The sequence below is a fragment of the Ailuropoda melanoleuca genome, chromosome 13 (genome assembly GCF_002007445.2).
Source record: "Ailuropoda melanoleuca isolate Jingjing chromosome 13, ASM200744v2, whole genome shotgun sequence".
NCBI lineage: Eukaryota > Metazoa > Chordata > Mammalia > Carnivora > Ursidae > Ailuropoda > Ailuropoda melanoleuca.
Genome location: NC_048230.1, coordinates 70,047,455 through 70,117,522, shown reverse-complemented (window position 1 = coordinate 70,117,522; position 70,068 = coordinate 70,047,455). Strand labels below are relative to the sequence as shown.

At 51.7% G+C, this 70,068-nt stretch overlaps 2 protein-coding genes across 2 annotated transcripts; both read left to right on the top strand.

Moving 5' to 3' along the window:
- The first annotated feature begins 21,838 nt into the window (after positions 1-21,838).
- BPIFB1 (BPI fold containing family B member 1) lies at positions 21,839-39,567 on the top strand. Its single transcript, XM_011223706.3, has 15 exons — positions 21,839-21,953; positions 23,066-23,207; positions 23,915-24,022; positions 25,119-25,268; positions 25,977-26,058; positions 29,397-29,460; positions 31,197-31,282; positions 32,479-32,658; positions 33,530-33,583; positions 34,069-34,227; positions 34,677-34,744; positions 35,299-35,344; positions 36,223-36,286; positions 37,227-37,303; positions 39,407-39,567. The coding sequence occupies exons 1-15, from the start codon at positions 21,839-21,841 to the stop codon at positions 39,437-39,439; spliced, it is 1,428 nt and encodes a 475-aa protein (XP_011222008.1). The 3' UTR covers positions 39,440-39,567.
- A 4,011-nt stretch (positions 39,568-43,578) lies between these two features.
- On the top strand, positions 43,579-62,414 carry LOC109489478. The gene is made up of 15 exons (XM_019798636.1): positions 43,579-43,687; positions 44,761-44,977; positions 46,400-46,504; positions 47,519-47,650; positions 48,410-48,494; positions 48,592-48,655; positions 49,106-49,191; positions 50,026-50,208; positions 52,280-52,333; positions 53,321-53,473; positions 54,663-54,730; positions 54,965-55,010; positions 57,145-57,208; positions 59,886-59,965; positions 62,382-62,414. Exons 1-15 carry the CDS (start codon positions 43,579-43,581, stop codon positions 62,412-62,414), a joined length of 1,479 nt encoding a protein of 492 aa, XP_019654195.1.
- Positions 62,415-70,068: the final 7,654 nt, after the last annotated feature.

Genomic DNA, 70,068 nt, shown 5'->3' with positions numbered 1-70,068 from the left:
TCACCAGCCAACCTGGCATTGTGGGAAGACAGTCCTACAGTTCAGAACTGCCAGATTTATCGTAGGAAACCAGCACCTGCGTTCTGGTGAGGGGAGGGAAGGAAGCATCTTCCACGTTCACAGAAGTGGAGTATCTTTGGGCTCGGGATGAATAGTTACATTTCATAAGCAGCTGAATGATCATTGTGAATGTCTGTCTACCTAGTCGGTGACCTGAAGCGCAGAAGGGCCTTCCAGACTGGAAACCAACAATTAGGACGTGACTGGGTTTGAAGAGAGTCCAGGCATGAGTTACTCTCAAGTGCTTTTTTGCGCAGACATTAGATCAATACTGAGTGTCCCCCTTGGCTGAGGTCCCAAGAATCAAGCTAAACAAGAACGGGGCACACACGCCTCATACCATCAGCCCTGGTCCCGCTGCCCTCTGACTGCGGCACCAAACTGCATTCCTGTCTGGACATACAAGCACTGCCTGTCTCTGAATGCTATTTTCCCACTGCTCCCCTGGACTTCTTCCTATAGCCCACGGATGGGTCTTTCCCCTCTGCTAACAACTTCAATTCCTAACTTACTGATCGAAATCCAAACTAGTCTACCAGGCAGCCAGGTCCATCAGAACACATTCATGGCTTTTAAATAGTGACAACATTTTCACATTTTAAAAACTCTCTAGAAGGATGTCAGTGACAACGGCAGATAAAAGACCTCTGAAAATTGGGGCGCCTGGGTGGCTTAGTCATTAAGCACCTGCCTTCGGCTCAGGGCGTGATCCCAGCGTTCTTTGTTGGAGCCCCGCATCAGGCTCCTCTGCTGGGAGCCTGCTTCTTCCTCTCCCACTCCCCCTGCTTGTGTTCCCTCTCTCGCTGGCTGTCCCTCTCTGTCAAATAAATAAATAAAATCTTAAAAACAAAAACAAAAACCTCTGAAAATTGTCTCCTACAGTAAAGCAATGAGAAAATTGACCCCCCCCCAAAATTGTTAGAACCAGCCTTTTCAGAAGTCTTGAAATTCACCAAAGGTTTACAGCAATCTGGGGTGTTTATTCAATAAAAATTGCTGAATCTTGGTAAGAACAGTGAGCTTTGTGATGTTTTAGTCTACCCTAGTCCCATCCCCCACTCTCCACAGAAGACCTGAAAACCCAAAGCCCACAGTGTTGGTGAAAATCAGTAGCCTGGAAGCCTCTGGAGACACGCGGAAGAGCCCTGGAACAACTTCAAAGCCTCGTTCCTAGAATATTGTCATTATTTGATCTGCCTTGTTAGTTCCTGGAAGATCTTACTCTCGAGGCTGTTTTGACTTGACACAGAGTTCACCTGGTGTAAACAGCCTCTTCTCCAAGGACATTTGTCAAAATGACAGACAGATCTTAAGACTGGGCATTTCTAACTCTCAAGCTAGTCTGCACTCACGCTTCGGCAATTTGTCATAATTACACCCTAAGCGTTCCTACCCAGCAGCCTCTGCTTCCGGGAAGCTGATCTTGGCTGTAATTCCATGTGTTCACCTATTTCTCCAGACCTGGGGGTGGCAGTTTGCCCCACGACCTCAATTCTCTGACAGGCCTAAGAGAGTGGCTGATTGTCCATGTGGAGCTCTTTTCTTGTGAGGATGGGAGTGACAACCTCCAAGCTCTATACATGTTGGTGCTGAGATGGGGAGTCTGGGTTTTTTACAGTTTTCACCAGTTATGTTTGATTCCCTGGAGGATGGGCCCCCGGGGCTCCTCATACCACCATCTGGAAAGTGAGACTTCGTTGAAAGTTGTCAAGCACTGTTTCTTCAAATTTGTTTCCTGCACCATTCTTATTCTGAGACTCTCCTGGCATGAACATAGATCTCTCATTATAGTCCCACTGGTCCCTGAGGCTCTGTTCATTCTTTCAGCTGTTCTTCTTCCTCTTATTCAGACTGAATCCATCTCCAATGTGTTGCTGCACCAGACACTCTTAACATTATGTTATAAGACTCTGGATCCTGCTTAAATCCTACGGAGAATGTTGGGGGGGGAGCTGCTTTAGAGTGCAAATGATCCAGTTTGGTTCAGCCTAAGCCAGTTAGGTTCAAGTTCCAACCTGCCTTCTGTGGGGTGTGTTTTTAAACAGGGGATTTCCTCCACTGTCTTTATTTGTAGGGGCCCCTCTTCCTACTTCTTGGATCGGAAAGAGAGGACTTCTCCTGGAGCTCTGTTCACAACTGTGCCTAGTTCCATGACTCACACTGCCTGTGGGTCCAGGATGAAAGATATGGGAGGGATAAAAACCCAGGAAACTTGCCTGTGGATCATTCATTCTTTCGGTGATGACTTCCTTCCTCGGTCCACCTGCCGTCATTTATTTTTTCAGACTGCTCAGAGAGCCACCTCATTCACTGCGTCCCGGGTTTTAGTTTGGTTCCTTAGGAAAGACAAAGCAGAGGAAGCTTCCTCCATCCATCTCAATTGCCCAGTCTGCCAAACCAGAGGGCTTATGGCAGATGATGTTGGACGACCAGTAACTTAACCAAGTACCCTCCTGGTCCTAGCAGCTTTGCTAGAACAGTTGAATGCAGCCTCTGGTGCTTGGTATGTAGTTATTCATCTGGAAAACGTGTTCTTCTCAATTCCTCATCAGATAGCCACTCAAGAGGCCATCTGCACTCACTTGGGATGGACGGTGGCATACACTCAGTCTTGCCCCTGCCCTCTGTCACAAAATATAGTCTGAAGGGGTCCTCTCATGTTCGTGTCCTAGCTGCTATTTCTGTGTAACATACCACCCCAAGATTAAGTGGCTTCAATAGCAATACTCATTTCACGATGTTCCATGGTTTCTGTGGGTCAGAAATTCAGGAAGGCTCAGGGTGAAGTTCTGGCTCATGTTCTCTGCAATGGCAGCTTTACTTGTGATCACTTCTTTAATCCTGCACGCAGCCCTTTGAGGGAGGTGCTGTTATGACTGGCCTCCCTTTGCAGAAGCACAGAGAAGTTGAATAAAATCCCTGGAGTCACCAGCTGGGGCAGGTGGGGCTGAGGCAGGAGCAAGGCAAACAGACCCACAGAAGGGAGATCAGAGGAGCAGTCACTCATTCCCCATCTACCTCCCCCTCCCACACCCCATCTGCTCCCCAACACGATCCCACAGCCCCCACAGGCATTGCAAGGAGAGGCAGGAAGAGCAACAGCGGACTCATATTGAGCCCCAACTCTGTGCCAGGCTCTGCTCTAAGCTTTTGTTGTAGATTAATTTCATTAATCCAACAGCCCTGGAGGGTTGTGCTGTTACTGCCAAACTTCTCAGATGCAAAGCCTGAGACACAGAGAGATGGAGTCACTTCCCAAGGACATGCAGCTGGTCGGCCTGGAGCCAGGAGTCAAACCCAGGCTGTCTGGCTCTGTAGGCTGTCTCGTCTCTAGATAAATTTGCCTACAGACCTTGGGGAAAAGTAGTGTCCCCTCTTAAAGGAGGCATCAAAGGTAGACAATTTAAAGGGGAACATTAAATAAATAGAGGTAATGCTGGCTCGTATGTGGCAGAAGTTGTGGAGGTGAAATGTGAGTGACTGGAATCTAGTGAGCGCCTGACTAGGCTGGCTGCTGGATCCCCTACAGTCCCCAGGATCCTAGCCTTGCACCAGCGCTCGCACACATGTCCTGTGACCACTAGGCGGCGCTGCTGCAAGGCAACACAGCGGTCATCTTGAAGATTAACACTCGTTTAGCACCTTGCTAAACCCTTTCAGTCAAGATCTTATATAATCCTCAGAGAAGAAGCCTCGAAGGCTCAAGATGATACAGCTTGTGAGCAGTGGATCCACGGTTCAAATCCCAGCAGTCAAACTGTACAGCCCAACCTCTCTGCCAGGGGTTGCAAATTCACGAGCCTCCAGCCAAATCTGGTGTGTTGTTTTTCATTTTTACTTTAAATTACTTTAAGCGCTGATTTTTCTCCAAATGGGTGTGACTGTAAATGCATCCACCACTTCCCGAACCCTGTCACACCAAACCGTCCTATGCTATTAAATGCCTGGCCCCTAAAGTAGGGCTGCCAGATTTACCAATAAAACCACTAGACACCCAGTTAAGTTTGAATTTTAGATAAACAATGAATAATTTTTATAAGCATACCCCAAATATTGCAAGAAACATACTTAAACTAAAAATGATTCATCTCAAATTCAAATTTAAATAAACTTGTATTTTTTCCTGGCCAAAATAATTGAATGGTTTCCTGTATTTTTTCTGGCAACCTTACCTTACAGGCAAACGTTCTACAAATACCCTCCAGGCATCGATAACTCCTGCCCTGTACATCATTTATTCAGCATCTACTTTGTGCTAGCTTTGTGCAGGGTCTGGAGCAACCAAAGGCTGTGCAGCGGCTCCCGGCGGCGGTTCAAGCAACGCTACTGCCACAGCCATGCAAACAGCAGACTTCATGGTTCTAGAAGCATCTGTAATAGAAACAGATGCCACACGGAGCTTCCGACAAGCCCCAATAAGGGAGTCACAGAGAAGATCGCCGGAATTCGGGGTCAAGGCCATGCCATCTTCAGCAGCAATCTGTACACTCTAAGGAAAACAGCTCCCGACATGGTCCTGAGCCGTGGTGGAGAAGGGGCAGCTGACCATAGGGCATCACGTGACCGAGAGACCAGAACTTACCATGCGCTCGGCACGCTATCCACCAAGTCGTAAGGTCAGGCAGGACCAACAGGCAGCCATCATGAGACAGAAGCGGTACGTCTAGTTTGGGCTTAAGAAGATCCAGTGGGCGTAAGTAAGCTGCGTGACCCAGACCCCTCATGTCACCTGTGTCACCTCCTCGTGTTGCACCAACACTTCCCCTCCCTCAGTTCACACCTCTGGCCATAGGGGCACTCCCCATGACCCGCTGATGGGGGACAGAAACCGGAGCTCACGATAGCACCGCTCAGGGGCGCCCTCGGAAGAGCAGTGAGCGGAAATCGTCTCGGTGGGCTAAGCTGCGGGCTGCAGACTGGCTCATCCACTTTGAGAAAAGAGAAAAATGACCGAATATTTACAGTCTCACAGGCTGAGGCAAATGACTTGATAGCTTAGTCAGGGACCTGGAGGAAGTAAGATTTAAAGATCGGGGACACCGAGGCAGATCTGGTTAATTGCCACTGAGCGCAGGAGCTGTCGACAACACGGACCGACACTGAGCTCTGGATACAGTGGCATCCACTCAGGTGCCCAGCCAGCCACTTGGGCCAGTGGAAGAGCAGGGCGATATCGCATGGACAGTAGAGGAGCGGGACTCTGAGTGTCAGTCGAGGCCTCAGATGGCAGTGGCAACGTCAGGGCCTCCAGTCAGTACTGAGTCTCCCCTGAGAGATGACTACCTCAGTCTGCTAGGGCAACCATAACAAAATACTACAGACTTGGTGGCCTAAACCACAAAGTTCATTTTCTCAAGGCTCTGGAGGCCGGAAATCCAAGATCAAGGCGCAGGCAGGATTGGTTTCCCCCGAGGCCTCTCCCCTTGGCTCGGAGATGGCCGCCTTCTTGCGGCTGCTTCACATGCCTGTCCCTCTGTGCACACGTGCCCCTGACACCTGTGTGTCCTAATCACGTCTGCCACTAAGGACACCAGTCAGATGGGGTCGGGGCCACCCAATGGCCTCATTTTAACTTAATCACCTATCTAAAGGCACTGTCTCCAAATACAGTCACAGTCTGAGATACTCAGGGTTAGAGCTTCAACACATGAATTTAGGAGGAACACAACTCAGCCCATAACACGATCACCCAGAATCCTGGAGCACTTGCCTGGGTAGAGAGCACTTGGAATGACAGTGCAAAACACAATGTCGTTGGATCCTTCTATGATTATTGTAAAAGGAGAAGTTCTTTCCGGAGGATAGACGAGGAAGTGTTTACAGTGATTAAAGCTCCAGGCTGTAGGGTGGGTTGAGCAGGGGGAGAGTATCTATGCTTCACTCGATATCCTGCTGTGCTGGTGGATATAGCACCCTGCTCATGTATGACTTCTCCCTCGACATTTCATTACCGTAAAAACATCCAAACGGACAGGAAATCTGAAACAATGGCATAAGCTCCTACATATCTACCACCTGGTTTCAATAATTAACAGTTCCTGTGCTTGCCCTATTGTCTGTCTGTCCATCCTTCCATCCATCCAAGCATCTTATTTCTGATGCACTTCAAAGCAAAGTGCAGATAGCAGTTCACTTTCTCTTTAAACACTTCAAGCCTCATCTCATTAACTAGAGTTCAACATTTGCTTATGTTTTTTAACTTTAAGATAAAAGTTATATAGCATGAAATGCACAAATCTTTAAGTGTATCTACATACTTTTTTTATATCTGGTTTTTTTTTAATTTTTTTAAAAGAGCGCGGGACTGGCATCCATTGATCCACTCCCAGTCAGCACTTACGGAGCCCCTACTGTCTGCCCCGCAGTGTGGCAGTGTGCCGGGGCATCAAAGTCGGCGTGACAAAGTTGCAGTTCCCATGAGCTCACTGTCCAGGGTGGGGGACAGATGATCAGCACATAAATAAGTAAAAAGGATCACTGAAGGCTGTGGTGGAGGCTCTGAAGGCCAAAAAGAGAGGGGATGAAAGGGGGAGAGCCTGGCACTGTGGGTGGAGAGAGCAGGAAGATAATGCAAGGCCCATAGGAGGGGCCATGTGAGCAGATGCCCAGACACCTCCGAGCTTTGACATGTCCTATCCTGCCTGTTTCCTGGGATAAGCCTGCTGGCCTCCCTAGGCCTCGGCTTTCTCGCCTGTGTCACCGGGATGGTCCTATCTCTCCCTCACGGGGGTGCGTGAGGATGAAATGAAGGAGCTGCTGTGTTGCACCCAGGCCCCAGCACACGTGTGCATATGCTGTCAGCAGCTCCCCATGCTGCCGTGGCTGCCTCTATGCTGTTAAACACACCCTGAGCCCCCAGTATGCGCAGCCTCTGTGCTGGGTGCTGGAAACCCAGGAATGAGTCAGAAGGGTGTCTTCTCTCACGGGGTTCCCAAGTCTAGAGGGTGAGGCCGTTACAGAACGGGGTGATCAGAGCTGCAGGAGAAACAGTTAGAAAGGAACTTCATGACACTAGAGAGGAAATGATTCCTCTGAGTGAGATGTCCAGGAAGGTCATCTGTGGTGAGTCTAAAAAGACCATTGGGAAGTCATCAGATGAGCAAGGGCAGGAGCACATTCTAGGCTGAAGAGCCAACATGTGAAAGCAGAGAAAAATGAACTGACCTGATGCATGCAGGAAAAGCACGTGATCGGGGGAACGTAGTAGGAGAATGAAAGGAGAGGCTGGACCGAGAGGGGCTGGACCGAGAGGGGCTGGACCTCGGAGGACTCAGAGCTGAGGCTGAGAGTGGGCCTTTCTCCTAAGAGCCATACCCAGCCAGGGACACGCTTTAGGAAAAGATGGCGTCGACACCCCCTACACCCAGAAAGACCAAAAGTAAAAGGACAGACAACCCCACATGTTGGGGCCAGAGTGGAACAATCAGAACCTCACACACTGCAGGCAGAAATGTGAAATGGTACAAACGTTATGGGGAGGGAAGATGGGTCTGGCTATGGCTACGTGCAGAGAGCAACTTTGAGGGCCACGCTGAACCCGGGGAGGCCAGTGAGGACGCTGCTGCAGTTGCCCCAGGCAAGAAGTGATGGGGCCAGAGGGGAGGCCAGGCCATGGAGGGGAGAGCAGGGAGGCCAGAGACACCATTGGTGGGGGGCAAGAGGAGGCAGTGAAGAGTGAGTGGAAATAGGCCAGAAGCCAGGCTCTCTGTGCAAGGAATCTCTGGAGTGGCCTCTCCCAGGAGCAAAAAATGCTGCAAACATTGCTCAAATGTACAGAGAAGCAGGGTGGGAAGCAGGTGGAGGGAGGGGCGGTATATCCTGAATATCCCTTTCCAGCAGCGACGCCCCCACCTTCAGGTGAGTCTGCTGGTTCACCTTCCTCCTCTCCTGGAAATTGGGTGACTAAGCGAGTAAATGTTAGCACAGGAACCTAATCCACGTGGGTGACTTCGAGCGAGGTGCCTGATGGGTCCCTCTGCTCCCGTCCCAGGCCCCAGGAAGTAGAGATAAGCAAAAAGCAAAAGAAGTGAAGGGGATTAAGAGGGACAAACTTACAGTTATAAAGTAAATAAGTCACGGGGATAAAAGATACGACAAAAGGAATGTAGTCGGTAATCTTGTAATAACTTGCATGGGGAGAGATGATAACTACACTTGCGGTGAGCACAGTGCAACGTAAACTAATGCCGAATCTCTATGCTGCACACCTGAAACTGATATTGTGTGTCAGCTCCACTTTCATTTCTAAAAAGTAAAAAAAATGTTCCATAGAAACTGTATTCATAATATAATCCTGAACTGGAAACAGCTGAACAGGAGGGAGAAGGAGTAATCAGGTGGCACACTCGTACGGCCTTGGGCATCTGTAAAAAGGAATGGCCTGCCAAGTGTGGCCACAGGTGGCTGAGTATCAGAAACGTTAGGCCAAGTGAGACACAGTGGAGGACACCGTGTGTGTTCCATTTACATGCAGGGGTGATGGTGAAATTCTGTATCGTGATAGAGGTCTGGGTTATACGGGAATATGGGCATTTGTCAAATCTCAGTAAATGGGCACTTAAAATCTGTGCTTTTCTTTATATGTTGAAATGTTTTCCATTGCAGCTCACAGACTGGACAGTCCCCAGGATCTCTTTAATCGTTCCAGAGAGTTCTCTGGCTAAAGGCTGGTGCCACGTCTGTTGGACTATGTTGACAATCTTATCAAAAGTAATATTCCTACTGGGGCACCTGGGTGGCTCAGCTGGTTACTCGTCCTACTCTTGATTTCAGCTCAGGTCACGATCTCAGGGTTGTGAGATTGAGCCCCATGTCAGGCTCTGCACTGGGCAGGGAGCCTGATTAAGATTCTCTCTGTCCCTCTCCTTCTGCTGTTTCCCCTCTGCTCACATGCTCTCTCTCTCTCTCTCTCTCAAAACAAAAAAAAACGGTAATATTCCTACCGTACCTCCTGTTTTTCTGCTTCTTTCTGTATATGCACGGTTCCTTGAGGGCTGTGGTAATTGGGGCACAGACAGAAGGTACCCCTCAGACTGGGCCTGTCTGATCTGAACAGTCAGTTCCACTGTAATCCTCAGACCCTTCTACCCTCAGCGATGTGATCACCAACCTTTCTGGAAACAGACCCAGGGAGCCAATCTTGGGGCCACCCAAGAGATGTGACACCCACTTCCCCACCAGTATACAACTTTGATCTTGTTGGGTAGAACTTGGGCATCATGGAGGAAGCAGCAGGTGTCGGATGAACCCGGGTGCTGGACAGTCAAAGAAAGGTGCACCTTGGCCTTCCTCCTAACTGAAAACTCATGTACAAACAAACACTGGACTCCAGGTAATGATATACATGCTGAAGTACTTAGTGGGCAGGAGACTGACACCAGCAACTTAGGAAATGCGTCAAACAAATAAAATGGATGGGCAGGATTTACATGGTGTTATCTGTAAAACTAACTGTGCTTGGGCACCTGGGTGGCTCAGTCGGTTAAGCATCTGCCTTCTGCCTTCAGCTCAGGTCGTGATCCCAGGGTCCTGGGATTGAGCCCCACATCAGGCTCTCTGCTCAGCGGGGAGCCTGCATCTCCCTCTCCCTCTGCCACTCCCCCTGCTTGTGCTCTCTCTCTCTCTCTGTCAACTAAATAAATAAAATCTTTAAAAAGAAAGAAAGAAAGAGAAGGAAAGAAAACTTTATAAGAAAATGTTATGGGGAGGGAAGATGGGTCTGGCTATGGCTACGTGCAGACAGGAAATTTGAGGGGGCCACGCTGAACCCGGGGAGGCCAGTGAGGACGCTACTGCAGCTGCCCCAGGCAAGAAGTGATGGGGCCAGAGGGGAGGCCAGGCCATGGAGGGGAGAGCAGGGAGGCCAGAGACACCATTGGTGGGGGGTACTCAGGAGGCAAGAGGAGGCAGTGAAGAGTGAGTGGAAATAGGCCAGAAGCCTATTTGTGCAAGGAAACGCTGGAATATCCCCTCCCAGGAGCAAAAAATGCTGCGAACATTGCTCAAATGTACAGAGAAGCAGGGTGGGAAGCAAGTGGAGGGAGGGGCGGTACATCCTGAATATCCCTTTCCAGCTCAGCGACGCCCCCACCTTCAGGTGAGTCTGCTGGTTCACCTTCCTCCTCTCCTGGAGACTGGGTGACTAAGTGAGTAAATGTTAGCACAGGAACCTAATCCACGTGGGTCACTTCAAGCGAGGTGCCTGATGGGTCCCCCTGCTTCCCTCCCAGGCCCCAGGAAGTAGAGATAAGCAAAGAGCAAGACACTGTCAGTTCAGAGAGATTGTGAGTCCAGAAGAGGTGCAGAGATGTCCAAGAACTCTCTTCGTTTGGCTTTTAGAGCCGCTGGTGGTACCCGTGGCCACAACCGCCACATGGTAAGACATTTGTACTCTGGCTCGCCCACACTCAGGAAGCACCTCAAAGCACTTCTTGATACGGGATCCATAGCTTGGTACAGGTCCTCCAGAAGCTGGGCTGCCTCCCACATCATCAACAGGGATGAGAAGTCATTCACCTTCCTACTCTTTCTCAATCCTTCCAATATGAAGGGCTCAGCAGGGCTCAACACCTCTCCACTGGGCACTCTCTCCAGGCGCCCTGAGCAGGCAGCACTGCGATCCAGAGTTCAATAAGGTGTTTCTGTTTGTTTTCACTGTGACTTTAGAAAAAATATGTCCCCTCTCTGTAGGGGACTCATCCAAACCTTATCTGAAAAATGAGGATGAAACGGCACCCACCTGCACGCATTGGTGTGGGGTTAAATTATTAAATTGGTAAATAATGCAAGCAAAGAGTGCATAAGCGCTCAATAAGCTTAACTATAGCCATTAATATCCTCTGTAGCCCCATCCTCGCGCTGTCACCTCTGATTTATGGGAAGCAGTGTTGCTTTTGCACTTTGGGTACTGTTACACAATTTCCTGTCAGAAATAGAAAATCAAACATGATTCCACTTACCAAATGCATGTTGAGTAGACAGGAATCGTAGGCCTTGGCAGGAATTGCAACACGTGAAAGCAGATGCGGCAGGCAGGTGAGCACAGGACACAACAGGGGTGTGGGAGATGGTGGCGGAAAGATGGAGCGCAAGTTCGGAGTCAGATGGACCAGAGATCAGATCTGGGCCTCTTGTCCAGGTAGTTGTGTGACCTTGAGCAAGTCACCTCGCCTTCCTGCACCTCCATTTCCTTAGCTGTCCAATGAGGGGAGGAGTAGTGACCGGGCTGGCTTCTGGCGGGGAGGGAGCGCTCAGAAACGGTAGGGCCATGCCTATTCCACACCTCAGGCAGCCCCTCCTTCCAGATATCATTAGTCCCCCAAACTGCGTTCCAAGGTCAACCACGTGAAATGTGGAAGTAGAACGAGGGGAGGGTTGCGCGTAAGCGCATGTGCGCGTGCGTGTAAGTGCGTGCGCGTGTACGTGTGTGCGTGCGCATGTGCGCGCGTACGTGTGTGCGTGCGCGTGTCTGCGCGCGCCGTGTTGAGGGAGGGCGTCGAGCTCCCCGGACTCTAAAGCCGCTCAAACCCTCACAGTGCTCTGGTGGCAGAGTTGGCGCGTCCCGTACCTCCTGCTCGGTATTTTTTTGTTGTTGTTCTCTGTCCCACGACTGAGACAAGTGAGCGCTGTGTTTTGTACATTTCCCTGTCAGTTTCTGGCTCACGGTCTCCCTAGGAGAATGTGAGCCCCGGAAGGCAGGGGCAGTCTGTTTGCTCCCTGCTATGCCCAAAGCACCCAGAATTGTGCCCACACACAGAGGATGTGTAATACAATTAGTTGTCGGCCAGCTGACCTGCTGGTTGACTGAGTCTGTCTGTCCCGCCAGTCCTGCGCTAGTAAAGAGAATGAAGGAGTCAGGAAGAAATATTGAGGACAGACCCCTAAACCGCAAAGCTTCCCCGCCCCACGCCCCTGCAGGTCTCCAGCTGCAGGTGTAGGCGCCTTCCTGGGGCTGCCTGGGGCTGCCGGTGAGGCCTTCCCCACCCTCCTGACCTGGCCACCCCTGAGACTGTCTCTGAGGATGACCATTTGGGGGAAGACAAGTCTGAACTTCGGAGCCTCCTAAACTGAGGCTCCCCTTTTGCAAACTCAGCTGCTCCCAGAGATCTGATCCAGGGGCTCCCATCTCCTAGGCGAACCCCCATTTTCCAGCCACCCCCCACACACACACCGCCAGACCCTGTTTCTAAGGATAGATGGAAATTCCAAAGGACAGTTCTCATAACATCCCCCAACTTGAAACACCACTCGGTTTTTCCTTTATCCAGGTATAGCTACACAGTGTCCGTAATAACGACTACAATAATCCATAATAGAAAGCTTGATGTTAACAGTGCCCTCAAGGGGCCCTTGAAGTAAGCGTTCCTCAAGCTGTCACAGCTCAGCTTCCCAGTGGCAGGGCCATGGGTGGGGGGGTAAGGAGATAACAGAGTTAACAGGGTGCTAGAACAGGGCCTGGAAAGGGAGTGAGTGCTGATATGGTAGGGGGTACCCTTCAACGTCCACAGCTGAGCCAATGTCAGCTGCAGCTAGGTGATGAGGGCAGGGCCCTTCTGGCCGCCCATTGGGCCGACGCCACGTGTGTGTGTGTGTGTGTGTGTGTGTGTGTGTGTGTGTGTGTGTGTAGCGGGGTATCACCTCGCAAAGTGTCAACACCTGTGCTCTCCACAGGGCTCCCTGAGCGGCCTCCTGGGCCTCTGAGGTGGCACACAAGAGACGGACAGAGGGAAGAGGACAGAAAAAAGAGACAAAGACGTACAGAAACCAACTTGTGTGTTTGTGTGAGAGAGATACAGAGGCCCCAGGACAGCTGGGCCAGGGCGTTCAGACAAGTAGCGTCCCAGAGGCCTGGTTTCAGAGCACAGACCAGACTGGGCCCCTGTCTGAGGGATGCTCCATTGCAGCCTATGGCATGCTGAGGTGTCCCAAGGGGCTACCAGGACCCCAGCCCCCCTTCACCTCCAGCCTATGGTCGGGTTTCTGGTGCAAATGGGCCCAGCCCACTTTCCTGCCACCTACTCTGTTCCATCGCTTAGATGAGGCCCCAAACTCACTCTTTCCAAAGCCCACCTCCTTCCCTTCCTCTCCTCCCAGAAAGCCCCCCTCTCCTAGCCGTCATTCTCAGCCTTACTCTTATCCCCGAAGCCCAGATCCAATGTCACCCCTTTCATGAAGCCTTCTCTGATCTACCCTCCTCCCCAGTCAAACAGCACATGCCCTCTGGGCTGCCGGCGACTGTCCCACACTAAGTTGGTGTGGACCCCCATCACAGCGCCGGTCACCTACCTGCTTTACCATCTGACACCCTTTGCCTGTGTCCCACACTCCAGCCCTGATGACAAGCCTTGGGCTGACCTCCATCACAGCACTTGCCATGGCGGGCCTGGGCTCACCTCACTTATGGGGCTATCACCACGGGCTTCCCCTTCTTAGAGCACTTACCAACATCTAGCTGACCTCCACCCTATCCCATGTTGCCAGAGTTGGGGGAAATCACCGCGCCTGGCCCTCTGCCTGCATTGACTCTGATCGTGACCCAAAGCCTGATCTCTCTGTCCCCTAGGACACACACACACACACACACCCTTGACTGTGAACCCTACAAGGGCAGCGCATATCTGGTCTTTGTCTCTTCCTGTCCCACAAAAGAGGGATTATGCCCATGTGGCGGTTCCGGGACCGGCATGACAGGGCTTTTGTTGTAGAGGTGCCCTCTCTGCCCATTTGCTGGCCAGCCCGCGCCCCACTGCCCTGGAAGCCTGCGCGGCTGGGGCTGTGGGCGGCCCTGGGGAAGGAGTCCGGCTTCCTCCACAACCTTGTTCTCTGCCCGACCTTTATTTACTTGTTTTCAAGCCGTTTCATGGGACTGTTTGCTGATCAAAAAATGTATTCAGGGTAAAAACTTTTTAAATTCTGAAAACACAAAGAAGATGGTACAAGTCACCTATGATGACACTTCCAAGAATGAAGCATTGCTCCCCTTTTGTCAGTTTCCTTCCAGTATTTTTTCTAGATGAAAAAAATTGTTATTTTTCTTAAAAATAGAAGAAACTTTCCTTTTTTTACTTGCTAAGAGCCTTCAGTTTCCCTGTATTATTTTGTGACAGCTGCCTGGTGGCTCACAATTTATCTGGTGAGTCCCCTGTTGCTGGACATTTAAGCTTGGTCCCACCCTAGGGCTGTCCTGGGCAGCCCCGCAGCTCATTTTGCCCGTGCCACCAGACAGTCCCCTCAGACAGAACCTACACAGGCCTGAGCCTTCCTGAGAACAAATGTGCCCTCGGGGACAGGCCATTCCTCACTGCGTATTTACTGAAACCCCTTCACCATGAGCAAAGGTTGTCGGAGCCAGGCTGACCCACAGCATCGAGGAGCCCAACATCCTTACCTAATGGTTGGGGAGAACGAGGCCCAGAGAGAAGAACTGACTTGTCCGAAAGCATGAGCAAACTCCGTGTTGTCTAGATAGTTTCTCCCCACTCCGTTAGCTCTTTGATGTGTTGCAAGGGAATGCAGAATCTTCAACAAGAACACAGGTGGGCTGCAGCAAGGATCCAGCGTCTATGCGGCTCATGGCAGACGTTGCCACTCCGTCGTCACACTCCTCTGCTGAGCCCAGACCCTTGAGGACTCCAACGGCCATTACCAAGCAACAGAACTGGCACAAGAGGTGAAATCTTTCTGCCATTCTGGTGGTATCTTTGGTGCCGACAAAGAGCCTTTTTAAATCGAGGACTGGGGCCCACCTAAGTGAATTCTTCAAGGAGGCTTCCTTCTTGTCCTCTGAGAGAGTAACAGTGTGGAAGTCCTCCAGATTTTCACCTGTCCAGCCCGGCCATGTCCTCAGAGACCCACAGGACCATGGACGTCTCAGAAAAGGATGCCCCTGTCCCTGCTGCAGGTGAGGGGGTGGGCTGGGACAAAGGGGCAAGTCATAGGCTCCACAATCAGAAGTGGGTCCAAATCAGAAGTGGGTCCAAATCCTGACTCCACATTTTATGGCTGGGGACCTTGGGTACATCATTTCTCTTCTCCAAGAACCCCGCTCATCTGGAAAATGGGGGTGATAACACCCCTCTTTTCTCTGGGCCTCAGTCTGATGATCTATAGAATGGACGTGGTCTCTTCTACTTTGACACTTTGCTATATCTGTGTGTCTGGCTTTGATTTAACTCTCTTTGATTTCACACTGTCTCCCCACCCCTAACCAAGGCTTCTATGGACTGGCTTAGTATAGGCAAGGGAGGAGAGGCTTGTGCTCATTCTCTCTCTCTCTCTCTCTCTCTCTCTCTCACACCACACACACACACACACACACACACACACACACACACACACACCTTTTCCCTCTCTCTTCAGCTGCATCCAGGGATGGAGGACAGGCAGAAAGGAGAGGAAAAGCGGGCAGATTTCCCTTGACTGATAATATTACAACACGGCTCTCTGGTCTCTGGAGAGCCAAAAAATGTTTAGTGCTCTCACGGGCACCTTCCTGGGGATTTTCAAACCTTCCTGCCAACCCTCTCAAGCTGCAGCCCCAGACAAGGGCAGAGCTCTTCCAATGGCCGACCACCATGCCTGCCACCCCCAGCCCCTGGTTCTCTGAAACCCTTTCCTCGTCTGTCCAGGAGATGGTGTGGCAAAGGACTTAAAGCCCAGACCAGATTGCTGTCCTGCAGGGTCCTTGGAAGAACATACATACAAGTTTGACCCTGTCCAGGGCCATAATTTTCCTCAGAAGCCACTCTGCCCATTATGACTTCAGCTTATCAGCCTCTTTCTCTCAGGCAAAAGCTAGAATACAGTCCATTTTATGCCCCAACTCCAGGGACATACACCTGAAGCCCCTAAATGGTCCCTGGAAAGCCCCCCCCCACTAGGCCCACAGTAGGGGGCAAACACCCCTGCTCTCATCACCAAGAGAGTGCGAGGAGGGACCACAGCTGCAGTTGTCTCATAAGAAAATATCTTCACTGGAGCACCTGAGTGGCTCAGTCAGTTCGGCATCTGACCTCACTCTTGATCTCAGCTCAGGTTTTGACCTCAAGGTCAAGAGTTCAAGCCCTGCATTGGGCTCTGTGCTGAGTGTGGTACCTACTTTAAAAAAAAAAAATCTTCACAGACCTTCCTTCTTTGCCCATGATCCTTTATCAACTCGATCTGAGTCAGAAGCCTCCGCATGGCAGTCCCGAGGGTGGGGCAACCGGTTCTTGGCTACCTGCTTGCACTGTGGTCTGGCCCCTCTTCTTGGTATATAGATGATCTGTGGAACAGTGGTGCCTCGGACAACGCTTGAGTTTTCAGATTTGAGTGCTAGTGAGGACACCCATCTGTGGCAGTGAGAGAGAATAGCAGGAAGGGTCCTATTTTAGCAAGGGTGGCCAGGAAAGACCTTTCCAAGGAAGGGACACTGAAGCTGACACGTGGTGAATGAGAAGGAGTCAGGCTGAGAGAAGAGCACTCTTCTGGGAGAAGGTTCAGCATGTGCAAAGGCCCTGAGGTAAGAGTGAGAGGAAAGAGGAGCAAAGTGATGAGAGATGAGGGCTGAGAGGGGGGTAGCAGCCAACCACGCAGGATCTTGGAAAGCTTGCATTTTCATGCAAGAGCCACAGAGGCCTGTGGAGGGTTTTAATAAGCAGACAAAGTCTAAGTCATGTTTCTAAAGTTAACTTGGGCTGTTGGGTGGAAAGTGGATTTTGGTAGGTGGGACTCAGGGTGGAAAGAGGGAGACCAGAGAGGAGACTGGAATGAATTGATGAATGCATGGGTGGGTGGATGGATAAAGCAGACATCTCTCAAGGCAGAAGAGGATCCAAACCCCCAAAAGAGTAAATAGCTGGTGCCTTGGGGGCCCCCAGGAGGGCACAAAGACGTCAGGTGCAGGTGGGGCAAAGTCAGGCAGCTTTATGCAGACCCTACTTTCTGAATTAGGCCTTGAAGATTAATGATGTTAATACTGCAATAATAACGGTAGTGTTTACCATTTACCGAATTCTCTGATGTTCCAAGTATTTCATATTATCTTATGTGACCCTCAAAACAGTCCTGTTTTATAACTGAGGACACAGAGGCTCACAGAGAGAAAGAGATTTTCCCACTGCCTCACAGTTGATGAACCCAAGAGCAAGAATTGAACCCATCTGTCAGACTCAGCAACTTCTCCCTATCCTGCTGCCCAGACAGGGCAAGACGGATGTTTCAGAGGAGTGAACAGGGCATTCCAGAAATAGGACACAGCACAAGCAAGGCCCTGGGTGCTGGAAAGAGGTGAGGGTGGGACAAAAAGCCCCTCAGCAGCTGATGGGGACACTGAGTGACACCAAGGACAGGGCTCTGCTGGCTCTGGGTTCCAAGGTGCGCCAGGCCAACAGACAGCAGGTGTGCGTGTTGACCCCAGCACGTCTATCAGGGCCAAGAGGCAGGAAGCAGGAGCTGATGTAGGCCCAGGCCCTGGCACCAGGCTCAGCTCTCCCACAGAGGGGCATTGTCCATGGGCAGCAGGCATAACCAGTTGGGGAGCCCAGCAGGGGGCATTCGCCCCTCTGGAGATGTGCCCAAGGGACTGGCAAGATCCCTACCGGGAGGCCTCCCTGACTCCCAAAACATCTCATCTTTAGGTGTTTGGTATATTTTGCACACATGGCAAAGGCTCTTGCTTTTTTCCTCTTGACAACTCCAGGAAGGGGAGACTGGCCAGGGCCGGGCCGCACACTGAGGGGCCTCAGGACACTCACTGCCCCTCTCCTGCCCCACTGCACATGGACACAGGATTCAGCAATGGCCCTCTCAGGTCTGAACCACCAGCCCAGCTTCTAGACTGGAGCAGAGCAGCAAGGATGACTCCCCAGATCATATCCAAAGGCCATATTTGCCTCCCACCCTCCTGACACTGACCTGGAGTCACTGGGGGAAAGGACAGCGGGTGGAACTAGACAGATTGGGCCCAAGTCCCGGCTCTGGCAGCCCTGGCTGCAGGAGCTAGAGCAAGTCAGTCACCTCTCTGAGCCTCTGATGCCTTTGGGGACCCCGGGGCTGCTGACACCTGCCTCTGAGTGACTTGTGCAGGTTAACCGAGGCAAGATTTGCACCCAGGCAGCGGGTGATGGGGGTCCTGGGGGACCGCTCATTTGTTCCCTTGGTTCACAATCATGCCTCATTACTCATTCGTTCAACGAATATTCACTGAGGTTCCTGAAGGCAGAGGCAAGGCAAAGTGGCTACTAATCATTGCCGAACGAATGACTAAAAGCACTTGCCAAGTGCTCTGCGAATGACTAAAAGCACTTGCCAAGTGCTCTGTGAGCTCACACCTCAGTTCATGCTCTCAGCAGCTGTGAGGGAGCAGCTACAATTATCCCCATTTTATAGATAGGACATTGAGGCCCAGAGAGGTGAAGTACTTTGCCCAGGGTCACACAGCAAAGTGACCCAAATGGGATTCAAACCTATTCTCTGGAGTGAATTAATTAATGGGGATGTGTATCCTTGGATGCATTTAGGGATAAGTGATGGGCAAAGCTACTACCTCCTTCTGCCAGGTCAATTATCTGGATTAAACTGTGATCAGTACCCCTCTACAAAGGCCCACGCTATTACAAGCAGTAATCACAACAGCAACAACCGCTCACATTGATTGAGCACGTACTCTGTGCCGGGACCTGGGCTCTAAGCATGTCCACCGTGTTCCTCTTAGCACACTGGTACGTAGGTGTTGCTGTTATTCCCATTTCACAGATGAAAAACTGAGACTTGGAAAGGTTAGGGAATGTGCCCCAAGTCACACAGCATAGAAATGGTGGAGCTGGGACTTGCACCCAGACGGTCCCCAGGACCTCGCGCACCTGCCAAGCCGTAGAGTCATCCCCAGATAGGTTTTGAGGCCCGAGTTCTGGTTTGAATCCTGACTCTGCCATTTGCTGACCCTGCAAGGCAGGTTCCTCCGTGGTAACTTTGGGGTAATGATCCTGATCCTGGTGGGGACGAGGCTCCACTGACATGACCAACATAAAGCCTGGGGTGGCACCTGCCATATTGTAGATGCTTAATACATCGTCACTGCTGCCGTCCCCATCGGCATCCCCCTGGGAGTGACTGTCCAGAAGGCAGGGAGCCCCTTCCACAGGCCACACTGTGCCCAGTCCGACTCCTCTGCCAGGAGCTCCCGCGCCCCGCCCACCCCTCCTGCCAGCCCAGACCCTCCTTTCTCCAAGTCCCAGGAAGCTGCCTCCAGGCAGGGATGTGGTTCACCAGAAGCCACAAATATTTACGTTGGAGACCTCAGCCCAGCCCAAGGCCTCAGCCCAAATGCAAAGGGTGACTTCTCAGACTGGGGTGTGCAGGATATAAGGCTAGACTTCCAGACCCACTGTCCAGGTGAGGAGAGGAGCAGACTGAGGACTCCGGCGTATCCAGGTAAAAGTGTAGGAAAGGGGCTGAAAGCCTAGGGGACCAGGAAGGTTCTAAGCTGGAGACACCTGTTATAGTCAGGTCAAGAGCAAGGCGGAGGCTTGGCCCTGAGGTAAGGTCCCTTAGTCCACTAGGACCCTCTGAGGTCAGGACCAGAGGTAGAGAGGTGCTCAGCCCCCTCACCCAGAAGACCAGAGAACAGTGATGAAGGAATTGGACTGGCTGAGTCTTTCCCTGACCTGATCCCAGTGACATAAACCCATCCTCCGCACACCAATTGTTCTGTGCCCAGCCCATGCTGGGCTGATTCTGGGGACAAAGAGGAGTATCAGACTAACCTGACTGTCAAGTTATTCCCAGTATGGGCCAGTGTGGTACATGCTGTGCTCAAGGAAAGACCAGGGACATTGCGGTAAAGGGCAGTCAGGGAAGGCTTCCTGGAAGAGGTGGCATGTCAGTTGAGAAGACAAGCAGAAGTTGGCTGGAAAAAGGAAGAGAGAAAGGCATCCCATTATAAAGGGGACAGTATAAGGAAAGGCCAGGAGGTGAGATATGGTTGGTGATTATGTATATGGTGCTTGGATTTGGGGAGGAGACACTTTTCCACAGGAGGGGATGCTACCATATTGTTGTCTCCTTGAGTAGCTCTGGTCAGAGGACAGAGTGGTGTGCAAAGATAACAAAGGGTAAACAGGGTCAAGGTGCTTGAAAGAAAAAGATGATGGAGCGGGGGTGAGGGGCTTCCTGGCAGAACAGCAGGGTGCTGGGTATTACCTCTGTCTTCTGGCTTTGACAGCAAGGTGGTTCCTTCTGACACCAGTATTAGTGATACTAACTGTCATGATCACAATAACAGCTAACACTCATTGAGCTCTTATGGCTCATTTAATCCTCCCAACAACCCTGTGATATAAGTACTATAATTATCCCTTATTTTACAGATGAGAAAACTGAGGCTCAGAGTGGGTGAGTCATTTGCCCCAGATCACACAGCAAATGGTAGAGGCAGGCCTCCAGCTGAGGCCCATGATATTTCTCCTGCACTCTCAGTCCCCATGGCCCAGACCTGCTCAGTGTAGCAGGCTCAGATTTCCCACTCTTCCAGGGCTCCCAGAGGCCGTTCATTCATTCAGCAACTGTGTATTTATTAAACAACCCACTGCGTGTCAAGCACTTTGGCAAGTGCTTGGGACACAATGGGGAGCATTAGACCCAACACACCCCCCTGGAGCTCACAGCACAGTCAGAGAGGCAGATGTGGAACCACGATAGCAAGTGTCCCAGAGAGCTCGTGTTGCTCCTGCTGAGAGACACGTGTTATCCAGATGCCATGTTTATCTTTGGCAACAAGAAACCCACATGCTGAGCCAAGCAAGGGCTCAGGGTCTCCAGGTCAGCGTCTTCCCTCCCTCCGAGCAGGACAGTCTGCAGGAGGCAGAAGCTTCCCTGGAGCTTTGAGGCTGAGCCAGGGTGTAAGCTGGAGAGCTCGAGACCAGCTTACAGGGGCTGACATTCTGCCTCATGGTGGGGACAGAGCAGCCAAGGAGCCGGAATCCCCCAAGGTCCTCTCCCAGGAGGCACAGGCACCCACAACCCTCTTCCTCCCTCTGCCTTTCTCTCCTCGGCTCCAAGAAGCCATCTATTCCCTTCTCAGGCCCCTTAGTATCAGGCAAACAGCTTTCTGGCCACTTGGTGTCCTACCTGAATACCCATTTCCCTCCTGCCTCCAAATGTCCTGTCCTGGGCAGACAGCCCCTAAGGCAACACTCCAAGTGTAGTCCAGGGTCTCCGGCTGCAGGAGAGGCAAACCTTGACAGAGAAAGGGAAGTGTGGGCAGAGTTCTAAAGGATGAATCAGAGTCCAGCAGGCCGATAAGGAAGGGGAAGAGCACCACAGGAAGCAGGAAGAGTTAGGACAAAGGCGGAAAACAGGACAGAACGGGGTGTGTTCTGGGAACTTGAAGCAGTTTGGAATGATCGGAACTTTATCGAGCAAGACGGAACTAAGCAGGAGGTGAAGTTGGCTGAGGTTGGACTACGGAGGGTTTTAAGCGCCACACTCTATGAAGTAGGGCGCTGCTTCATTATGCCCGTTTGCCAGATGAAAAAACTGAGGCCCGGAGAGGCTAAGCTGATGGTCCAAGGCCATACAACTAGCACCTAGCAGCAGAGACAGGACACAGACCCGGATGGTGGGGCTCCAGAGCCCACACTCTTAACCACTTCACTAAACAGCCTCTTCTGGGCTTTGTGCCCCATGTCACCAGGCATGGTGGGCCTGCCCTTGACCTCTCTGCCCAGCTAACAGGCTCCTTCTCCTGTGTTCACCCCAGGTTCCTCCCCCTGTCTCCTGCTGCTCACTGATCCCCACAAAGATGGCTGGCCCATTCGCCGTCACTCTTCTCTGTGGTTTGCTGGCAGCTACTTTGACTGGAGCCACCCTCAACCCCCCTGCAGTTCTTAGCCTCGGCCGAGAAATCATCAAAGAAAGTAAGTCTTGGGGCGCCTCCTTCTCCTTCTCCCTCTCCCCACCGCCTGAAAGAAAAAAAAAAAAAAAGCAAGTCCTGGTCACCCAGGCCTTACCGCCATAAGGCAAGTGGGCAGGTGGAACAGCCCTCTAAAAGAGGGATAGAGTTCCCCATCACTGGGAGTGTGCAAGGCACAGCCGGGATCTTGGCTCCAGGGTGAGGCTCAAGTGGATGCGTTGTAAAAGCTGGGAGTGTTTGCATCTCAAAAGTCCGTGATTCTGAGATCCCCCCTTCAATTCCATGACTCCACTGGGCGCCGTCCTCCTTTATGCCCCTTCAGAGCCTCCACTGACAAGGCTTAATATTTACAAGGGGGACATTTAAAAGTCCCACCTCCATTACCACAGAGCAGACAAAAGGGAAGGCTTTGTTGCTGAGAGGCAGTAACACACAGGGACTCTGGGACACGGTGGGGGACACACACCCGGGCTGTCCTGCCAGAGGGTCGGGGGAGCTGGGGTATTTATACACCAATTCCCATCAGTCACGGGCTGAGGGCTGCTAGCGGGGCACCCAGCGCTTCTGACCTGCTCTTCACACAAGCCAAAGAGGCTCTGGCTGCCAGGGGAAGAGTCCAGCAGGGACCAGAACCTGGGACTCCCGGCTTCTCCGATCTCAGCCAGCACCTGAGGCTCTCTGGACAACAGGCCCATATGATGTGGGTGCCAGAGAGCTGTTAGCAAGTATGTTTCGGCAGCAACACAGCCCAACAAAGCTTTGTGGGTTCGCTGCCTCTCAGAGGGCTCCAGAGAGTTTGCTGCCGGCTGGTGGGAGGGATGCAGGCCCATATGCCAGTATTCTGGCAGTGCTCCCGCAGAGGCTGGCCATGCTCAGAGGGGCGAATGGTCCCACCTATGCCCCCACCCTAGTCCTTATGTGAAAATGACCTGTCGGGACCATCATCCTCAAAGCCACAGCTCCACAGCAAATGGTCGGGACGGAGCTATCGGTCCCCTGGCCTTATGTCCGGGTCCAGGTAGCCCTGGGTGATGTCCCCTTCCCGGCCTAAAGCCACTGCCAAGCCATCCGTCTCACCCCTCCTGCCGGACGCTAATCTCTGGGATCTGCCTCCAGGGCTGACACAGAAGCTGAATGACCACAATGCCATCGACATCCTCCAGCAGCTGCCGCTGCTCAGCAGCGTACAGGAGAGGCCAGCCGGGGGCATCCCCGTGCTAGGCAACGTGCTGAACTCCATCCTCAAGCACATCACCTGGTAAGCGGAGTCGGGCCACGCTGGGCTCCAGCTCCTCCCCCACCCCTCTGCCCAGGACACACTTTGCATGCTCAGTCGACCAGTCAACAAGCATCCGCTGCTGTCAACTCTGCGCCTGACCGAGAAAAACAGATCAAAGTCCCTCTCTCAGAAGCTCCCAGAGGAGTTACCAATAACCCTAAGAGAGTGACACAGGAACCCTAATGGGGTGACCCCAGAGGATGGTTGCCTGGGATAGAATGGTGAAGGGGAAAAGTGACACTTCTCAGGGGAGGTGGCAGGTGACCCAGTGACTCCATGCTCACCAGGAGACAAGAAGAAAATGGCATTCCAGGGAGTGGGACCAGCCTGGGCAAGGCACAGGGGGGTGAGAGTCAATCAGAACGGCTGACACTCAACCCCAAGTTATGGAACTGAGAGGTCAGTGGGGCCGGTCACAGAGGGTCTTCCAAGTCAGCCCAAGGATCTGGCATTTATCTCTTAAGTGGCAGGGAGCCATGGAAGCTTTTTTAGCAGTGGTGGAGGGGGGAGATTTGGGGGCCAGACCATGCTGGGGAGGGGTCAGTGGACAGGGCTCAGGTGCAGCTGCTGGCTGGACACCCCTGGCTGGGCGCCAGAGGAGACAGTGAAGAGTCAGGGGGCCAGTTTGGGGATGATATTCAGTTGAGCATGAGGCATGGATTTTATCTCTCCCATGTCCCATCCAGGCTGAAAGTCACCTCAGCCAACATCCTGCAGCTGCAGGTAGACCCCTCAGATGAAAGCCAGGGGCTGGCGGTCAAGATCCCGCTGGACATGGTGGCTGGACTCAACACGTGAGTGTCCCCTCAGTCAGATACCACAGGCCTAACAGGTTCAGTCATGCCTTGCCCCTTTTCTCCATGCAGGTATCTGGTAAAGAGAGTCCCAAGCAGAGGGAAGGGCAAGTGCAAAGGTCCTGAGGCAAGAGTCCTTTGCCCTGAGGCACTTGCTTTGTCCAAAGAATGGTAAAGAGAATAGGAAGGGGAAGAATGGTGGGAGATGAGGTCCTTGTGGGGCCTTGTGGGCCAAGGTGAAGACCTGGCTTTTACTGAGTGAAATGGGAGGTTTCTAAGCAGAGGAGAGACATGACATGCTTGAACTTTTAAAGAATCCCTCTGCTGTGTTTGGAGGCAGAGAGGCCCTCCAGAAGCACCTGTTAAAATTCGGGGGGCGGGGGATGACGATGGCTTGTACTAGGGTTTTGGGGCAGGAAGGTGGTGAGAAGTGGTCAGATTCTGAAACATTTCAGAGGTAGGTAGAGGCAACAGGACTTCCTGATGGATTGAATGCCAGAGAAAGAGAGAGGTCAAGGCTGACTCCAAGGATTTTCCTGTGCAACTGGCAGGATGGAGTGGCCAGAAACAAAGACAGGAAAGATCATGAGAGGAGCAGGTTTGGAGACGGAGCCCGAGTTCAGCGTGTGTGTGTGTGTGTGTGTTGCAGAGAGACAGAGAGAGTTCGTGAGTGGGGGGTGATGGAGCAGAGGGAGAGAGAGAATCTGAAGCAGGCTCCACCCCCAGCTTGGAGCCCGACACAGGGCTCGATCTCACGACCCTGAAATCATGACTTGAGCCGAATCAAGAGTCTAATGCTTAACCAACTGAGTCACCCAGGCTCCCCCAGAGTTTGGTTTTGTCCATGTTAAATTTGAGGGACCTGTAAGACGTCTGGGTAAGGAGTTGGGTACGAGTTTAGTAGCTGTTGACATAGGCAGATGATTTAAACCAGGACAGGAATCCAAACGTGAACCTAGTGGGGTGAAACCAGGGGGAGAAGAGGAGAAGCCATCAGAGGAGCTCGAGCTGGGAGGTGAGAGAACCAGAGGACTGAGACAGACAGCAGGTTTGCTCCGACCTGGGGCTGAGACAGTGTGGGCATGTCCACTCCCAGGCCCCTGGTCAAGACCATCGTGGAGTTACACATGGAAACAGAGATGCAAGCCATCATCCGAGTGAACACCAGTGAGAGCGGCCACGCGCACCTTGTCCTCGCCGACTGCTCCACCAGCAGGGGGACCCTGCGCATCAGCCTGCTGCATAAGTGAGTGTGGCCGCCTCCTGCTGGGCCCCCACCATGCCTGGGAGGGAAGCCGGGTGGTGATGGAGAACACTGAGGCCCAGAGACAGAAAGGGGCTGATCCCTCCTGACTCTTGAGCTGAGGCTCCTTTCAGGGAATCTGAGATGCCAAAGAAAGTTCAAGACATCAAGAGCAGAAACAAGGATGGTGGGATTTCAGGCATCCTGCCAGGAAGTGGGGCAAACATTTGAAGGTGGAGAGGAGCCACATTCCTAGGGCCCCTAAAACCACCTTGGGCAGGCCTGAGTGGGGCCATGGGTCAAAGCATGCTTTGGAGTCAAGCAAATGCATTGCCTGCATTTACTGTCCATGTGCTGCTGGCGAGTTGCGTCCCTGTGACTCAGCTTTGAGACCGCAGGGAGAGGACGAGATCAGGCTACAGCCACAGGCACTCCGCACACTGGGCCTGGCGCTTCCCTCCACTTCTCCTTACCAGGAGAATGGGCAGAAATGCCAATGCCATCATCCCAGTCTTCAGCGCACATTGCGAAGGACACCCCCAGCTTCTACTCCCTGACAGCTCTCTGCAGATGGGGGTCTAGTCCCAGCCCTGTCTGGAGCAGGCTGTGTGACCTTGAGCAAGTGCCTCCTTCCCCTGGGCTGTCTTCCCTTCTGTAAAACAGCATCATCTCTGACCTTCCGAATCTCTCTCCCCTTCTCCCCTCTGGAAGGGTCTCCTTCCTGGTCAACCCCTTAGCCGACAAGGTCATGAGCCTCCTGGTGCCAGCCCTGCCCAAACTGGTGAAAACTCAGGTGAGCAGACTCAGGGCCTCTCTGGCCTGCAAAGATTGCTCCCCCTGTGGGGCTGGGGTGGAACTGCGAGCTGGTACTCTGGGACCTGTGTCTCCTTGAGTGGGAAACTTCAGGGCCTGACCATTCTTTCAGTGGATCATTGAGGTGAAGGTCATGGAAATGCCAAAAGTCACCCAGGAGACCTTGAACAGTGATGTGCTGATAAATTATTAACAACTGACTCTGGGGAGGTTGAGTGGAAGGAACCCCGATTTGTAGCCCTCGCTGATTCTCTGGGGTAAACACATGCTCCAAGGACAATTTCATGCTACTCATGTGAGGTCACTGAGCAGTGGGTAAGAACGCACAGCAGCCCACTATCATATGGCGTTTCTGCCACACAAATGCAATTGACGTAAATAACCTCGAGAGCAATAGAGAATAGTAAAATAGAACAAAATAATTAGGAAATAATGAGTTTTGAGTTCTCACTAGCTTTGCTTTTAGTATAACTTATTTAGATGTAAGTTTATATAATTTAATTTTTCATAATGTCTGGGTATAGCACATGGCTCAGAAATTCCTGAAAATTTAACACTTGGCCCTCACAAAGTGGTATGAGCTGGCTCTAGCATACCGCTGTCTCACATCAACCTGTGGTCTTCAGGGGTCTGTCACCCACCAGACCCTGCTGGATTTATTTTTCTGAGTCAATAAACACAAGTTGATCTCAATTTATATGTCCCTTATATGTCACGGAGGAACTAGAACTGTAACCGTGACCACTGATTTCCACTGTAAATTCCAAGCACCGTGGGCCTCCTGGGGTTTGAAACACCTTGTCAGATAACTGATGTTTTTTTATAATAAAACTTTCTTGAATTGGAAAGACGATATAATAACTCAAATGACTTTGGAGGAAAAGTGCCCATAATCCTTCCACCCTAACTTGGCAGCCGTTTTCTCTTTTGTACATATATGTCTTCCAATCTCCACTCACATGCGTTCATATTTGTATGCAGCTGTACTCAGTGTCAATACGATTTGATTCCTTAAGTTATACCTGTGTTCTATGCCACTGTATGAAATTCATAATTATTGTAATAGCTGCATCATATTTAAGCCATTCCAGAGAGACTTCTAAAAGGAATCTGAACGTGAGGAATTCTGTAAAATTTGTCTTTTCTTACATGAGATATTTTTTCAGAATTTTTTTTCTATTTAAAGGTAGGAGTTTATTTATTTTAGAGAGAGACAGAGAGAATGCAAGAGCTCAGTCGGGAGGGGCAAAGGAAAAGGGAGAGAGAGAAACTCAAGCGGACTCCATACTGGACGCAGAGCCCGATGCAGGGCTCGATCTCCCAACTCCGAGATCATGACCTGAGTCGAAACCAAGAGTCCGACACTTAACCAACTGCGCCACCCAGGCGCCCCTAAAGGTGGGAGTTTCTTAAAGTAGGGCCCAGCTGGAAATTTTTTCCCAGCCTCCAGCTAAATCATATTTTAATTGGCATCATACTTCACTAGCTAAAAAATGTATTTTCTACTAGAAAATAGACAATAAAAATGCTGTTTGAATAATATCTGTTTTTAAGGGCGCAAGTATGTGAGTATAGTGAATGATAGGAGAAACCTGGCATTCCATTAATCACCATGGTTTCCGTCCACGAGTCAGTGGATTTGATACGATGGTCGTAAGCATGTTTTACGTGAAATGAAGGGAAAGGGCACACCATGTTTAAATCTGTCAGGAACCCATCTAGAAAATGCCAAAGCCCTTTTCAGTGGAAATATGTGTGTCCCAACCCTAGCTGCACATCAGAACCACCTGGGGAAGATTTTGAAAATCCTGATGGGGATTCCAATGTAATGGGGCTGGGGGGGATGTAATATCCCAGAGCATTCCAGCGGGTTTCCCGGAGGATTCTAACGTGTAGTCAGGGTTGAGAGCCACTGGTGGAAGTGAAAGAAAGGGAATTGTGAGAGACGATGCCAAGGTTGCCAGTGACACCCTCCCCATGAGGAACACGCTGGCCTTTGGCAGCCAATGCTGGGGGTCTCCGAGCGCAAGTCCTCCACACCCCCTACGTTCTGGATTGGCAGAGCAGCTAGAAGCAGGGAATGGGTTTTTCATGGCAAATGTTAAGTGTTCATAGAAAATTTTCATAGAAAAGATTTCATGAAGTGCACTGTCCTTTCTCAAGAGTAGCAACGGGCGGTCAACCGGAAGATTTTTCCACTGGGGATATTGTATCTAAGACAAATGACAAAATCCCAGGGCACTGCCCTAGAAAATGGGCTACCTAGAGCAGAAAACAAGACTCTGGGTTTTGTTTTGTTTTTTAAGATTTATTTATTTATTTGAGAGAGAGGGAGAGAGCATGAGCAGGAGGGGCTGAGGGGGAGGGAGAGAGAATCCCAACCAGAACCCACGCTGAGTGCTGAGCCCGACATGGGGTTCGATCTCATAACTGTGGGATCACGACCTGAGCCAAAACCAAGAGTCAGCCGCTTAATGGACCACGCCACCCAGGTGCCTGAGAACAAGACTCTTGAGTCCCAGGAGCAAGTGAGTCAGAGGCTTAACCTCCTCCTTAAGCAAAACAGGCAAGGCCAGGATTCTGTGAGGCCAGGGTTTCTTACCTTCCACATTACCGACACTCGGGTCATAGAAATCTTTGTTGTAGGAGCTGTCCTGCACGCTGTGGGATGTGTAGTGGCATCCCTGGCCTCTAGCCACTAGATGCCAATAACACCTCCCCCAGGTTGTGACAACTAAAAGTGTCCCCAGATATTTCCAAATATCTCCTAGGCAACAGAATTAGCCCCCTGCTGAGAACTGCTGGCAGCTTTAGGGGAAGAAGAGCTCAGTAGGCAAAGGAATGTGTTGGGAGCTAGAAACCCACAAAAGGCAAGAGATTGTTCACGAGTCTGGCTGGGTCTTCCTTGCCCGCCCCCGTTCTAGAGTCTGACGTAAAGAGGGAACTCAGTAATGACTAGTTGACTAAGTAAGTGAATGAAGAAATACATTCTCCATTTCCCTCTATGGAAAACACGGGCTCTCGTGAACAGGACAAGGAGTCCGATGGAGAGGGCAGCGGGCCGGCAGGGGCACCCTGGGCATAGGGTAAGGGACAAGCCACTGCAAAAGAACCCAGGCAATGCCGGGGGCCGGGGTGGGCTCTGAATGCAGGGATGGCTGCGGAGTGGACACAATACCAAGTCCTTGGTCCCATGGACAAAAGCCTGGCCGGCCATGGACGCAGGGGCTCAGGCTGGCTGGGCCAGGAGCGGATCACTGTGGGGCTGTGTTCTGCCCCCCCCCCGATCATGCAGCCTCTGCAATTGTGCCATTGCAGCTGTGTCCCGTGGTCAAGGCGGCCTTTGAGGATGCGTATACGGACATCCTGCACCTGGTGAGCGGTAGGTGCTCTGCTCTCTCCCACCTTTTTCCTTTACTGCTAAGCCAGCCTCCACACCCTGGCTCTGCCCAGGAGAGACCTCCCAAGTCAAGCCTGAGCAGCAACTTGGCCCAACAGCAAGCATCTATGAATCCCTCCCGAAGATGAGCAGACAGGAATTCACCACACCTGTGACTTCACAAGTACCTACTATGTGCAAGTTTCTATGTGAGTCAGATTTCCCAGCTCAAATCCCAGCTCTGCCATTGACGTGCTCTGTCACTTTGGGAAAGCCACTCCACCTCCTTACCCTCAGTTTCCTCATCTGTAAAATGGGGTTTCTACATCCCCACGTCACAAGATCGTTAGTGAGGATTCGAAGTTCACGGGGAGGTTCCAGGCACATAGCAGGCGCTCTGCCCACACAGAGAAGTGCTTACAAACGGAGTGGAATGGGTGAAAGAATGAATGTGTGGATGAGACAGCAGTGATTGTGGGCTATTAGAGAAGAGAAAACAAGGGAAGAGGCAAGATAGCGCTCAGGAAGGAGGCCATTTCTCCCTCCCTGAGAATAGCAGAGATGGGAGAACTCAGGCTTCTGCCCTGATCTCACAACTGTGCTGTGGTCAGAGGTCTCAGAGTGGGAATTAGCAGGAAGAAGAAAATGCTACCACCCACTGTTTTGGGATCTAAAGAAGCTCACTCAGAGGGTGACCAGAGCGGAGGAAAAGAGGAGAGTGGAATCAGTATGCCGTGAGCACCCAAAGATCTCCGACTGGGCTGGGTCTCGCTGACTCCTCAAATAACTACATGAAGTAGCCATCATCACCCCACTTCACAGATAAGAAAACTGAGGCTTAGAGAAATTAAGTCATTTGTTCAAGCTCACAGAGGAAATTAGTCATAGGAGAAGGCTTGAACCCAGTTCTGCAAGTTCCAAGTCTGGTGTAATTCAGACATACGCCAAGTTAAATAGGGACCAGTCCTGTACGACCTATGATTTCTACCCCATTATAAGATGAGAAAATTGAGGTTCAGAGGTAGAAATAGAGTAGCCAAGGCTACTTGGACTCGAACAGAAGCCTGTCTGGCTCCTCTGCTCCTCAGGGGCAGAGCAGGATGTCTCCTCAGCGGAGCAGGTGGTCCAAGGGTTCACTCCCTGCCTGTCCCTGAACCTACCTCTCTGCAGCCCTCCCCATTCCCCGCCCAGCAGCCCGGGCAGGTAAGACACCACTGCCACCTGGCGGCCAAGTGGGGAATCCTCAGGCGAACGCAAACCATCCAGGGCGCAGATGGGCGTGCACCAGGTACTCTGTCCTGGCGAGGGGTGCAGATCACAGTCCCCTGGAGGAGGGAGAGAGTTATAAACAGTAGTTCAGTTTTGTTCCGACCCAGGACCTTGGCATTGGATCGACTGGGCTCAAATCCGTTCACAATATCACCCTGAGCAACTCATTTTGCTTTTCTGAGCCTGTTTCCCCACCTGTAAAATGGGGATAAAAACAGGACCCACCTCCTAAAGTTAGTGTGAAGACCAACTGAGTGTAAAGTTTAAGTGTAAAGGTTTAGCACAGCACGTGGCGCTTGACAGACGCTCAATAAATGTCATTCTCATCATTCTCATTGTCAACATCGTTATTCCATCTCCTCCCTACAACCCCCAGGCAATGATGCAGCTCCAGCCAAAAGCAGCCCCCAAAGCGCCCCATCCAATACTGCCCTCCTCCCTCACAGAACTTTCTTCTTGTCCCCGAGCAGTGCCCGTTTCCCTCGGCTCTGACCGCCTGGAGTTTGACGTTCTCTCTCCTGCCATCAAGGGTAACGTCATCCAGCTCGAGCTGGGGGTGAGTGTCATGGGACCTCAAAAGTAAAGTGGAGACATCACCGCCCTTCTCTGACTGCCCGGGACCAGACACCATGGGTCTGTTTCAGGGGAGAAAACACCACCCACAGTTAGGACACACAGACTGATTTAGGAACTCAGCGGGCAGAACGTGTCCCATGTAAACCATCCTGATGCAGGAACCCCAGCGGGTGGAATCCAAGGGTGACGCACAGAGCATCGGCCCCAGCAATCTGGCCTCTGCCCGTTTCCCCATTCAGAGCCCAGGGTATGCACTGGGGCTCTTGGCCTTCCTCTCAGGCAACCTTGCCAAACCCCAAATATCTGATGACCTTGAAACAAGAGCCCAGGATCAAGACCCATCCCTGGAGATCACACAGACCTGAGTGTCTCTCTGAGCTTCACAACTCCCTGGCTGTGTGATTTTGAGCAAGTTCCACCACTTCTCTGAGCCCCAGTTTCCTCATTTGTAAAATGTAGACAGTACTAGTCACCAAGGGGAAGACGAAGTGAGACTGCACAGGGCCTGGCGGGCAGGAGGAGCCAGGAGCTGCTGTGTGGGGCCGCACGCTCATACTGGGGCTGGAGTCCTGAGGGACCAGGCGAACCTGGACAGCACAGTTTTCATGCATGCTTTAGGAAACCGCAGCAAACATTCTCATCACCTTTGTTGCAGTTTTGAATTTTCCCTTTACCCAAAGGGTTCGTGAGGTATCTGAGAAGTCAAAACCTATATGCCAAAGAAGACATCAGAGTTTTTAAAAAATCAGAGATTAACTGAGGGGTGCTGGTGGAGTAGATGTTGCCGGCCACGTGAGCTCACTCACCACCTCAGGGAAGGCACTGAATTCCAGGCTAAGCGTCCTGTCAGCAAAGGCACAAAGGGAAACAGGCTGAATGGTATCATTTTCTTCTAGGTCATTATTGGGTAAGATATTGGAGGTCAAGTTCCCAGCCAGCTGTCTGCTTTGTGTCTTCTTTTTTTTTTTTTTTAAGATTTTATTTATTTATTTAACAGAGAGAGACAGCCAGCGTGAGAGGGAACACAAGCAGGGGGAGTGGGAGAGGAAGAAGCAGGCTCCCAGCAGAAGAGCCTGATGCGGGGCTCGATCCCAGAACTCCAGGATCACGCCCTGAGCCAAAGGCAGACGCTTAACGACTGAGCCACTCGGGCGCCCCTGCTTTGTGTCTTCTTAGGCCAAGTTGTTGGACCCCCGTGGAGACGTGACCAAGTGGTTCAACAAGTCTGCAATTTCCCTCACGGTCCCCTACCTGGACAGCACCCCCTTCAGCCTCACTGTGAGGCAGGATGTGGCGAACGCTGCAGTAGCTGTCTTGCTCCCTCCGGAGGAACTCGTAATCCTGCTGGACTATGTGGTCAGTCTCGGCGTGAGAGGATGGGGCCCTCTCTGCTGCATCATGGGAATTTCCTGAATCAAGGGGGCTCAAGGACCGCCCTAAGCCTCTGACCAGTAATCCCCTGTCAGGCTCAGCTTAAATCCCTCCAGTAATAGAGAGCTCACTCCCTCCTCTACTGGACCCTGCCTCTGACATAGAGCTCTAAAGCTGCAAATTTCCTTGTAATATCCAGCACCAGTCCTAGTTCTGCCCTCTGGAACCTGATACACCTGTTTCCTCTACCAAATAATGGTCCCATTTGAGCCAAAGGGCATCTTAGAGAGTGAGGGGTCCAAGGTTAGCAGTCGTGCCCCTGCTGTCCACTGTGGGACCCATGGCAGACATCACTAATCGATCAGGATCCTCCTTACTATTGAGCCTAGATGCCGACTCGGTCTCGGAATCCTTATCAACCCAGCCTAGCAGACAACCACCACCAGTCAACTGGAGTGTGCCACCTCCTCCAGAGTCACCAATGGGGAAACTGAGGCCCAGAGGGGGAAGGGGTTGGCCCAAAGTTAGTGTGATGAGAGAAGGAGAATGGTCACCGGCAACCACATTCACGACTGGAGTTAAGAATTGGGTCACGTCTCCATGTCCTCAGGGAGCAGGGAGCTGCCCAAGATCCACAACCACCAACAGCCCACAGGAAAAGTCCAGGCCAGTGAGGACCCCATGCCCTGCAGCAGTTGACACAGGGGCTGGCTTCCACCAGTGACAGTCATGGGGCCTGGACCATCAGGCCCACCCAGCTTTTCTGGGGTCCTGGGGATCCGGGCAGTGGGGCTGCTGGAGGTGTGTCTCCCTCCTCCCCTCCAGCTGACCTGCTCTGCTTTCCTCTCATCCTCAGCTTCCTGAGCTGGCCCGCCGGTTGAAGTCAAACATCAACGTGATCAGTGAACAGGTTGGTCCACTTGGCATCTGCAGTTTGATGGGTGTTTGCTGTAGTCTGTCCACTGACCCCTGGGGCGTCAAATACAGGTAGGACTGCTCTGTCTCCTTCCAGCACGGGCATCTGCTGCCCTCACAGAGGTTTCAGTCTATCAGGGCAAATGCGACCTGGATCAAGTGCACAGATGATATTTCCGTTACAAGTGTGGTGACAAGGATAGATTCTAGGGGTTATGAGGGCATTCCGGGGTGCCTAATATAATCTAGGAAATGAGAGAGACCTTCCCTGAAAAGAAGGGGAATCCAGACAGAGGGAGAAGCAAAACCAATGGCTGTGAAATGGGGACAACAACAATCCATTCCAGGACCAGAGGGAAGGATGGAGGCTGGAGCAGGAGAGGAAAGAGGGAGGCTAGGAAGGGGGACAGAGTCTACATGGGGCCTGTGGGCCATGGGGAGGCACTTGGGAGGCTTCATGCGGATCTGATGTCTTTCCAGGCTGCAAACCAGCTGGGGCCCACACAGATGGTGAAGATCCTAACTCAGGAGACCCCAGAGCTCCTTCTGGACCAGGGCAGTGCGAAGGTGGCCCAGTTGATCGTGCTGGAAGTATTCGCCACCAATGAAGCCCGCCGCCCCTTCTTTACCCTGGGCATCGTGAGTTCAACTGTCTGTGGCATGAGCAGCAACAAGGGGGACCCTCCTGTTCACTGTTCCTGTTCCCCCCTCTTGCTTTGCTAACCGCTTCCACCACCCTTGTCACCCAGTTGGAGGCCCAGCTCTGGTCCCGTGACTTCATTAGTTAAGGTCTTCGGGCAGACACTTAATTCACATGCACAGAAGGAATTGTATTCGCTCATATAACTGAGACGTCCAGATGGTCTAGCTTCAAAAATGGCTGGATCCAGCCAATGTCATCTTCACTCTTCTCTTCCCATCTGGCACAACTTTGTTTTGCTGTGTACTGCCTTCATCCTCAGATTATCCCCTCATGGAAGTGCCCCAAGCTGATAATATCCTATCAGGTTGGCAACATCAGCTGGAAGAGCATTTTTCCCCCTATGCTTGACACAACCCCTAAAAGAAATGGGCTTCTCTCATTGCAGGAAGCCAGCTCAGAAGCCCAGTTTTACACCAAAGATGACCGACTTATGCTCAACTTAAATGAAATCAGGTAAACATGTAAATCATTGTCTCACCTTTTGACCAGTGGATTGCTTTAAACACCCAGTGTTTGAACCTCTGGGGTAGGAGCATAGAATAAAGGCTACTCTGGGATGTGCAGAAAGGTGACCTAGCCTGGACTGTCCCACTTTGCGGACCAAATATCAGAGAAAGGGAAGGAAAGAAGAGTGGCTTTGCAGCACCTGTGGGACAGGCTGACCCATGGGGACAGCATGGCCAGCACCATCCCCTCAGCCCGGCCAGCACCATCCCCTCAGCCCATCCCGCACAACTCCAAGACAGTGGCAGTGACCGTGAAGCCCAGATGCTGACCCCCACGAGCCGAGCCTGGAAGCACGGTGCCCCAGCTGCCGTTTGTGCCTCTGCCCACCTTCTCCCCACATCCCGCAACCCTCCTGCTACCCCAAAGGGAGGTCAGGGGTGCAAACTGGAGCCTCTTGGGACAAATCAAACCCTACGTAGCAGGTGCTCCATAAATAGTTGTTGACTGAATGAATGAATGTGCCTCTGAGAGGTCATTCTCAAGGGCACCTTCTGTTGCAGCTCTGATCGGATCCACTTGATGAACTCAGGCATTGGCCTGTTCAACGTGAGTATTCATAGATTGTCCCTGGGGCACAGGGGACAGTCCAGGACGGTCCATTTAAAAAAAAGAGACATTGACCAAGATCTGCTTGGAACAATGTCGCCATAGGCAGCCCCATGGTGGACTGGCCAGCCTCTACATTATCAGCCACAAAGTCCAACCTCCCCGCTCTGGTGTTTACTGGGCACCTACTGTATGCAGATGCAGCTGAGCACACGTGCACACTCACAAATACACAGATACACATTCGCTTTTCTTCTGTAACATTTTGATTCTTAATTAGGAAACAAATCCCTTCTTTTTGCAATCTCATTTTGCTCACAAGACTCATCTCAGCGGCCCTGGACAACCCCTTCCCTCTGCTCCTCTGTTTCCCCAGCTGAGTCAGAGTGGATCAGAGATCTCAAACTGGCTGCATCCTGTCTTCTGCCATGTTTTCTTTTGTTTTGGTTTTTGGTCCACATGTTTTGGTTATTTTATTTTATTTATTTTTTGGCTAATTTTTAAGTGGAGAGGTTCCCACATGAAAATCAGAACTTTGACTTCACTGGAGAAGTCAAAACTCAGGAAGCAGGGTGAAATTCCCTCAGGGCAAATTCAGCTGGAACGTAGCAGTGGAGCCCCTGGGGGTGGGTCGTGCATCCCTCTAATGCTCACACATACACACACGCACGCACACACGCACTGGGACCCAGGGCCCAGCTGGATCTGTACTGCCCTGTCTGGTCCTGGGAACCCTCAGAGCTCTGACTGGCAGGAGCCTGGGATTCCAGCATCTCCCCTGGCTGCCCTGGCCATGGGGTGGGGCTATACCCGTATTAGGAATGGCTTGGGGGATTTTGGATCCTCTGCCAGGGTAACAAGGCACCTCTCTTTCACAGCCTGAACTTCTGAAAAACATCACCACTGAGATCCTCATTTCTGTCCTACTGCCGAACGAGAACGGTGCGTCCCTTTGCTCTCCATCCCCCATTCCCCAGGGTTTTGACGGTGGGTGCTTCACTCCTCCAGCCTGCATCTCACTTTCCATCCATCCTCAGAGCCTCCTTCAAATTCTCCCTCCTTCAGGAAGCCTTCCTGGTCGCCCAACTAGAAATGACCTCTTCCGTCTCCAACTTCCCAGGCCAGTTCCTTTACTAGTGCCAGAACCTAGGTGTGCAAAGCTGAACCAGGCAACGCCCCCGCCTCACAGGGCTGACAGCAGGAGAGAGACAGAGGTGTAAACAGACAGCTAGAGTACACTCGAGGGGCCTTGGGTAGACCTGGTTCAAGTGCTGATTCCCCTGCTTGTTGGCTGCCTGGCCTGGAACAAGCTGCCTTATCATCCTCAGTTTCTCCATCTGTAAAATGGGAAAATAAAAGTACCTTCCTCCAGCGCATAAAGGAGACAATGTTTATAAAGGACTGAAGGAGGGGCCTGACCCACAGTTGGGTCTCAACATCTCTTAACCGTTGCTGATGTTGCCTTGTGGTTTTGTTACTAGTGGAGGAAGCTGAGAGAAATGGTAGAATAGAATACTGTAGTTAAGCCCCGGGTTATGGGGGTGGGGAGAATGAGTACTCTATGACAACTACATGATTTTCACTCTTGATTTCATTAGAGTAGGAAATCTCAACGTATAGACATCTCCGTTGTGAATGACAGGAGCCCCTGATGGTTCTTTAGCAGAAGTGTGAGAGGATGGGAGGGGTGCCCTTGGGGGCCGCCAGCAGCTGATGCTGGAAGCACGGGGCAGGGAGATGAGGCTGGGGGGTGCTGCGGCCACAGGGCAGGTGAGCAGAGGCAAGAGGGACAGTCCGAACTGGGTGTGCCAGGCCCCGAGTTTCCTGCCCGGGGCTGCTCAACCCCAAGCCCAGCAGTCTCTGACCACATTTATTATTTCAGGCAAATTAAGATCCGGGATCCAGATATCATTGGTGAAGGCCTGGGGATTCGAGGAAGCTTCGTCCTTTCTCACCAAGGTGAGTGGGGTTAAACATTCTGCCCCAGGGAGGGCACAGTTACTGGGGGGAGTCCTGGGCTGGGAGGCGGGGCCTGTACTCCAATGCTGATTCTGCCCGTCACTCATGGGGGGCCCGGGACCAGCCCCTTCTTTTCTCTGGGCCTCCCTTCCTCATCTGTAAGAGTAAGAGGGCGACTGTCCTAGCCTGGGGAGCATTCGCCTCCAGCTCTCTCCACTCTACCTGTTATTCATTCATTCACTTGTTTCTTCATTCAGTAAGGCCTGGCACATGGTAAGTGCTCAAGAGACGCTCCCTGACAGCTGCTGGTGGGGGGGGGGCTGTGGCAGCATCGCTCCCACCCTCAAATATTAGCTTTAATAATATTGAGTAGCCCAGCAGCACTTCGTGCCACTGAACAGCATGTTGTTCAGTCTTCACACCCATCCATGTGGCAGATCCTGCCTGTAATCTCCATTTTACAGATAGGGAAACTGAGACTCAAAAATGGCAAATCCATTTCCAAGGACACGCATGCAGTAGGTGGCAAAGTTGGGATTTGCACTCCGCACCTGCCTTTGCAACAACTGCTTTGGGCCCCAACTTCTGCAGGGGACAATGACGGTGAGGTGGGCCCGTCTCAGTCAGCCAGCCAGCAGGCATTTCCTAAGCACCTAGTGTGTACCAGGCACTGAGCACAACAGTGAACAAAACCCCTACCTTCTTGGAGTTTCTAGTCCACTCTACGTGGCAGAGACATTGAAAGCAGAATTGTTTAGAATGAAGAAAACCCACAGGTGATTGTCTACCCTTCCACGGCCAAGGTGTCCAACCCAAGGCCAGAAGGCACTTTTGGCCAAACCTTTAACTTGCATTAGTCCTGATTTGCCCAAAGCTGTAGATTCGTATCACTGACTTCCTGAGCTGTTTCATTCTGGAGAAATTCAGAGAGGAAAGGAAGTCTCAAAAATGCCTCCCCATGCCCTGAGGTCACATTTGGTGGAAGGGTAGGAGGCTTTGTTAACTAGTTTCAAAGGTAAGTTGACATATGACTTACTATCCAGTGGCCCACCCTTCAGCTGGCTGTGATGGAGAATAATGAGAACAGTGCCGTGGACAGTACAGAGAGAGGCTGAAAGTCAAGACTCAGGAACCGGAGGACCCGTGCCGTCCCGGCTCTGCCGCTCTCTAGCCATGAGCTCAGTCAGGTCCTCTGGCCTGAGCCCAGCTTCCTCCTCCATAAAACCCAGCAGATGGATGAATACACGAGTCATACATTAATGGACTACAGTACAATGATCCACTAATAATATAAGCAGTTGATCTAAAATACGTATGACACTCACTTCATGTTGCATAAACAAGTGTCTGTAAACTGGGTAGCTAACGCTTGGTTTATTTCCCATCTTTCTTATTAAGGGACATTTAGCTACTTTCCTCCTTTTTTTTTTTTTTTTTTTTTTTTTTTTTTTTGTCAGCTTGGATTGCATAATCCATCATTTGCACTTTGAGTTGGAAAGGTATTGTGTCATTCTTTGGATCTGTTTCCAAGTTTCCCGTTTTGCTCTATTCATTTATTTTCAGCTAGCAGCCCATTGATTTCCTTTTTATAGCTTTGTAATATATATTTTAAAAGCTAGCTGAAGGAATGAATAAATGGACAGATGTGAGATAAAGCAAGTATGGTTTAGAAAGAGCTAATGGTAGAATCTAGGTGCTGATTATACAAGTGGTCACTGGAAAATTCTTTCCACTTCGTTCTCTGTTTAAAAATTATCACACTAAAATATTGGGGGAAATCTAATAGGTTAAGTTCCTTGCATCACACTTAGGATCGGCATTTTATGAAACTTCTTGGGAGTTTTGGCAATCACCTGGGCTTGGGGACAATGGTCCCACATAATCCCATACTCTGCATGCAGATATTTTCCCTGTACCCCAGGCCCTGCACGGCATCACTGTTCACACACAGACTCTACTCCTCTGATCCTTCCAAGAATTCTGTGTGAGTGAGTGCAGGCTCCTGGTCCCCAGTGCCAGGGCCACCCTGCGGAGGACCACCAGCATAAACCACATCAAGGCGGGAGGTAAAACACTGAATTGACTTTTTTCTTCCAACTCCAGGATTCCCTTGTGGTCACCCCAGCCTCCTCGTAGAGCCCCGGACTGCTCTCCTCTCTCTCGTGAAGGCTTGGATGGTGGCCATCCAGGGTAGGCTGGGTCCCAGAGGGAGTATGGAAGCCAGCTCTGTACACTGTCCTCTCTGCAATAAATAAAAACTTGTCTGTGACCCCTACAGTCTGGAGTCTATCCTTGTCCTAACTCAGGAGTCATTTTGGCTCTGGAAGGCTTGGGAACTAGACATCCCAGCCACATCTGGGTCCTGGGTAGGCCCCTCTGAGACAACTGGGCCATGCCCGCGCTATGTCTGGCCCATGTACGGACTGTATATGGATAATGTCCAGGGTCGCGGCTGCCTCTCCGGGCTTCGGGAATAACAAAGCCAGTTATGCCCCCTCCCTTCTGTGTCAGCCTCAGTAGCACCTACGGTGGGACAACCTCTCTGGTGGGGCACGTGTTTTGTTGACCCAAAACTCTGAACAGGGCGACTCTGGAGGCACATGAACTCAGCTTTCAGTTCTGGGTTGACCGTCGGATGTGGCTTCCCTTCTGTGGGCCTCTGTTTCCTTCTCTATAAAATGGGGAGAATCATAGTCCCCATGTTGGAGGGGGCGGGGGGATGAGGATGAAATGAGAGAGAAGGGTTCCTGGCACATGAGAGGCACCCGGACAATGTCATCTGTGGGTGATGTTATTGTCACTGTTGTTACCTGGCCTTCAGGATGTCGGGCCTTATCACTAAAGGCCCTTCTCACTTGGACAGTGTGTGACGGCCATTGTCTCCTGGCCTCCTTGATGTCAGCAGGTTCAGGACAAACAACGGGGCCCCTGTTCTCCAGACTCTAGGTCTGCTTCAGTACACAGAGCCCTTCAGTTACACAAGGGACCACAGGAAGGGACAGGTGGGTGTTTCAGGAAAAGGCACGACCCAACTTCAGGACACAAACGGGCATAAGAACAGGTGACAGCCTGGGAATGCAGCCAGGAAGACATGGGCTAGGCCGAGAGGGACAGAGAAGGACAGGACAAGCCCCTGCATGAGGTGAATACATAGGGTCAGCAAACACTTATGGGGCCAGGCCCCGTGGGACAGCTTCCCCACGTATCCTCGACTCCCTGACACATGTTGCCCTCTACATCCCCACACATCACATTCCATTATTTTCCTAAATCATAACTGAAAAGTCTGGATTTGAACCCTCTCTCACCATGAAGATGAGAAAGCCAATGTCCCCCTTGTCGGTGGCAGGTCCCTTCTGGCTCCCTAGGGTTGCATGAGGATCTCAGGGGAAGGGGCGCTTCTAAGAGCCTAGAAGATGAGGCAGGGCCTCTAGTCTTTGGTTCCATCTGGTCCCAGTGATGGGATGTCTGTCCCACCCCACGACCCTGTTAGAGGCCAGAGGCTCCAACACCCGGCCAAATTGGGGCACTTCTCCAAAACAGCCGTGGCTCCTAGGTTCCAGCCACCCATGAGCTCTTCCTGGAGGAGAAGCATCCCAGAGGCTGGTGGGTAAATAACCTGTTTCCTCACTCATTGGGGCAAGGGAGCAACTCCACCCTGGTTCCCACAGTGCCCCATGGAACCAAGCCCACGGGGGTCACTGCTTACTAATACATCTTTATGGGCCGGCTCCTTCCCCGTCTCTTTCCCCCTCCACTGGCATCTCCTGGGATCACCTCTCAGGTCCACTCCCTGCGGGCGGTGTTAATGGAGTCCGCGCTGACACTCCCAATGGGGGCACCAGGGTTCCCACGTAAAAGGACCCTTGCACACCCAATTTCCCTTTCACTGGGTAGCCAGTCCCTTCTCTGGGCCCTGATTTCAAATCCTGCTTTTGCCACAGCAGACGAGCTATGTGATCTTGAGCAGATCACTTAACCTCGCTAAGCCTCGATCTTCTCCTCTCTAAGATGGAAATTAAAATAAGTAACTTTTCTGAACCCTTCCTATGGATCAGGCCCTGTGCTAACATCTATATGAGTTACCTCAGTGAACCTTCACAAATACCGCAAAGACATGGGTAGATTTATTATTCCCATTTTACAGACATGAAAAGCAAGGCTCAGAAGAAAAAGCAACTTGCCCACAGTCACACAGCTGCTGAGTGACAGTGGGGATTTGAACCCAGGCCTGTCGGGCTGCAGAGGCATGGCACAGAACCATGTATGGAAAGGGCTGGCTCTACCATTCACCTGCTCTCCTCCACACACCCCCAATACACTCCCTTACTCACTTAGGTTCTGTGACTGCCACATCCTGTACTGGGAGCCTTCTCAGCTCTCTCCCAAGAGCTGAAGGCCCTGCCCCAGGCTCCGCAGCTCTGATGTCATGCCTAAGGGAAAGGACCCACCCCCAAACCCACACCCCCCACCCCCGTTCCCCGCTGAGGTCTGTTGGCCCTGGGCCCGGTGCCTGCCCCTCAGGCCTCTGCCCCTCAGGCCTCAGTGATGAGCCCTATCAGTTTTGGCCAGAAGCCCCTTGCTGCCTGATGCCAAGAGGACCCCTTCCTCCACTGAAGAGCTCCTCTGAGCACAAGTCCTGGCCCCACCCAGCCGGGCTTCAGAGCTCAGGCTATAAAAGTTGTGCCTTTCTGGGAGGCTGGAGACAGACCAGGGAGATTCCGGGCAATCCTGTGATTGGAGAGGTAAGGACAAGGAGGGCACTTCTCAAACATTTCTTGAGCGCCTACAAGAATGTGAAGGGTGCACAGGTTCTTAGTGGTTCGAATCCAAGCTCTGCTACCTGTGTGACCTTGGGCGAGTCGTCTTTCCTCTCTGAGCCTCAGTTTTGTCGTTTGTAAATTGGACTTGTGATCTGTGATCCCAGACCATTGTGGTGGGGACTCAGTGATGTGATGAAGCTTTACAACACCCTTGTGTGGTGCTGCCCCATAGTAAGCACTCAAGTAGAAGCTGGGGCTGGTAGGGACAATTTAGGGCAAGAGGGGGAGAGCTGGGAGACAATGTGATGTACGAAGGGCAGGAGGCGGGGAGAGACCCAACTCGGGTGAACTGGTTGAGAAAAGTGCCAAAATAGGGACCGACTAAACCCTGGCGGATGAATCGTGGGTGAATTTCAGATCGGCCTGGAAGCAAAATACGAATATTTCATGCCATGAGAACAAATTCTCCAGTCCAAAACTTGCATATGCAAATGAGCAAATACATTTTTTATTGCCCAATGTCATCCCTGTTCTGAGCTCCTATGATACCAAGCAACAAAAAACCGGATGCTACTAACTCAAGGCATTGCCAGGATTTTCTCAGGCACTTCAGAGCAGGCTCAGCCTTTGGGGGCCTCCCGTCCTCGCTCAGGGGCAGCGTGTACCCTCTGGGTGGCGGCTTCATGGCGCAGCACGGGCGGTGTGGGGGTGCTCCTTGGTGGGCCCTGTTGATGCTGGAAAGGTCCGCATCCCAGCTGGTCTGCCTCTTGGTTCCAGAAGCTGCATCTGCTGGGGGCACGCGCTTGCCCCCCCAGGGGGCCCCTGCCTGCGGGCTCTGGGGTCCCAACCACATCCTTTGGCCACCTGGGCAGGGCTGAAGTTCAGCCGGTAAGAACCCGTACAAACATCCTGGTTGGAATATTGAAATAGTTCCCTAGCTGGTAAAGAGCCATGGCTTCAAGCCCCATCCCCGGCGCGCACCCCAGCCACTCTAACACCTCCCCCAGGACCCTCATCCTCTGTCCTCCATCAAGATCCAGAAACCTCCGCGGTTCAAAGGGAGTACTACATCTAACATCTCACCATGTCGCCCAGCCAGACAGCTGTTGAGCACGCTGCTTGTTAAGTGCTCTGCACATACTGTATTCCTCACAACAACCTATGTTTATCCCCATTCTACAGATGAGAACACTGAGGCACAGAGAGGCCAAGTAAGTTGCTCAGGGTCACACAGTCAGGAAGTAGCAGAGCCTGGATTTGAAAGCAGTCCACACGATGCGGAAGGCATTCCAGGAAGAAGAAACCAAAAGCAGTAGTGTGAGGTGGCGAGAGGTGCGGGCTGTGTTCAAGGACTAGCAGATCTGGAGCTGGGGGAAAGGCAAGGAGAGGAAAGCTGGAGGGAAGTTCTAGGGGAGGCAGAGCTAGGAGACCCTAAGCAATGGGTCTCCAGTGGGAACATGGAGGTGGCCACTGGGGTTCCTAGCTCTTTGTCCAAAGGTCTTGACTGGGAGGATGTTGCTATTCTGGGGGTCACTGCTATGGTGGGGGCTGCTGCCCGAGGCTCAAGGGAAGGCCCAGCACCTGCTCTTCCTACGAATCAGCAAGAATCAGCTGGAAACAGGTAACATTTAAGGGATGGGCTTCAGGAGGCAAGATCTCAGGGAAAGGCAGGGTGGGAGTCCGTACCATCCGCCCTCCCCAAGGCTTCTCCTCTTCTGGCCTCCCCGTCACTAGCAGCAGAATTTGCCTTCCTTCACCCAGACCTGACCTCATCCTTCCCCTGCTCTAACACTTGCTGTGGCTCCCTAGTACCCTCAAGAGAAGCTCCAAGCTCCTCATCTTGGCATTCAAGGCCCTGCATCCCTAGCCTCTTCCACTGCCGCCTGCCCTGACCACTCCCACAGACTTTCCAGCCTCCTTCTCTTCCTGTGCTTTTTCTTCCACCTACAATTCTCTTTTCCTCCTTCCTAATGTAGTGAATTCTAACTCATCCTTTAAGGCAAAACTCTAACAGTCCCTCCCAGTTTCCACAAGCAGGAGTCTCCTTCCTCTTAGCTACCACAGCTCTTTGGTGAAGTCTCATCTATGGCATTAGCCTGATGTGTTGTGGTTATACTATCTGTCTGTCCGTCTCTCTCCCTCTTGACCATGAGCTCCCTGTTGCCCACCCACCTCCTACCCCATTCACTGCAGTCTAACCTCACTGATCTTTCAGTTTCATAAATTCACCAGACTCGTTACCACCTCAGGGCCTTTGCACATGCTGTTCCCCCAGCCTACATTGCTTTCCTCTCAGATCTTGCAATAATGGATTCCTCCACTTTACTCAGGTCAGCTCAAATGCCTCCTCCTCAAAGAGGCTTTCCCTGACCACCCTATCTAAAGTAGACCTTCACCCCAGTCATGTTCCTACTCGACTCCATTTTATTTTCTTTGCAGCACTTACTTTCAAAAATTGCCTTGTTTGCTTATCCGGATGCTGGGTTGTCTGTCTCTCCCACTCGAATGTACATTTCTCAGGGGCAGATTGGTCACTGTTCCTGTTCTCTGAGCCCAAAAGACAGTGTGCACTTGATACGTACTTGCCACTAAATGACCATCTAAATCACGGACTCTGAGCAGGTGCCAGTGGGCATTTGTAGAATGACTGAATGAAGGGTGAGCCCCACCTTGAGGAGAGGCTTGTGTCCTCAGACATTTCAGACCTATTCTTGGAGCACCACGTCCTGGACCGCATGGCCAGGATTCCTGTGACGGGGCCCACAAGTGAAGGTGCCACCATCCTGGACCACCTGCCCTTCGTAAGAGGAGGCCTCTCCAGGAAGAGCAGTGGGCTTGATCTGTCCCTGGTCGGGGACCTGCTCTCAGAGAAGAGGCTCCCGCTGCTGGGGGAGCTGCTCCAGGCAGGCGGGTGAGTCTGCAGAGGCTGGCTCTGGCCTTTCTTCCCCTTCAGGCTCGGCCCTTTCCCTGAGCCACAGTGTTCTCACATGTCAAGTGGAACCCTGGGCGGGTGGGAGGCCCGGGTGTCCTTGGAGGTTCCCTACAGCCTGGAAAGCACTCAGCAAGTGCACCTCTAGTGTTCTAAATCTCTCCAAGCCCCTTAAAATCATCCAAGGAGCAAAGCAGAGTCTAAAGCAAGGATCTCAGCCTGGCGGCCCTCCAGACCTGTACATTCAGTGTACACCTGGGTATTGCAAACTTGCACGGTGTTATTTAAATACTGCCTGGAGCACTGGGTGTTATACGCGAACAATGAATCATGGAACACCACATCAAAAACTAACGTACTGTATGGTGACAACATAACATAATAAAAAAAAATTTTTTAACAGAAAAACACTAATTACAAAAGAAAAAAATTTTTAAACATTTTAAGGAACTGCCAATATTTATTTTTTTAAGATTTTATTTATTTATTTGACAGAGACAGCCAGCGAAGAGGGAACACAAGCAGGGGGAGTGGGAGAGGAAGAAGCAGGCTCCTAGCGGAGGAGCCTGATGTGGGACTCGATCCCATAACGCTGGGATCACGCCCTGAGCCGAAGGCAGACGCTTAACGACTGCGCCACCCAGGCGCCCCCGGAACTGCCAATATTTAAAATCAAGAGGGTTTCAATCAAAATCTAGGTTTTCTGATGGTATAGTTTGTCAGGACGGCCATAACAAAGTACCACAAACGGTGGCTTACACAACAGGAGCTCACTGTGTCACAGTCCTGGGGGCCGAAGTCCAAGAGCAAGGTGTGGGCACTGCTGCTTCCACGCCTGTCTCCTAGCTCGGGATGGTTTGCTGCCCATTCCAGTGGGCACCAGCTGAGTCACCAATTTGTATCTCATGTTCAAAACATACTCTGGGCTCCTCTCAGCTCAGGGAGATGCTGGGAACTGACATCACTGAGGGGAGTAGAAGGCTCATGTCCTCCCTCTGGAACGTTCAACGGGGCAGATGGCCCCTCAGCGGATGGCGGTGGGATCACCAGCCATCTTGCTTTCTCTGACTCTTGCCTGCTTGCTTCCCTTTTGCAGAATGCTTACACTTGAATTTAGGCAGGCTCAAGGTACATAGGCCCTCTACTATATTCCCCCCATTTTGCAGAGGGTGATGCTGAGGCCCGAAGAAGGGAAGGGACTCAGCCGGGTTTGAAGGCTTGGAGGCTGGAACCACAGCCCCATCGTTCTTCATCTGGGCTGGGGATCAGGGACGGGGTTGTCTCAAAGCTGCTCCTACTCTTCCCGGGGTCTGCCCTTCTTCCAGCCGACCCGGATACACACACGCTACAGAACCACAGCGGCCTTACCCAGCCACACCAACACCGCCCGAACCTCTCTGGCAGGTTGGTCATAGAAGATGTCAAAGGACCTGAGGTGACCTTGCACACCCTGAGCGACAGCCTGCTCCAGGTCACGCTGCGAAGCAAACTGTACCTCTCACTGCAGGAGTGAGTACACTGGGTACTTCGTCCCCCCGCCCCTCGGTGCCAGGCAGGACCACCCCCCACTGCTATGACTCAAGAGGCAGCCCTGCAGGGCTAGCAAAGGCCTCCTGCCTACATCACGAGAAGGGTCCTAATAATCCTTGCCACTCGGGCATGTTTCAAAGTCATTTTTACTGATGGAGAAACCCAGGCACGGAGTGATCCCAGCCAGGATCACACGGTGATTCAGTGGCAGAGACTGGATGAAACCCTCCGACCCCATGTCAGGGAACATGTGTCCCACCTGAATGACAGGCGGACACGGTAACGGGATGGCCTGAGGAGGGCTGGTGCAAGCTCACCTCAGAGCGCAGCAGAACGGGACTCCGCTCCCGCTCACCAGCCAGGCAACCTGAACTAGGGCTTCTGCTCGCTGGGCCTGTGTCCTCCTCTACCAAGCAGGGATGATCCTGTCCGCTCCCGCACGTGGCTGTTGTGAGCGTTCACTGCCGACCCGGGAGCTCGGACCACAGCAGGCAACAGAGGGACAGCTACGGGTGGCGTTGCACATGATACAAATCTCCGTAAACGCCCTTTAGGAACAGGGCCACCCCTGGTTTTCTTGTAAAATGTGGCCTTCTTGGTCCAGCTTGCCTTTTGAAGAGACAGGGGAGCATAAAGAAATATGTCTTTGGTAGAGCGATGGACACAGAGAAATATTTCTTTCTTCTCATCACCCTTGTAGTGATGAGCAGTAAAAACACAACTTGGCCCTGGGCCTGGTGGGGACCGGAGCACCTGGAGCACCTGTGGCCCACCTCAAGGTCACCATCAGCCCCAGGTGACTGCCCCACTACAAGGACGCTGCTGGTGTTGGCAGATCTCTCAGGTTTTCCGAAGTATGAGATCCGTATCTTTAACGACCTCTCCTAGTTTTTCATTTGAGCCCTGCAGGCAGCTGCAGGCCACCAGCCTATGACTTCTGGCCTCCGCCTCGGGCTGTGGCTTGGAGCCTGCCTAGACACGCTGCCCTTACAGGATACTGCAGCTCAGAGTCATCAAGAACATTCGCATTGGGGGACGGCTGGAACGGACGGGGAACAAGACCAAAGTGGTCTTCGAGGAGTGTCACACCCCACCAGGATACCTAAGCATCGAGGTCCTGGAGCAGTGAGTACCTACCCACACCTGTGGTCCCACTGGGCAGGAGTGGGTGCCAGGAATTCCTGCACTGCTCCCGCTGCCCGGCCCTTCACTGAGACTCACCGCGGGGGCTATCTCTCCCCAGCCTCGTTCTCTGAGTGACCAAGGGCATCAGGGACAGGGGCATCTCTGGGGCTGCAAGCTGCATACACCATCCATCAGCATCTCCTCTCTCCACACTGAATGTCATCGATGAGAGTGGGCATCCACCCAGGTCAAATCTCAGCTTGGCTGCCTCCTAACTCAGGGGCCCTGAACAAGCTATTTGACTTGTAGAGCCTGTTTCCTCACCAGTGAAATGGAATTGCCCACCGAACCCAGCCAGCATGGGGTAGATGTGGGGAAAAGATGAGCTAACCCACGTGCTGAGATAACCTTAGCACAAAAACCACCTCCTCCAGGAAGCCTTCCATGACTCTCCCTCCTTGAAAATCCCAGAGACCTTTATCAGAGAGGAAATAAAGAGATGGAGGCAGAGAGGGATGATCAGGAAGAAATAGAGGAGGAGGAACTCATGGAGAGAGAGAGCAAGAAGGCATGAAGGAGACAAAACAGAAAAGGAAAGGGTAGGGATAGGGGAGGAGAAGAGAGACACCAGGAAGGAAGCCGTCACTCTAAAGTTTCCATATTACACAATCCCTCCAGCCCTGCCCTGGACTCCTGCCTCTGGCCTCAGTTTCCCCTTCCATGGTGTCTCAGACCCCACCTGCCCTCCCCCACCACTAGGATGGAACCCCTCCTTGCGAACACAGCTCTGGCGTTGGTGACAAGCGTCCTGGATGAGGCACTGCCCTTCCTCCTGCAGAAGATAGTATGTTTTTTATCCTCCTCTGCCTCCTGGGAGAGGGGTGTGACCCCGAGGGAGAGCCCCTCGACCTGACAAGGACCCCGTCGTGCCTTCCCTGCAGGTGTGCCCCCTGGCCACGACCCTACTCAACTCACTGCTGGAAGGCCTGCTACACGTCACTCTGCGTACGTAGCTCCTGGCCAAAGATGCGGCTTATTTTCCATTCCCCTACTGTGTGCCAAGAACAATGCTTGAGGCTCTGAGAATAGGACAGGAAACCAAGCATAACAAACAAAACAAGTCTACCCACAGGGAGCCTCCTTTCTAGCGCTGGCAAGAAAGGGCACTATGCCTTATGACTTTGGCAAGTCATTTTCCCCTGGAGCCTCAGTTTCCCAATCTGTAAAATGGAGCTAATCCTAGACCTACAGAGTGGACTGCACTGCTGCAATAAGACCTATAACCTGGCACAAAGCTATTGCTCAATAAATGTTCATTGTCACAAGAAGCACAGACCTAGCCCACGAGGAACTTCAAGCTAAGCAGAGACAGAGAACAAATTTCTGCCTGCTTCCCTGCCTCTCCACCTCCTTCCACCCACCCCCAGGGGAAGCTGAGTCCTGGTTTCGTTGCAGCCCCAGCCATCTTGGGCCCGGAAGACTTCCAGTACTATGTCACCACCACGGAGTTCACAGACGAGGCCATCCTGATGAACGTCCAGGTACACAAGCCCCCTCCCCGCCAGGGCAGACCCTCCTTCCACTGGCCTGCGGGAGGATGGGCAAAGAGGAAAGTGAGGTGGGGCTTCTCTGGATAGGAGGCATAAAGAGGAGAAGGAGGGGGAGAAGGAGCAGGTAAAAGGAGGTGGTAGGCCAAAAGAGGAGAAGAGAGAGAAGGAGGGAGAAGGGAGGGGAGAGCTGGCAGGCCCCTGCCCTCAGGAGCTGGTGCTGAGCAGAGTCCCGCCTCCACCCGGGAGAGCAGGAGTGGCCACAGGGCTGCGTGCCCTGTGAGCGGGAATCAGGCTCCGACAAGAGGGCAGGTGGGGCAGTTCAGGGGTGCAGGATCTTGTGTAACGCCCAGCTGGAAGGGACCCCTCAGATGGGGAAACCGAGGCCCAGAGAAGGGAGGGGGCTGGCTGCCCAGCTCCCGTTCACTGGTCCTTCCTCGTCCCCATGGAATGGTCAGAGATGGGTCAGGTGGACAGGAAGGATAGGTGTGAGAGGATAGGAAGGAGGCACTGTTAACAAAGGCACAGAGAAGGGAATGGGGTCGGATGAGGGAGAAGCAAGGAGAGGGGGCTTGTGGTTCAAAACCCGGCTCCACCTCTTACCATGTAGGACCTCGAGTGAGTCACTTTACCCCTCTGGGCTTCCATTTCCTCATCTGTCTGATGGGGACAGTTATGGTGCACCCTTATAAGGTTGCAATGAGATTGCGCACATGCGTTCAGCACTGCCTAGCGCATAGTGAGCCCTTGATACTGGTTACAGCTGTAACCACTTGTTGGGCAGAGAAACTGCTCCCCCTGAATTTCTCCTTCTTCGTTTTTCTGAAGCTTGTGACACCCTGCGGCCCTGGCCAGAGACCCCGAAGGCCTGCCCGCCTGACCCCTCAACCCCTTCCGAAATTAGCCCAAGGCAGCATGGCGGACCTGGCTTTTGGGCTAGAAACCTATAATGACATCCTGTCCTGCCTCTATACCAGCAAGGTGATCCATGTGGACCCCCAGGACTCCAAAGTGAGTGCTCAAGAAAGGGCAGTACATAACTTTATTGCTCTACTTTTCACATGAAGAAACCAAGGCCCAGCTGGCAGTGCTTTTCTGGGTGGACCTAGGTAAGTCACTTCTCTCTTGACCTCCTGAGAGAACTCCTATTCAGCCTTCAGAACCCAGCATAGAAGTCCCCTCCTCTAGGAAGACTTCCTCGAACATCCAGGTGCATTTATTGTTTCTCTCTTCATAACACTTATCCATTCATTCATGCCACAAATATTTATTGAAAGCCTACTATGTGCCAGACCCTGTGCATCCAGGGTCCCTGTCCTTGCAGAGCTCAAAGTCAAGGGGGAGAACAGAAACTGAACAAGGAAACAGGCAGATAAATAAAATAATTTATCTATAATAAGAGCAAAGGGTCAGCAAGTGACTAGTGGGGATGACAGGGCTGCCCTGGGTACCGCAGTCAGTGAAGACGTCTCTGAGGAGGCGGCCTGAATGGGGACAAGGAGGCACACGCCCAGAAGTCTGCAAGAAGAGCAAGTGCCCAGGGTCGATAAGGGGATTGAATGAGGGAGAAACCAGCACTGCCTAAAAGCCCATAGCAGCTCCTCACCACACTGAATAAAGCCCAGTGTCCTCTCTGCAGCTCCCTGCCGACCTCTCCTGCTCTGTCTCCTTACCCGCTACACTCCAGCCACACAGGCTGAGCTGGGCCCCACTTCGGGGCCTTTGTACATGCTGGCCTCTCTCCCCGAGAACACTCTTCCTGCCACTGTTGGTCTCAGTGCAAGTGTCATCTCCTCAGAGAGTCCCTCCTCGACCACCGCATCTAAATACCCAAAATAACCCTTCCCTCTCTCTCCCCCCACTTCCTCTCTCTCTCTTTCTCTCTGTCCTTTTCCCTTCAAAACACTAATCACACTGTGTGTATGTAAAAGTTATACACGCAAAGTCATGTGTACGCATATACACACGTGTATGTATGTTGGGGTTTATTTATTTAACTGCGTGCTCACTGTCTCCCCCACTTGAGGACAGGGACTATGGATGCTATAGTATGTCTACGGCACACAGTGGGTGCTCATAAACTCTGAAATACGAAATCCTAAGATTCGTATCCAGAGATCTAATGTTATCGCTCCATTTTTTGCATGAGGAAACGAAGGCCCAGATAGGGAAAGTGACTTGCCCAAGGTGCCCCAGCAGGTGGGATCAGGAGCAGAGCCAGGTCTCCCCATGCTGTGCCCTTCTTCCCACACAGGTGTGGCAGCTCTGAGACAGTTATCAGTGAACACGGTAATTCCACGTCTGCAGAAATTCTTACACTATTTGGGCAAGGGTGCTCTTTCTACCTTTGCTTGCTACGGGGTGAAAAATAAAGTTAACCTAGGTGTCCATCAATAACAAATTGGTAAAATGAGTCTGGTTGTGGTCATACAAGGCAGAGTACTATGCAGCTGTTAAACAGACTGGGCTCGTTCTATATATACTGGTACTGAGAGAAACAAATACGGTGCAGGACCATGTGGTTAGAATGCTCATCCATGCAAGTTTCTATGTGTGTAGAAAACAGGCAGGATGTACTCCAAAATACCAATAATAGTTATCCCTAAAATTGGATTTGAAGGAAAAGGGGAAGAGGTGTTGGGGTAGACTTATACTTTTTACTTTATACATTTTTTACTGTTTTCTATTGTGATTAATGATTTTCAAAAACCAGTGGAGTATGGATAGATGGACAGAAATGTGATAAAGCAAGGATAGGAAATGTTCATTGAAGAATCTAGGTGATGAATATACAATGTTCCTATAAAATTCTTTCAGCTTTGCTGCATACGTGGAAATCTTCACAGTAAAATATTGGGGGGAGGAGATCACTGAAACAACAAAAAGTTAACATTTCCAGATATATCATGGTGAGAAATCAGGGTGAATGGCTCCTCCCATGCTGACAATGACTGACGTGCGGGTTGTGCCTTCAGTTGGAAGCAATTATACGTCACTGAACCCCACTGACACCCCTACCCCCGAAGCTGCTCAGAACAGATCCACAGGATTCTAAAAGCCACACATTTTGCCCTTTTTCCAGGCTGCCAAGCTCATTCAACTGTTGTCCTTGGGAGAGCGGGAGCCCAGGCCCCAGGTGGGTGTGTGGCCAGCTTCCTTCCCCTCCAGCACCACAGCCAGGATCTCAGGAAAGAGTCTGGGATGGGGGCAGGGTTGGGCCACATACGCATGTTCCGTTTGGTCAGGGTTTCCTACTGTGGACTCCAAAATTCATGGCAGCTACTTCGCAGGTGCCGTGTGGGTTAGAGGAGTTGACCCAGGTAAGGCACTTAGCTCGTCGCCCGGCCAGGGGACCATGGCCAGGTGGCTGGCATTATTACTCACTACTGAACAGGGCCCTGACCCCGCTAAGGCATACCAACCGAGGCGGACAGATGAGCACATGGGGGCAACAGTGAGCTGTGACTATGTGCCAGGCCCCTCCACCTGCACCAACATAACCCCCAGACACCCCCAGACACCACTTCATCCCATTTTCATACGTCAGCAAACTGAGGCACAGCACGGTGACTGGAGTTGCCCAAGCTCACATTGCTCAGTAAGCGGCAGAACCAGGATTTGAAGCCAGTCCCGGACTCCAAAATCCATGCTCGGTGTCCTCTCTCCAAAAGCTTTTGGAGAGAATATGGCATCTGATGAACAAAACACAGTCACCAACAGTAACAATAGCATGAGAGCTCTACACGACTGAATTCGTCTAATCCCCACAACAACCTTGTGGAGGAGGCAGGATCATCCTTATTTCACAAGTACGAAAACAGAGAGATGAAGAAATTTGTCTCAGGCCACACGGCCTACAAGTGGTGGAGCTGGGATTCTGGCTCCAAAATCTACATTCTTACTTGCTACACATGCCCAAGAAAAGGAGAATGGCCTCTCACCTTAAAGGAGCTCAGGGAGGTTTAAGTAATCTTCCCAAGGCTCGCAGCAAGTTGCGGCACAGCTAGAATACAAACTCGGAAACCCCGACTCCTACGATCCTGCTCCCGTTCCTCCACACTGGGAGTTAAGGAATTCCATCCTCTCGACCTGTCTGCACCTTTTCTGCTTTAACTTCCTTCAGACTTCTGATCAGTCCAGAGCAAGTGTGAGACTGACCATCAGCGCCCCTGACCCTCCCACTGTCCACGTGGATGGCCACACCGCCACCGTCACCCAGCCGGGTTTGCTGGTGCTGCTGGGGCCCAGCAACACCTCCTCTGTCTCAGTTTCCTGGGTGAGTAAGCCTTGAAATTCTTTGTTCCTTGGGGGGGGCCTGGGTCCACTTGGGGGCCCCTCCGTCCACTTGGGGGCCCCTCCAGGGCCGGCTGACTGAGACAGCGGCAGACCTCACCGCCAAACCTCAGCGTGCTGTCTCCTGCTAATATTCGATCAGTCCACACCCCAATAGCCGCACCTGTCGTCAGCACATTAAAATGCTCGACCACCTGCTCCCCCGAGCACAGCTTGCAGTGCTCCCCAGGGACCTCCTCAGCAACTGCAGGGTTTTGCCTCCGACACCCTCTGCTCAGTGCCTTGCAGATAGTTGAAGAATCTTCTGTCTTCCCTGGACATGGCTGCATCGGAGGCCCTTGTCCACAAAGCCAGGAGAAAGAGAAATAGTTCACGAGGGGCTCAGCGTGTCTATGTTCTCTACTCTATTTCTCAGGAAATACAGCTTCCCCCAAAGTCTCTACTTCTCTAATCTGAGCCCTCTCGGAATTCCTATTTCCCATTCCACAGACCTTAAAATTGGGAAGGCACCTCAGATAAGGGGGACCGGAGGGTTGCTCGGCCACGGGTGAGCCCAGCAGCATCCAAAGTATACACAGGACCTTGGGATCTGCCACAGGAGTTGGCATGAGTCTGTGGTCAAGAAATTGGTCATCTCTGGGGGGCCTGGCTGGGTCAGTTGGAAGAGCATACGACTCTTAATCTCAGGGTTGTGAGTTCAAGCCCAATGTCGGGTGTAGAGATTACTTAAATAAAAACTTAAAAAAAGAAAAAGGAATCGGTCATCTCTGGTAGCGAAAAGCTCTATTTCTGGTCTATAAGGTGACTATGTGAATCATGGAGGCCCATGGACAAACCCGTCAAAACCAAGGTGTCCTCTGGCTTCCAGCAACAGTGATTCTATGGCCAAGTGCCTCCCTGCAAATGTTTTCCTTCCACTGGGCTGAGCCTCGTACCCAGCCCCAGCCTGCCCTGGCTTCTGGGGGCACGCAGCACCACCAGTGCCCTCTCCCATGGCAACACCCACGTAGGGATGCTGTGAACACACACGACCAGCAGTTGGGGCAGGGGGAAAGGACCACATGAGAGGGGCTAGCCCTCTCACAAGCATTCATGGGGATCAGGGTGAAGGGAATCTCTCTAGCCGGAACATAAACTCCTCTCCTGTTCTGACCTAATTTCAACTCCCATAGAATCTCCTTTCGAAGGCTGTGTTTTCCTCGAGAAATCAGGAGTTAAAACTACAGTTCACTCCAAACAGGTAACGTTGTTTTGGTTTTGGACGTTCAGAAGAAATAAGAGGACTGACAGAGCGATGGGGGAATTTGGGGGAGCGTGGTCAGGGGTGCGTTCCCATGCCTGCTGTCAGCGCATGGAACAGTGTGTACAAGGGAGGGGGGAGAGGAGGGAAGGGGTGCTGTGACAGAGGCCCACTGAGCACTGCACCCCCAAGCAGCCGCTGTGACCTGAAAGGGTGATCTCTTTTCTCTGGTAGCACCACAGTCACCCTGGGCCCTTACCCTGCTGGCCTTGCAAAGCAGGTGAGTCTCTCCTTACCTCTGGCCTCTCCATGGTCCTGAAGGACCCGTCAGCAGCCCCGGGGAAAGACCCTGAGTCACTGATGTAGGCAGTTGAAAGCCTCATTCACTTTCTGTCACTGATCTCATCTTGCCCTGGCGTCCCCATACCCCGTGGGGTCAGAGTAGCCCCCAGAACTTGTCCACTTCACTCTTTCATACACTTACCAAATACCTACCAAGCACCTACTATGTGTCCAGCCTTGTCTTAGGTGCTTGGGATATGTCAGTGAACAAAACAAAGGACCCTCGTGGAACCCACACTCTAGCAAGATGAGGTCAGGTAACGAACAATAAGCACAGTAAGGTGAACTACATAGTATGGAACCAGCGATAATGCTACGAAAAAGGAGAAGAGGGCACGGGGGATCGGGACTGCGGGTGAGGGTAATACTAAAAAGGAACGTGGGGAAGGCCTCACTGAGAAGGTAAGTGAGCAAAGACTGGAGGAGGTGACAGAAAGAGCTGTGGGGGCATGCGGAGGAAGGGACCCAAGGCCCCAAGGCAAGGGTGTGCCTGATAGTTCAGGGAACAGCAAGGGGGCCAGGGTGGCTGGATCAGAGGGATTGAGGGGAGGTCAGTGAGTGAGCAGGGCCTACTAGTGGGGGGCCTGGCTCTTCCTGAGTGCGATAAAAGCTGATGGAGGGTTCTGAGCATAGAAGGAGCAGACTGGAGGGGGCTTGACTGGAGGCTGGTAGAACAATGCAGAGGCCTCAGGAGGCTTGGATGAGACGGTGGCAGGTGGCAGTGGGGGGAGTGGCCGGATGCAGGACATATTCTGAACGTAGAGCTGACTGGATTTCCTGCTGCAGTGGATGTGGGGAAGAAGTGAGAGAGGTGTGCAGGATGATGCCCAGATTTTTAAGAGCACCTCCTTCTCTACAGGTTAAAAACAGCCTCCTTTGGGAGAACATTCTGTTTGCACCCCCAGCAGGGCTGTGTGTCCCTTTTCTGGGTCTCCACACCCATGGGCTTCCCAGCATCTCATCCCAAGCCACCTTTGCTGCCTGCATCCCACGTGGCAGTGAGGAGTTTCTGCTGTGGTGTGATGGGTCTGGGCCCTCCCCACCCTGGGCACTGGCCCCACTTGTTAATGAGTCCACAGGTGGAACACATGGTCTCTTCCCTCAGGGGTGGCTCTTGTCCTACACTGAAAGCTTTTCACTGCCTCTGCCTGTCTGAGGGAGCCCCTTAAAGTAACTCCCCCTTTTCCCCACCCTGGGGACATCCCTCCATCCTCCGCTTCCACAGGACTGTGAACTCATGCTCTAGCCCTTAATGAGGCAAGGCTGCAAGATGGAAAAACAACAAAATGAAAGGGCTGAACAAGAACATGTGCTGGGAAACACTTCAAAATTATCAGCCCTGCTATTGCTCTGGCCTTACTTGCATAGCATCACAGGCTTGAAAGGTCCTAAAGATTATCTTCTCAGGTCAGGGGATCCTTTCTGTGACATCATCAGAGGGTGGTCATCCAGACCAGGGCTACTTTGTATGGTTGCACAGGTTGTGCACTCTACAAGCCACCCACACCATAGAATACAGATACGAATGTTTATAACAGTCTCCCAAACAAACAGGAAAAGAATGTCTTAAAGAAAGGGAGTCTTTTTCCAATCTGTCCAAATGGATTGGGGCAGCCCTGATCAAACTCTTGAACCTCTTAAACCTCCCGGCTAACAGGAAGCTTGCTATCTCAACGAGAAAATTCCTGCCCCATTACCAGACAGGTCTCAGTATTAGAGAGCTCCTCCTTGGACTGACCCAAAATCAGTCCCTGTGAAGCTCTGGTCCTGGGGTTTTCTCTGGCCCAACCCATTTGCTCTCCCCCTGGGCTATCCCACAGAGATATGAAGATAGTCCCTGTGACCTAGGGTGAGGGTAACTCTTTTTCAGCTCCCTCAACTTTCCCCAGGCCCTTCACTATCTGGTCATCTGGCTCCAATGCCCTTTAAAAATGGCATTTTTAAATGCCTTTTAAAAAAGGACCACTCCTGATCTCCTGTGGGCACCTGTACAGTGGAGACGCCCATTCCCATGGTCAGAATCTGCCAACCGAGCCGAAGTGACCTTCCTGTTCCTTTTTCATCTGTTGCAGGAAAAACGTGTGGGGGCCCTTCTCTTAGAGCTTCTGAACAGGATATTTTTGCCCCATCACAATGGTGAGCCCCCTGTGTTTCTCCTCATGCCCACATACCATGCCGTTTAGAGCAGCATCAGCTGTGATCAAAGCTCTGCCCGGACAGCTGGCTTCTGCCTTGTCCCCCAGAGTTGGTTAAGAATTGCCCAAGGGCAAGGCAGATGGAGGCGGGGTAGAGACTGCAATTTGGGGTGTGGCAGCTAGGAGGGTGGGAAGGGCCCCTGGGTGCCCTCCTGCTCTTTGCCCAGGCAGCTAGTGCTGACAGGAGCTCAGAAGTGTGATGAGTGGCCAGGAAGGGCTTCTTAGGGGAGGTGAGGGCTGGCATCGTGGAAAGTGAGAACAGGAAGGGCCCTTAGAGATGGTGGAGCCCCCAGCTCACAACTCCAATGCTTACAGGGTCCAGGGATACATTTCCAAAGAAAGCAACCCAGGTGGGGCCGATGGCAAACGTGCCCTGCCTTAGGTGGGCAGCTCTCAACTCAGTCTAATGTGCCCAATAGGGTGGATATTTTGTGTTTTTGGGAACCGCTGTAAAGCTGAACTTTTTTGAGACATCACGCCTACGTTTAGATAGCAGCAACAAAATCAAGCTTTTCCAAAACAGCACTGTCCTTAGTTCAGGCTCCCTCAGAAGCAGACCCTGAGATAACAGAGTGCAGGCAGAATTTTGGGGAGGTGACCCCAGGAAGTGGGAGGAGTGTGGGAAGTGAGTCCTGCAGGAGTGTGGAGCCCAGTCAGGCTCCTCTGCTCCATAGAACTCACCGCTCTCCTGGCCCTGACGCAGTCTGTGTAGCAATCGCCCACCTACTCACATGATTATTTGGTCAGTGCCTCTGTACTTAAAAAAAGGGTAAGCTGCCCAAGGGCAGGGACCCTGTCTTTGCTTTTCACTGTGTCCCCCACACCCTGTCCAGTGCCTCCCACCCAGGAGACACTCAGAAAGTACATGTAGGATAACCAGCTCAGACCTTACTCACCTTTGAGAAGTCACCTGGCTCAGCCTCATCTTTCGGATGGGCTCAATGAAATTAAATGACTTACCCAAGGTCACACAGCAAGTCTCTGGCAGAGCTAAGCCCAGAACTCCAGCTTTTTGTTTCCCTTACACGGGCATCTCTCTATGCTTCAACTTGAGGACTCCTGTTAGGACTGCAGAGTGAGACTAGAGGAACAGACAGGAGCTCAAATGCTGGTCGGGTTGAAAGGTTTGGCATCATTCTGTGGCCCACACTAGCCTGGGAAAGTTCTGGGAATAAAGTGAGTAAATCTGTGTTCAAGAAGGGGGACCAACTGGAAGTGCGGAACATGGTAATGAAAGGTCCAGCAAGGCAGCCAGAGAGTCCAGGTGGGCAAGGATGCAACCTAACCTGGCCACTGCCTACCAAGGGAAGCTCATTCAATAAGTGTATCTTAGATCCTGGAACAAAGAAAGCTATGGTGAGGGTCAAGAGATGACCCAGGAGCTAGGTCTGGTTCAAGAAGCCTAGATAGTCTTGCAGGGTCTGAACACCCAGGCCAGAGGCTTGCACGATGCCAGGGGGTGCCATTCACACTGGGGTCCTGTCCATAGCTCCCCAACAAGGAAAAAAGCAGCAGGGCCAAAGCTACTGGGGAAATAGCACAGGAGGACTGCCTGTAAGAAGCAGCCTAAGAGTGAGAGAATTGGCAGAGATTCACAAAAGCCTGTGCTGCAGTCAGGGTCATCTGGTCCCAACACAGAGGGAGGACTGCAGTGAGGAGGGGTCCAGAGGCTGGGAGCTGGGAGGCTGGTGACAAGGCCTCTGCAGATCAGAGGCCAGATGGGAGACCAGAGGCACCTGTCCCCCTTCCTCCATCCTGCCCCTCACCTAACTGGGCCGGAATGACACACTGGCCCAGCAAGGAGGTATGAGACCCTCGCTTGAGCCCAGAGTGATGGTGGGGAGTCAGGGCGAGGTAAGGGCTGGTCACCGCAAAGGTTGGGGCAGGAGGGGCCCAAGCCAGACCCTCAAAGTCAAATCTCAGAAACTCAGTTTGCCAAAAATCTACTGGCCAAATGATTCTTTGAAACTCAATTTAGTAAATGACCAATTCTCCAAGTTTACCATTTACCAACTTACCAAAACTTACTCTAAGGACTACCTTTCATATATTTGATAAGTGAGTATTTTCATGAATATTTTCTTTGATATATTTAATGGATATGTTCTTATTGTACGACAAAATTCCTAGGGTCTTAAGGTTGATTTTTCAGTTTACATTGACTTGTTTCTAAACTTTTTCTGAGACATTTTCTGTTTCTGCCAACATTCTAGCATTTCTAGGAACACATTGTTTCAGCTGTTTTCCTCAATTAAATGAGAAGAATGAAATTCATTAATAGATTCCTAAGACATCTTCAACAAACTGAACATTTTTTGAAACGCTGCTAAGAAGAATATCTTCATAAGAATGTGTTCATAGTTACTGAATATATTCACAAAGAAATTCTCTCAAGATAGGTTTTTAATAAATGGGCAGAGTAGCTGTGTAGAGACCTGGTTTTCTGGAGTGGGGTTGCCTGGTAGGGACAGTGTCCCCTGAGGAAGGGGAGGAGAAAGGGGCTTGGTCACACCAAGTCCCTTCCCTGTTCTGAACAGTGGAACAGCCAGGGGTCAGCTGGCGTGGCCCCACCCTGCACTCACCAGGGCACTGAGCTCCCCTACCCACACCTCTCGCAGAGCTGCTCGGAGAACAAGACCTTCCGCTGCCCAACGTCAAGGGTATCTCCTTCAACCAGGCCCAAGTGGAGCCCTCCAAGGTAAATGCCAAGAAAAAGAGCTTCCTGACACCCCCCCATGGGAGGTCAGAGCTAGAAGGGTCTTGGAACCCTACAGGTGCCTTGTCCCCGTCCTGCAGGGGCAGAAGCTGAGGCTTGGGACAAGGAGGCACTGCATGTGGCAAGCCCTTTACCTCCCTCGTCTCACCATCTCATAGCCATCCTGGACGTGATGCCCTATTTATAGACGAGGAAACTGAGGCTCCACGGGGCTCCATGCACCCTCAGGGAGCCAGGCCCCAGGCTCACCAAAAGCTTCAGTGCCTTACACAGGTGGTCTTCATCATGAGCTCCACCAAGTCAATGTTATTATTTCTCCCATTTTACAAGAGAGGGAACTAAGGCTCAGAGAGGTAGAGACACTTGCCCAGGGCAGCAGAGCCAGGGTTCCAACTGGGGTTTATCTGACTTCAAAGCCTTTACCCTTAGCCAGGACCACCCACTCCCCAAAAACTCAGGTGTCTTGATGCCCAGAACAGGGCTGTTGCCTCTGGCACCTGCTTTCTGTGAACTGCCAGAAGGTGGGAACCCGGGCCGGTACTAGGCTGGCTAAATGCCAGGGAGGTAAGTTGAGGCCAAAGAGCAGGGGGCCAAGAAAACCAGCAGAGGAACCACAGAGGCGCTGCCAAAGGAGTGCACCGGCTCTGAATCTGCCCCTAGCGTCACCCTACTCCCTTGGCCTTTGTCCCATCCCTCAGTGAGGAGAATCTGAGAAGAGGCAGGTGAGGTTGGTGGGACTGGGCAGAGCTCAGAGCTGCCCTTCATTTCTTCGTTTCCCACCTTCACGAGATTCCCACTTTTTTTTTTAAGATTTTATTTTATTTATTTGACAGAGAGAGAGGCAGCAAGAGAGGGAACACAAGCAGGGGGAGTGGAAGAGGGAGAAGCAGGCTTCCTGCTGAGCAGGGAGCCCGATGCGGGGCTCGATCCCAGAATGCTGGGATCATACCTGAGCCGAAGGCAGACACTTAACGACTGAGCCACCCAGGCGCCCCACGAGATTCCCACTCTTAAACAGCAGTGCTGAAGGAGCTCTGGGGGCAGGGCAGAGAGCAAATCAGACAGAACCTCCTGGCTGTGCAACGTCAGACAAGCCACCGCCCCCTCTCAGCCTGTTGTCCCCGTTTATAACATTGAGATAAAGATATAAGGTGGAGGTGAGGGTTCCCCTCAGAAGCACAAGGAACTGCTAGGACCACGGATTTCACCCAGCCCTACTCTGACCCACCCTCCCACTCATCAAGTTTGAGCTTCAGGACGCTCAGCTCATGCCCAATTCTGGACTCAGGATGCCTAGTTCCCAGTCCTGACGTTCGGGAGACACTAGAAATCTGCTTTCAAGAACCAGAAGTTATGGTGCAGGAGGCAGGAGGGCAGCAGTAGTTTGTCCCATAAAACCCCAGCTCCCGGCCGGTGCTACTCCCCCACCCCATCCTCAGACCCCTCCCCGAGACCGCACCCAACCTGGGGTAACCGTGGCAGGGAGGGGTCAGCCCAGGATGACCCTAGGTCGGGGCTGGAAGAGCTACTACAGGTAATACGGGGGCTGCAGCTGCTCCAGAAACGAGGCCACAACTCCCGGCAAGGTGGGCCAGGAACGGCAAGGGCCTCTCTATAGTTCTGAATGCCAAAAATGGCAAAGTCAGGACACAGTTCTAGCAGCTCTCATAACCAGACCTACAGAGGCAAGAGGAGAGAGGGTGGGGGGGGCTCATAGGCTCACCCACTGATTCACTCCTAGGCTGCCCCTCACTGTTGTGCCAGTTACATATTACACAACTCCAAGATGCACCACTCATACTGTAGTACACAAACGACGTCACCTGGAGTTGGGCAGTGCACAATCTGCACATCCTTACATGGCTGCCCTGATCGCTCCCTCATTCATTCACTGTCACTAATCCATTCTGTTAATACATATCACCGGCTGCTCTGTGCCTGGCCTTGTGCTGAGTGATGCTGGGAGTTAGACCCAGTGTCTGAAACCTTCAGGAGCTCCCCTTCTGGTGGAAAAACAGGTACAGGAGCAGATGGATTCCAAAGGCATGGTTTGGGCATTGTGGGTGGGGGCATGTGGAAGGCTCTAGCTGGATGAGAGACCTATCTCAGGGTGACACCAGCAGGATGAACCCCAATGCATCAGAAACATTAGAGGACTTTTGATTGCTAGGTTGTAGGAAGAGCTCCAAGGACTGATCTGTTCCTTCCTTCACAAACATTTCCAAGACCCTTCATCCCTTGTCCAGTCTGTCCCTGACTCTGCCTTCTTGCCAACAGGGGAAGTTGTACCCTTAGGACACATACAACCCCTCTCAAGATGGCTTGAGCCTCCTCAGGGAGAGCTGGCTTTATGGGCAGTGAGGACAGATTGGGCATGTCTACCTGCTTCCATCCACAGGGTTATGTGCTACTGACTGTTCCAGAGGAATAGCCGGTTCTTGCCGAGGGCCTGTCGCTCCCCTCAGCCACACGCGTTCCGGATCCTTGAGAGGCCAGGAATGGCTACAGTCACAATGGGAAATCTCAGTTGCAATAAAAGATGATTCTTGCTTGAGGAGTCTGGTTCTGAGTTTGCCGAGGGACTCTGGGAGGTGGTGAGGCTACCCTGAAATGTTTAAAGGAGGGTTTTTCCTCCCTGATAGTTCCTGTGTTCCCTTGACCCGTGAGGGAGACATTCTGAATTCTGTCTTCAGTGTCTCGGGGAAGGGAGGCTCTTCAGAAAACAGAGAAAGAGCCTGAGCTTCAAGAGCCCAGGCCCTGAGCAGATGCGACACAGAAAGGACAGATGCGACACAGAAAGGACATAGGGAATATGCACATACAGGAAAGTTCCCTGCTTGAGAGCGAGGAAGAGGAAGGAAACAGTTTTGATGTCCCTAAGGAAGGGGGGGGGGCCAAAGGAGCCTGAGATATCTGATCACAGAGGAAAGGGGTTAAGGGAAGCAGCCAGACCCCTAAGTGTGGAGCCAGGTCCAGGTGGGGGATTATGAGATGGCCACACCACAGAGGTGTGACAGGCAGGAGAGTGACTACCATGTGCCCACGAGCAGGGCCATTGAGGGACAGAGTGAGGAGTCCCCCCGCCAACCAACATCCAGTCCCACGTGGCCCAGGCAGAGCAGGGCAGTGAGCAGAGAAAGCCCAGGTCCCAGAGGGCTACACAGTCAGAAATGTAAATAGCTCCATGGTTGCCAAGGGCGGCAAAGAGGGCAGATGCCCCCTCCCACACCTGGGCACCTGCCAAAGCCCACAGTGAGTTAGGCCTGGCCCCAGGAAAGGGCAGACAAGGGGAAACTGGATTGTGATAAAATCCCCATCATGGGCGGGATGGAGACTCATAATAGTCTCTGTTTCAGGAGTGAACAGGGATTGGCAGCCCAGTAACCCCAGCTGGCCTCTGGAAACTGGTGGGCCCATGGGGAGGCCCTCCCGGAGGCCAGTCCTTCACCGGCCACCCGAACCATGGAGTGCCCCTCATGGATCTGGTGCAGGGTCCCTGGCCTGTAGTAGGAGCTTGCAGCCCAGAGCAAACACTGCTGTGGGTTCTTTACTTGACTCCCCACCTGTTTTACAAATATGAACCACAAGCCCAGCCGTGAAGGAAATAAGTCCCCAACAAGCAGCCCCCAGAGAAGTCCCTGGGCAAGAGGGCAGGACCACACTGCACTTCAGCCTTGCAGTCTCCCAGCCCTCGGTGCACATGTGATACACCTAAGATAGGGTGGAGGCTCGGAGACACCTCCCCAGAGGACAGTTGCATTCTAAGCCCAGAATTTTCCCACTGGTGGGTAGGCACACAGCCTGGTGCATGGTAGATACATAGTAAGTACTAAATAACTGAATGGAGACATCCTCAGGACCTTGAAGAAAGCTGGGGAAGCCTTGGTCTGCTCCTCAGCAGGAATAAGCTATCCAGGCATGAGAGGGCCTGTCCTGCCATGAAAGCCCCTCCATTCCCCTCCCGTGACAGTAACAGGTGCATCTCACTTTACAGTCTATAGGCACAGGCAGCTGTTATCCCATTAGATTCTTATGATAACACTGAGTGGCACCTGATGGTGTATGCAATTACCCCCGTTTGCCCAGGCAGGGTTGCCCACACCCCTCTGGTGCTGGAAGTCAGGACACAGGCTCCAAAGACCACTGTCCTCCTCCCTCCACCCCAGATGGCCACCCCTTGCCCCCATCCCAGGCTTCTTCGCTCAGCTGGGGAGCAAAGACCCCAAAACACCTGTGCCATTCACCTGCTCTAGTGGCCTAAAGTCTTCCCCAGTGACATTGCTCCAGAAGGTCCTTTTAAGGAAATATTAAGAAGTAGTTTTCACATTTTTTTTCAAGGCTAATGATTCATTTCCTCAAATAAAAGCATACAAAGAAACCTGATACATAAGAGATGACAAGAGAGGGGCTCTGACTAGAATGAGGCTCGGGGCTAGAGTTCCACCCCTCTAGTTCCACCTTCTTTTTTTTTTTTTTAAGATTTTATTTATTTATTTGACAGAGAGAAAGACAGCCAGCGAGTAGGCAACACAAGCAGGGGGAGTGGGAGAGGAAGAAGCAGGCTCCCAGCAGAACAGGGAGCCTTGGGGCGCCTGGGTGGCACAGCGGTTGAGTGTCTGCCTTCGGCTCAGGGCGTGATCCTGGCGTTATGGGATCGAGCCCCACAAGGCTCCTCTGCTATGAGCCTGCTTCTTCCTCTCCCATTCCCCCTGCTTGTGTTCCCTCTCTCGCTGGCTGTCTCTATCTCTGTCAAATAAATAAATAAAATCTTTAAAAAAANGACAGCCAGCGAGAGAGGGAACACAAGCAGGGGGAATGGGAGAGGAAGAAGCAGGCTCATAGCAGAGGAGCCTGATGCGGGGCTTGATCCCAGGACCCTGGGATCATGACCTGAGCCGAAGGCAGATAGATGCTCAACGACTCAGCCACCCAGGCGCCCCTCTAGTTCCACCTTCTAACCTCCAAAGCAGACACATCTGCAGAACCTCTATGCTCCATGGAGTTAAGGCACTGAGTTACCCAGGAGGGAGGCCCCAGTGCATAAGCCACCAAGAACCAAGGATCAGAGCACTAAGGGAAGCGGACACAGGACGGATGCGTTTTAACAGCTAGAATAGTAACCTAAAGAATGGGGGAGGGGCACCTGGCTGGCTCCTTCCGTTGGGCATGCTACTCCACTCTAGATCTCGGGGTGGTGAGTTCGAGCCCCATGTTGGATGTGGAGATTACTTAAAAAAATTTGGGGCGCCTGGGTGGCAAAGCGGTTAAGCGTCTGCCTTCGGCTCAGGGCATGATCCCGGCGTTATGGGATCGAGCCCCACATCAGGCTCCTCTGCTATGAGCCTGCTTCTTCCTCTCCCACTCCCCCTGCTTGTGTTCCTTCTCTCGCTGGCTGTCTCTATCTCTGTCAAATAAATAAAATCTTTAAAAAAAAATGAATGGGGGGAAATTGATCAGAAGACAGAAAGAGGCCTAGAAGGAAGGACATGGAAGGCTCTCCCTCTTCCCCACCCGCAGTGAGGCACCACTATCCTCCAGCTGTGGGCTGCCTCCTCCACGCCTGGTCCAATACCCAGTCCAATCCTGTTGTCCTGCTTGGTAAATGACTCTCACATCCACCTGCAATACCACATGGACAAGGTACCCATCTTCTCTCACCTGCATTATAACATAGCAGCCAGAAAAGACTTTTCAAAACATAACCCAAATCATGTCACTCCCTGTTAAAACCGTCCAACGGCCTCCCATCCAACACAGAAGAAAACCCACTGCCTTCGCCACAGCCCCCAGCCTCTGCCTCTCCTGGTCTCCAGTTGTCTACCTGCCCCTCCCCCCATCAGGCACACCAGCCTTGACTCTCTCCCCACAGGGTTGCTCCCTACTGCAGGCTTGTGCCAGCCATTCCCTCTCCCTCTTCCCCCCAGCCTGCATGGGATAGTTTCTTCTCATCCTTTACATCAACTTAGAAATCACTTCATCTGAGAGGCCCTCCACTACTCCCATCTCAAACCTTCATTTCTTTAAGAACACTTAGCACAACTTGTCATTGTTTTATTATGGTTTGTCCTTGTTCTGTGTCTGTCTCTGTGACTACAAATTATGAGGGGAGAGACCATGGCTCATTGGTACATTTCTGGGCTTGATACATAGTAGATGCTTAATAAATATCTGAGGAGGGGCGCTTGGGTGGCTCAGTCAGTTAAGCGTCTGCCTTCAGCTCAGGTCCACATCCCAGGGTCCTGGCATCAAGCCCTGCATCAGGCTCCCTGCCCAGCAGGGAGTCTGCTTCTCCCTCTGCCCCCACCTCTGTTTATGCTCACTCACTCTTTATCTCTCTCAAATAAAATAAATCTTCAAATTAACTAATTAATTAAATATTTAAAGAATACATGGATGGATGGATGGATGGATGGATGGATGGATGGAAGGATGTGTGGTAGATGGATGAACTCATCACCACTAATCCAGGCCCTGCTCCCATCTGACGACACGCTACTGCTAGAAACCAGAGGGGAGGCAGGGCCAAGGACTTCAGATTTTCCATTTGCATAAATATATATTCCAAGGAGAAATAATCCTTATCTGCTTATTAGAGCAAAGAGCTCTTTTTTTTTTTTAAAGATTTTGTTTATTTGACAGAGAGAGAGAGCACAAGCAGGGGGAGCAGTAGGCAGAGGGAGAAGCAGGCTCCCCATCAAGCAGGGAGCCCAACACGGGACTCAATCCCAGGACCCTGGGACCATGACACAAGCCAAAGGCAGCCACTTAACCGACCGAGCCGCCCAGGTGCCCCAGCAAAGAGCTCTTCAGGCGATACCTTAAAGCAAAACCTAGTTTGAGATGTTAGATGGAGTTGAACTGCTTTCCCGTCTACCGTAAACTTATAATTCAGATATTTCACTAAATGACCCTCACTTTTCCCCCACAAGAAACCCAAATGCTTGAGGTTGGCAAGAGCAAACCAGATCTCACATGGATCAGGAATCCTGAAAATATTCGTATTCTTTGAAAAGCATATGATAAATTTCTACTTCTGGAGATTTTCTAAAGAAATCATCAGAGATACAGAGAAAGATTTAAGGGCAAGACTTGTTGCCACAGCATTGGTTTTATGATGGAAATTTGGGAACAAGCTACATGTCCAACAACAGAGGATCACTTAATTTATCTGAGCCACAGTTTCTTCTTCTCTCAATGGGGATGTGGGTGATGACGGTGTTGATGTTGTCAATGATGATGCAACAGGTTGCCATCCGGGTGGAAAGCGTTTTCCGAGTGCTCATTAGTAGAGTTTGGTGGTTGTGGCCACAGCCTTAGGACTCGAGGTTCATTGTGATTTCCAAGACATGACCCTTCCCTCCTTCGCAGGCAAAGCTAGTCCCCATGATGTAAAACCCAAGCTGGCTGAAACCATAGGCAAATGCCACCATAGTGACACCTGCAGCTATATATGGAACCAACTTATTGCACTTCCAGAACAGGATGCCCATTAGCAGGTGCTCAGAGGGACAGCAGCAAAGACAAGGTGCCGCCAGTTACTTGCCCCTCTGGGGATAATAAAAAGCTCCTCTCAGCACAGACACAGTCACCTCTGGCCTGCAAAGTCGAGACCACTGGCCTGACTCTGGACATTGACATCTGTGGGGCAACTGGGTAGAAAAAAACAGAGCCAATACACAGACATTTGCAAACATGTCCTGGAAGTAAATATTTAGGCTTTTAAAACCTCTTATGCATTTGTGAGAAGGTCTATTCACAAGTACAGTTTCAGTAGAATATACCAAGAAAACTGTACCCTTCTACTAACAATGAAAACTTAAGAGTAACATTAAAACGTCTCTATACCTGCCTTCATTTTGGTAAAAGCACTGTAAAGGATCCATTTTTTTGGTAAAGAAACAATCCAAAAATCCGTATTTTCTTGTTGCAAACAAGGTATGAGTGTTGCCAAAATCCCGGGAAAATCTAGAGAAATGGTGTAAAATCTGAGAGAAAGGTGGGTGAACAAAACTGAAAATGATCAACGTGATAGTAAAAAATGAATACTCACATATGCTAAGTGTGGTGCTAATCTTGTAACATATTTCATCTCACTTAATCCTCATGACAATCCTATATATGGACGATATTACCCCTACTTTACGGATGAGGAAACTAAGACACAGAAACGTTGGATAATGCCCAAGACCACACACCGGCAGGCAGCTGAACCAAGATTCACACTCAGGTCTGTCTGGCCCCAAAGCCTGTAGGCAGAAACTTCGCCTCCTCCTAAAACCCATATTCTTCGCCTTTGATAACTCACAAAGCCCACTGAAAATCTCATGAGAGAGCCTAAGGAATGAAAATTGACCCAAACTTTACAAGCAATGTAAGAGTGTGCAGGGATACAAGTTTCCTGTAGGAGGCCCCTGTGAGTTCCTGCTATTGGCCAAGATCTGAGATTAAGAACACCAGAGAAGGAAACTGAGGCAGGAGTGCTGGACATGATCGCTGAGTTCCAGGTACTGAAAAGACATAGACAAGCATATAAATGTGTACACAGGTGTGTGTATGTCACTAAAGAAACACCTACAAAAGGTCAAAATCTTGATGCCTGTCAGCAGGACACACACAGCTCAGCCAGACCTATTGAGACATCTCCTCACAAAGGCCATTAAGAATTGGTACCTGCCTTATCATCTGCAATTGTGATCTCAGCCAAGCCTTGGCCAGCCTTGAAAGGGTCCTCTCTTTCACGAGTCAGCAGGTCAGATCACTTAGGGCTTGGGAACAAGCAGGCCCTTTTGCCCAGCGTGATAAGCCATCCTGTGTGAATGGGCTTCCCGTAGATCTTGGATTAGCAGAATTCACTGGTTGCCCCACCTCCCAAGGTTGAAGGAGAGAAGGACAAAGAACTGGGAGGCCTCAAGGGCCACTAGAGGCTGCATCCGGGATGTGCCCTTTCCCAACCTCTGAAGTTGGATTCAGTCTTTGGGTCCAGAGAACCATTGTAGGCACCAAATTCAAGGGCCACATCCACCAACAGCTGTCACAAATTATGCCTAAAAGATGACTCCATTTCCCTCAGATGTCCAAGAAAAATAAGACCCAAGACAGTTGGGTTTTGTCTTCTACTTATCATCATATATAAAACTCTACATTTTGCCCTTTGAGAAAAGGTCAACTGTCATTCGTTCTATGCATCCGACATTTCAGCAAAGCCCAAAATGGGACATTTGGCAAATGGAGCTATAGTTGAGGTTCACAGTATGAGAACCCCCATGGGGTTGAAGAGGGCCCTGCAGCAAACATGCGGAGCCTGCATGAGGGCAGGGATCCAGGCTAATTCCCCAGCCTCAGGTTGGCAGGAGCAGGCATTAACCAACCCCTTCAACATCATCTCTCTCTCCTAGATTCTTGCGCTGATCATACAGGATGTACAAAATCACAAAATTTTAAGTGGCAGGAACCTAACAGGTGACTAGGCCTTCTCTAAAATAGAGGAAAAGCCAGAGGCCCAGAGCATAAGCTCTAGAGTTCTGGGGGCCATTAAATGAGATAACAGATGAGAAAGAGCCTAGAATTCTTGAATACAAATGACACTACACCAAGCTATGGACTCTGCTCAAGTTTTATTCCAAGCACAGTTAGGGAAAGGAAAGAGGGCTGAGCAAATTATGTAACTCCTTTTTTTTTTTTTAAAGATTTTGTTTATTTATTTGACAGAGACAGCCAGTGAGAGAGGGAACACAAGCAGGGGGAGTGGGTGAGGAAGAAGCAGGCTCCCAGTGGACAAGCCTGATGTGGGGCTCGATCCCAGAACGCCTGGATCACGCCCTGAGCCGAAGGCAGACGCTTAATGACTGAGCCACCCAGGCACCCCCAAATTATATAACTCTTATGTTTACAATCCCCCAGGCATGCACTCATGCTCTCACCGGTTACAGACACTGTGTGCGTTCTAATCCTCCTGCATCCGTCGCTTCCTTCTCACCACGTACATCTGATATAAAATGTCACTTGACAGGAAGGCTGTCCCTAAACACCCTCTCCAGAGCAACCCCATCCCCTCCCCCTCGCATCCCCACCCTAGCACTGGTCAC

Coding starts and splice junctions, on each gene's coding strand:
- BPIFB1 (XM_011223706.3), top strand. CDS start 21,839: ATGGCTGGCCCATTCGCCGTCACTCTTCTCTGTGGTTTGCTGGCAGCT. Junction 25,269..25,976: donor CGCATCAGCCTGCTGCATAA/GTGAGTGTGGCC, acceptor CCCCTCTGGAAG/GGTCTCCTTCCTGGTCAACC. Junction 34,228..34,676: donor CCTTCTTTACCCTGGGCATC/GTGAGTTCAACT, acceptor CTCTCATTGCAG/GAAGCCAGCTCAGAAGCCCA.
- LOC109489478 (XM_019798636.1), top strand. CDS start 43,579: ATGTTGCTATTCTGGGGGTCACTGCTATGGTGGGGGCTGCTGCCCGAG. Junction 47,651..48,409: donor AGCATCGAGGTCCTGGAGCA/GTGAGTACCTAC, acceptor CCCCACCACTAG/GATGGAACCCCTCCTTGCGA. Junction 53,474..54,662: donor CCTCTGTCTCAGTTTCCTGG/GTGAGTAAGCCT, acceptor CAACTCCCATAG/AATCTCCTTTCGAAGGCTGT.